Source organism: Sminthopsis crassicaudata, chromosome 2 (assembly GCF_048593235.1).
Source record: "Sminthopsis crassicaudata isolate SCR6 chromosome 2, ASM4859323v1, whole genome shotgun sequence".
Lineage (NCBI taxonomy): Eukaryota > Metazoa > Chordata > Mammalia > Dasyuromorphia > Dasyuridae > Sminthopsis > Sminthopsis crassicaudata.
The window spans coordinates 36,801,982-36,874,070 of NC_133618.1; the positions used below are offsets into that span (position 1 = coordinate 36,801,982).

The window sequence follows — 72,089 nt, forward strand, 5'->3', positions numbered from 1 at the left end:
TAAATAGTGCTTTAAGGCGTGCAAAGTGCTTTACGCATTACCTCATCTTATCCACATAACTGTAGGAGGTAGGAGCTATTATTATTCCCATTTTAAAGAAGAGAACTTTAGCCAGGAGAGCGTAAGTAATTTGCTGGGGTCATAAAGCCAGAAGCCATCAGAGGCAGAATTTGAATTGAGGTCTTCCTCAATTCCATTACTCTCTCCTCTCAGCCTAGGAGCTATCTGTTCAAAGACTAGGATAGGGCAGTAGGGGTTGAATGACTTGTCCAAGAACACTCAGCCACTCTGCTTCTGAGGCAATATGCAAAGCAAGTTCTTCTGGACTCTAGAGGATGGTTCTCTGCACCATACTACCTCTCCGATAACAAATATCAATGATCATTTTTTAAATTTTATTTTAATAGTTTTTATTTACCAGATATGTGCATGGGTAATTTTACAACATTGACAATTGCCAAACCTTTTGTTCTAACTTTTCCCCTCCTTCCCCCCATTCCCAGATGGCAGGTTGGTCATATTTTTATAAGAGGAAAATGATTCAATATACTTTGTTATTTTTGAAAATCTTAATTTAACACTGTGACACAGCAATTCAAGGTCTATCTCTTGATTTGAATGAATTGAATGATTTGAAAGGATAACACAGCTCCTCGTGGAAGAAGTGGACCACACTGAATTAAACCACGGTCCTCTTTTTTCAGTGTCAACCATCAAAAGCATAAAGTTTTTGTTGAAATTGAAGTAATAAATTTCCATTTTCCCTGATATCAATCTGTTGCCCTTGCAAACTCTTTGGAAAATGTTATGTTTTTTGTATACTTTTAACAAAATAAGCACAAAATCCTCTGAAATGTTACATTTGGAAACCTTTTAAAGGAATTACAAATTTTTTCTCAAGTTTTTAAAGTATGTCTATACGCATGTTCTTATAGGTGACACACTATTTTGCTAACAAAAGCTGAGTTTTTCAATGTCTTGATGATGATCATCATAGTTTCCTGTGGTTATCTGCTAATGTCCGATGGAAAAATATAAACTCAAGGACTTCTAGGCTATATCTGACTCAGGATGTGTCAATGGTTCAGGACTGATTTCTCAGTTCTTTCCCAGAAGGGGAAGGATATTCAGCAAGGGGGAGGGAGAAGAAATAGAAAGAAATAGAGGCAGAGAAACAGTCAGAAAATAAGAAAGAGAATAAGCATTTACAAATTATAAGCTCCTTGAGGTCAAGGACTGTCTTTTGCCTCTTTTGTCTCCCCTGGCACATAGTAGACATTTAATAAATGCTTGCTGATTGGTGGGCACTGTGCTGAGTACTCTAATAAAAATCTCATTTGATCTTCACAACAACCATGGTCGCAAGACTAGCAACAGATGCTTAGATTGCACTAAGGTCTTTCCAATTCTGGCCCAGCCTTCTGGGCCTCCTAGCTGGCATTGATGACCTATCTCTGTATCAGCCATGCTACTGAAAGCTTGAAGGAGAAGTTCAATTCTGTCCTGGCTTTTACATTTGGGTCACTACAAAGTTCTATCAATGTTCTGAGTCAATTAAATCTTGAGTTCAGTTTCAATACCTTTAAAAGAAAATTAGCCTCTTGTGATTGGGGCAGGATCCTAGAAAAAGCACATCTACCATTAACTATAAAGAACGTTAATTCATTTCAAATAATTTTAAAATATTTTTGCCCAACACACCACATAAGGATTAGCTCATCATTGTTTTTACCTTGTAACATGGCAGAAAAAGCTCTACTAAGAATAGAAGATATTGGCTCTGCCATTTTTTTTAGTTTATTTTTTTTCACGGTATTACTGTTACCTAGAATCTGAGGATTTTTTTGTAGGAATCCTTTGAAGTTACTTGTTCACTTTGAAAATGTTCATTTAATTAAAGACTATCCATTTACCTAGGAATATAGATATAAATCATAACACAAAAGCAAATGAATGGTTGAAGATGCCACTATGAAGGCCCCTGGAATTGGTATGCTCATTCTTCCCTCAGACAACCACATTGACAGGTAATTATCTGACATATAGACTGAGGGCACCAATGTACATTCAAAAACTAAATGTTGGCGAAGTTTCCTTATGTGTTTAAATGACTAGAAACAAAAATTCTCATATTTTCTTCACATTGGAAATGACTATCCCAGGGAATATTTTAGTGACTGGGTTGCCTTCCCCCACCAAGATAAATGATTCTTAATCTTGGGAGAAAAGATCCTGTAGAGAGGAGACGCCCTTTTTGATGGCCTAAAAAGGAATCAAAGAACCTGTTTTATCTTCCTGGCTTTGTTCCTTTTCCCTTCCACTTTTCTCCAACTGGAATTCTGAGTGAAGTAGAAAGAGTTGTTCCAATACAAGTCTGAAAGGATGAGTGTTGCTTGGCCAAGAACCCTAAAATATGTATTCTCTCCTGAGGGGAGTTCCAGTCACCATTTGGCACTGCTAGTCTTAGAATTGTGTGGAATGAAAGAATTCCACAGAATGGTAAAGTGGCGACCACAAGTCCAGTTGTCTTCCAAGAGGAATGAAAACCCAGATTCAGATATAGTGTCAGAAGGACCTTGGGACGCTGGTAAAACAGTAGAGCTGTTTGTATGTATTGTATTATATGTAGGCAATTCTGAGTTCCTTTATACATTTTCTACATTTCTTTGCAAGTCTTCTGGATGGATGTCTTTTTAGTTTCTGCATTGTCTCTAGAGTGAAATAACAGCTGTCCTGCACTTCAAGGGAATTATAACACTGAGTGCTTATAGGAGCCACGGACCCTGTTATACCCATTTGTAGCATCATTGACATAAGCTGCAGAGATTTGTCACTGTAAAGCACAGAAATTCTTTATAGAGGCCCTCCCCAAAGTGATCTAATAAACCTACTCAGACTATTTTGCTTTTTTCTCCTTTCTCTTGTATCCTTCTTCCCCTGAAAATTCTGAGAATTCTCTGCAAGTAGAGACAGTCATTAGGGAGAAACTATTCCCCCTGTCCTAAACTCATTTTTTTTAACTTTAATTTTTTTTGCTGAGGCAATTTGAGTTATGTGACTTGCACAGGTCACACAGCTAGGAAGTGTTAAGTGTCTGAGGCCAGATTTGAACTCAGGTTCTCCTGATTTCAGGGCTGGTGCTCTATCCACTGCACCACCTAGCTGCTCCTCCTAGACTCATTATTAACTAATTTGTAGCAGAAGGATCTTGGAGTCACAGTAGGGAGTTCACTCCTAAACCTCAGCCTCCTAAAAAGAGGTAGGAAAATGCTGGATGACTCAAGATCTAGATATTTACAAACTGTTTTTGATATCAGAAATAACATAAAAGATCAGTCTCAATCTACCAATTTAGTCATTATACCAAAGCCCAGAGTCCATTCTTGGAAATGTCTGAAAACAGCTTGTATCAAAGTTCCTCAGTTTATATTAAAGCACTCAAAGTAAGAGAAAGTTCTAGGTACAGGACAGATTTTATTTTAATAACAGACTTGCTGAAAATGCAGAAGATGCAATGGATGCAAGGAACCCCATAAATGCAGAAAACATCTAAGGGAACACATATATGCCCAAAATAGTTTGCACAAGATTATACACAATAGTAAAAATATAGAGGAGATGGGTTAAATAATTGGGAAATGATTGAACAAAGAGGGTTATAAGAATAGAATGATAATAAATATGAATTCAAAGAAACACAAAAACATACTAAGTAACACTGAAAAAAACAGAACTAAAAGAGTAACATATAGTATAATTTCAATTATGTAAATGAAACAATACTAAAAGGTAACAAGACCTAGGTCAAACATAATGGACAAGCATGCTTGGGGGGCTCAGAAAGCCATCCTAAACTCAGGACTTTGAATGGCACAAATAATCCAGCACAAGCAAAGAATATAAAAGTAAGTTTACTTGGGATAAGGCTACAGTTATTGAAACAGAGAAGGAAACATGTTATGACCCTGATGACCCAAATCTCATTCCAGGGAAAAGTTCTGTCTCCCTCTCCTTGAGGACATGATGCTCACAAAATGGCTACTCTGGAGGTCTGAGGCAACCCAACCTCTGTGCTGGGAGGTTTAATGTGTCCATTGAGGACTGGGGGAGAAGGAAAGCCTCATACATACACTGTCTGGGCAAAGCCCTCAGTTGGGCACGAAACAAAGAAAGCTTTATGCTCTGGCAGCCTCCTTCTGTAACCCTAGCTGCTCTGTGGGAGGGGACCTTGCCCTGAGAGGGGCCCGGCCCACAGCAGCGCTGGAACTATCCCAGGACATCTCAGCTGCTCCCTTAGTCTACTATTTTTCTTTCTCACTTTGTGTATAGGCCCTGCCACAGGAAGAATAACTCCAAATCACTACAAGAAGAGGACATATTTCTCCTTTCCACGAACAAATAGTAAACTACAAACATGAGACAAACATTTACTATGACTGGTCGGCTGAGGTTCAAGTATGATACATGCTAACTTGATGAGGGCAAGACATCTGAGCCCTGGACAAGATGACCCATAATGGAAGGATGGACAGATGGCAGTTTAATATAAAGGCAGACCTGCAAAAGGTCTTAAGAGTCAATCTCTCCCAAGACACTAATGTTATTAAGAAAATAATGAGGTCCAGAAAAGCTAACTGGCTTGGCTAGCAAAAATCAGATCCAGATGTGACCTGGGGCACCTAATGATGAGGGAGGATCCCCACTGCATAATACCTGAGCCATAAAATCACAGACCCAGAACTTACAACAAGAGCTCTGATGCCTTCGTTTGCATTTGTCATCCTTACTGCTCTTGTCTAGCAGCCAGAGTGAGCCACTGGGGGTGGGGGAAGGGGCTGTAGGGGTTTTAATGTGTCAGAACAAAACGGGTCTCCAGCAGCACCCAAAGCCTCTCCCTTATGATCCAACTCCTAAGTCTGGCACTGAAAGCTTTCCACACCTCAGTACCCCCTTTGCTTTCCAGACTTATTTCCTATTACTCCCTCTTAAGGAGTCTACATTTGAACCTATTAGCTGTTTCTGAACCTTTAAAGCAATTTTTTTTAACTTTTTCTCAATGTTTCATGGAATATTAAATTATGTCTTTAATTAAATTAATTTAATTAATTAAATCTTTAGAGTATTAAACCGTGTCCATCTGGTCACGCCAAGTGCTATAACTGCACAATGGGTACTATCAGATCCCTATTCCAGGCCATCAAGGAAGTGATGGTCTTCATCTATCTAGTAGGATTCTATGAATTTTATGGCACAACCCAAAGAATTTCAGGAAAGGGAAGGTTGCCATTTTCAGGAATGAAGTCATAAACTACTTGGAGGCTTGTTTTTTTTTTGAACTGGATTATCTCAAGATGAGTAAAAGAACCTAAGATAAATGACTCCTGGTATCGTCACTGGTCTAATATTATGAATGTGTGATGTGGGACCATCTAGTGCAGACCCCTACTCTACAGCCACTTTTTATGAACAGCTTATGCTGTGGTCAAACCAGACCCTTGACTCGTCCTCCCTCACCGTCCACACCACCTTCATAGAAGGGGCTTATTAACTCCGTAAAGACCTTCCCCCTGCAATTTCTGTCTACTGAAATTCCCAGCATCTCCATGGATCTTTCTGATTCCCCTGACTGCGTAAGGGACAGCTAGGTGGGGAAATGGCGAGAGCTCTACACTTGGAGCTAGGAAGACCCACATTCAAATCTGGCCTCAGACATTTACTCACTGTGTAATCCTGGGCCAGTTATTTAATCTCTATCTGTCCTCATGTTTTCGTTCAAAAATAGGAATAAATATAGCACCTATCTCCTAGGGTTGTTGTAAAGATAAAATGAAATATTATAAGGTGCTTAGCCTGGTGCCTGGCACACAATAGGCACTTAATAGATGCTTGTTTAAAAACAAACAAACAAACAAAAAAACTAAATGATTCTTCCATACTTAGGACAACATTTACCATGTGTCATTTTGTTTTAGTTATTTGTTATAAGCCATGTTTTTCCACCCTTAATCCCAGACCCTGACAGCAAGCTTCATGCTACCACTTTGATTTACTCTCCCATAGCACCGAGAATGGCGTCAGCCATGACCAAAAAGGAGGATATAATGCCCGTACGTTTTTCTTCCAAAAAAGCAACATATAATTATAGCCAGTAGTAAAATCAAGACACCCTGAATCTCCAGTGTTGAATTTTGATTCAATTTTATATCAATGGTTCAATATCAATATGGAATCAAGTCATAGGACTACCAATAAGAACCAAACTTCAGATGATACAAACCTGAGAGGGAGAGCTCATACAAGGAAACACAGAATCAGAATTTAAAATATCTTAGCTGTGAGATCACCAGAAAGAATGAATAAGATGAAATGGAAGGGAATAAATGTGAAGTCTATATTGTTCAAAATATTACTTGAATAAATACAAAGTAGAGATGGCAAAGTTAAACAGCCATCTATCTGGGTGATAAAAAAAAGTAACCTAAGACTAATTCAAAAGGAGTCAGCAGTGCCAAAGGGCAGCCAAAAATGCCCATTTGACCTTGGGTTCTATTAGGAGAGGTATAGAACCCAAAGTGACAAAGATGAGAAATGCTGCATTTATCACTTCTGGGCATTCCATTTTAGGAATGACACGGAGGAGGACAACCAGCATGGGGAAAGACAGCTAGTTCATGCCAGATGAGGATGGGTTGAAGGAAATAGCCATGTAACCATGGAAGAAGAAAAGACCTAGTAAGACCATAAAAGTTGACTTCAAGCATTTTATAGTCTATTGAAGGGAAATGGGATTGTTTGTTCAGCTTATCATTGGCAGAATGAGGAGAAATGGGATGAAAATTAAAGAGGCAAATACAGGATTGACATATGGACAAATTCCCTAATGATTAGCATCATCCAAAAGCAGAGCTGGCTGCCTCAGGAGACAGTAGTTAACTCCTTCATTAGAGATCTTAGAACAAAGGCTGGATAATGACTTATTTGACTGTACACACGGGATTCTTTTACAGATAAAGGTTGACTAGAGGATGTCTGCAGCCCCTTCCAACTCTGAAATTCTGTGGCTAAAAAATTTTCTGAAACTTTTCCTATATGATTACATCGGCACAGGTAATATCCAACATGAAATCTCTCATGAGTTTTAAAGTACATTCATGGAGATTCTTAGTACTAATTATCTGAAATGAATTCCCACTAGCTGAAACTTTCCCATATATATAATAGACAAAGTTCTGTACAACAATAATTTCCTTATATGTAGCAAAAATTTGGACTCAGGCTGAATACATCCACATGTTCATTACATTAAAAAGATTTCTCTCTACCGTATTGTTTCTTATGGTCCTGAAGGTCTATACTTTGAAAGTCTTCCCCCATTCATTACCCTGAATGTCTCTTTAATTAGGATCAAAGCTCTAATGTGCAGCAAGTGTGGCTATCTCATGAAACTTTTCTCAAATTCCTTACATTCAAAAGGTTTCTAGTTCCTATTGTCTATGTCTAGTCAGGAAGACTATGTTTCCACACCATTTGAAAGCTTTTTGATACTCATTACACTAAAAAAACATTTTTCTTTAATATTAGTATTAGTTTTAGTATTAGTTTTCTTAAGGTTTCCTTTCTAATTAAAGGTTTTCCCACATTCATTGAATTCAAAGAGGGATAGGCTGGGAGATGTCACCTATATGAATTTTCAAGTGTACTAAAGTTTCCCTTCTGGCTAAAATTTATCCCACATTCATTATTATTATAAGGTTTGTCTCCAATATGACTACTCTTATGTTTCATAAGACTTGAGCTGAATCTGAAGCCTTCTCCACATTCATTACATTCAAAGGGTCTCTCTCCAGTATGAATTCTTTGATGTCTTGTTAGATTTTGACTATTATTGAAGGCTTTTCCACATTCATTGCATTTGTAAGGTTTCTCTCCAGTATGAATTCTATGATGCTGCATAAGAGATGAACTTTGCCTGAAGCTTTTCCCACATTCATTACACTTGTAGGGTCTTTCTCCAGTATGGATTCTTTGATGTCGTGTTAGGCTTTCATTATTGCTAAAGGCTTTCCCACATTCATTACATAGATATGGTTTTTCCCCAGTATGAATTCTCTTATGTGTATTAAGGTTTCCCTTCCAACTGAAAGCTTTCCCACATTCATTACATTCATAGGGTTTCTCTCCAGTATGACTTCTCAGATGCTTCATAAAGGCAGACCTAAACCTGAAGCCTTTCCCACATTCATTACATTCAAAGAGTCTTTCTCCAGGGTGAATGACCTTATGTACATCAAGACGAGAAGTAGTACAGAAGGCTTTCCCACATTCATTACATTTATAGGGCTTCTCTCCACTATGTATTCTTTGATGTCGAGACAGGTTTCGATTATTGATGAAGACCTTCCCACATTCATTACATTTATAGGGCTTCTCTCCAGTATGGGTTCTTTGATGTTGTGATAGGTTCTGATTATCAATGAAGGCTTTCCCACATTCATTACATTTATAGGGCTTTTCTTCAGTATGGATTCTTTGATGCTGAATAAGATAGTTATTATTACTAAAGATTTTCCCACACTGATTACATGTACAGGGTTTCCCTTCAGTATAAATTGTTTGATGCTGCATAAGGGGAGAGCTTTGCATAAAAATTTTCTCACACTCATTATAATTATGATACTTTTCTTCAATATGGCTTCTTTGATGTGGAGACAGCTTTTGAGTATTGCTGAAGACTTTTCCATATCCATTATATTTATAGGGTTTTTCTCCACTATGAATTCTCTTATGTGAAAAGAGATTTCCCTTTGGGCTGAAGGATTTCTCACATTCATTATATTCGAATGGTTTTAATGGTGTATGAATTCTTTGATGTACCAGAAGGCATGAATTGATGCTGAAGGCTTCGCCAAATTCATCACATTTAGGATTTTTTTCTTGATTAAATATTCCATTGTAATGAATGCCATTTGTGTGGTAAATGAAGGGTTTCTTGCATTTATTATAAGTAAAAAGATTTTCCCCTAAAGAAATTCTATTATGTTCAATAAGATCTGAAAAATGTTTGAAGCTCTTTCCAAGTGTATCGTAGTTATGGAGATATTTTCCTACAGGAATTCTCTGCCATGGGATGAGAATTGTGCCCAGACTATATTTTCGTCCAAATATATTATATTCATGAAGAAAATCTGGGGAAAAAAAGTTGTCAATATTCAATGCTGTTATGAAAAAAATTGTTTTATACTAAGTTCTTGATTGTGGCCCTCATCAAAAAAAATGAAGGACAATCACGTATAGGCAGAACAAGAATTCCTAAGAAGGAACTGAAATCCAAAGTAGATGAAAGGAAAATAAAAGAATACCTAATTACCAAGGATTTAATGAATGGCTAAATTATCAGAAAAAAAGCAACAGATTAATTCTATCATGCTAAACCTGAAGCCAGTATGGCAAAATTCCACTATCTATTTTTAAGTGTTTAGTAAAAAAAAAAAATTGATCCATAAGACTCAAAATTATTAATAAATTTTGTGAACAAGTACATGAAGGATTTAGGTAATTGATATCTGATTTTAAATAATTCATTTGACAAAAATATTTCAAGATACCTTTATGGATATGGTTAAAATATATGCATATTGGTGTATTATACAATCCAATGAGTTTGTAGCCAATGAAGAAACATTACTAAATAGTCTTGAAAAATGCATTTTATCAAACTGGATTATATTCTTGAGGTTTATATCTTAGTGATTGTCCAATCATATGCAACAAATTTAATATCATCTTGGAATAAATTATAGAAAGTATTCATCTATTTAATGATGACAAAAAGGATACAAGATACCTGACAGACTGCATAACTGAATTAAGAATATTTTCAAAATTTAAACTAGACAAATGATTAAATTAAGACAATTTGAAATTTAACAAGAATAAATATATTATCCCTGCATATGTATTGGAAATAAAAAAACTTTAATAAAAATTAACCAATTTAAAAAAAAAAGAATAATTATAAAGTCCTGCACACTGGTTTAAAATATCAATTGGCCAAACAGAGCATCATGTATACTTGGTTAAGCAATAGATTGTGTTCAAAAGCCTTAAAGATTAAAATTGACCATAAATTACTACAATTATATCAGTAAGATCGATCAGGAAATATTTATGCTTACTCTGAATAAGATTTTTTTTTAATTAAATCTTTCCTCCTTCCAAGCTATCTTTCAGCTGCTTTCTAAAATGGAAATTCCAGTTAAGAGTTCCCCAAAACACAGTGTTGGAAGTATCTCAAGCATGAGAAAAGAATTTGATTTGTAAAGGACTCAAGAAGTCTTCTAGAACAATCCATATTTGTTTGAGAATCTCCCCTCCTCCCTCCCTTAAGGAAATACCTGACAAGCAGTCATCAAGCCCTGACTCAGAGAACTGTAAGGAGGGCAAACCCCCTTCCTCCAGAGATGACTCATCCCATTTTTAGAGAGCTGATTGGAAGGAAGTTTTCTCTCATACCAACTGTAAATCTTGCACATGACAAATGATCATCCAGCTTCTGCAGAAGATTTCTACTTTACAGAGAAACTATTCTCTCTTGAAGTTGGACAGAATAAACCAAAAGTAAGTTTTTGCTTATATCAAGTCTAAATCATCTTTACAACTTCTACTCAGTGTTACTAGTTCTTCCTTATGAGACCAAAAAGAATCAGCTGAGTCTATTGGCCAAATAATAGCTACTCAAATACTACAAGAAAGTTATCTTGCATAATTGCAGAGAAATTATTTGCTCATAGTTGGGCTATACCAATAGAATAAAAATGATAACCCTATATAAATTAATATATTGTTTCAATATAATACTAAGTATCAATGGGTCACTTTATAAAACTTGACCAAATAATAAAAAATAAAAAAATTTGAAGAATAAAAATCCAATAATCTAAAAGAAATAAAAAATGAGAAAAAAGGAAAATTTTCTATATCAGATCTCAAACTATCTTATAAAGCAATAATCACTAAAACTACATGGTACTAGTTAAAAAATATAAAAATTGTTCAATGGAAGAGAACACTTTTATAAGGTCCATAAGCAATCAATATGATAGTATTGTGTTTGAAAAACCTAAGGATAAAGAAAGGGTTCTGGAAAGGTCAAAAATTTGCAAACTCTCCAGATTTCCCCTATAAACAAGACAAAATACCACCTTGGGGTGAATACAGAACAGTAAAAATAAAGAAAAGTTGGGACAGAATAGTGATCTTCTTGGGACAACTGAAGAATATTCAAAGAAAAATCCAAGGATTTTTGCCCCCAAGGTTTGCCCCCAAGTGAAGTGTAAGTATCTCCAGACTAGTTCTGCTGAAATAGCAATCAGCAAACCCTGGGGCCAGCTGGGTTGGGAGGCCCCGGTCACAGAAATTTTCATCTTCTGGACAATGTAGAAAACTGGCAAAGATTGAAGGAATCTCTGCTGAGCAGGGATACCAGGCCCAGCTGTGATATAAAGACCTGGCCTTGGGCAAGAAAGAACTAGCACATGCCGTGTAAATGCAGAAGTAGTGGGACAGAGACACTGCTGGCTATGGACCCTCACAAGAGAATGGAATTCTTAGTTTTTGTTTCTGGCCAGAAGGGGGAACTGAAATCAGACACATTATCCCCTATACCCTAGTACTAGAGATGATTACAATTACAAGCTGCTATTATTGAGGAAGTGGGTGGGGGGAGGGAAGAGAGAGAGAGAAAGAGAGAGAGACAGAGAGAGACAGAGAGAGGGGGGAGGAAGGGAGAGAGAGGGGGGCGAGGGAGAGAGAGAGAGGGAGAAAGAGACAGAGAGAGAGAGAAAGCAAAGAAGAAAAAACCCAACCATAGAAAGTTATTATAGGAATAGAGAAGACTGGAATTCCTCTGCAGAAAAGAATACTGAAACAAAAACTCTCTCTTATCCCAAAGAGTAATGTTAAATGGCTATTAAAAGGATTCACAGAAGATCTCCAAAAAAGACTAAAAATCAAATGAGACTGAGAAAAAACTTTAAAAATTAAAAATTAAAAAAAATTAAAAAGACAATCTAAGAAAAACAAGAAGATTACGAAAGAAAGTCCACCAACTAGAAAAGGAGATCCACAATTTTTAAGGAAGAAAATGACTCCTTCAAAACTAGAATTGGGCAAGAAGTCAGCAAAATTATACAAAACCAAGAAATAATATAACAAATTATAAAAAATGAAAAAATGTGAGAATGTGAATGAATGTGAGGCATTTTATAAGAAAAATAACAGATCTAGAGAACAGATCAAGAAGAGAAAACATAAGAATAATTGGACTACTAGAAAGCTACAATCAAAAATAAAAATACAATAATTTAAGAAATAATTAAAAGAAGACTGTTCTTAAATATTACAACAAAAGGGGAAAGAAGTAGAAAAAAATCCACTGATCACCACCTGAAAGAGATCCTATGGGAAAAGTGTACAGGGACATCATTGTCAAATTTCAAAACCTCAAGAACAAAGAGAAAACTTCATAAGCAAAAGCAACAACAAACAATTCAAATATGCTGGAACCACAATTAGACTCAAACAGGACCTACCAGCAACTACGATGAAAAACTACAGTCTTGAAACAGCATATATTGAAAAGCAAAAGAAATAGGGTTGTGGCTGAAATTTTCATATCCAGCAAAATTAAGCATAATTCTGAATGGGAAAAAAAAGAACATTTAATGAATTGCCAAATTTTCAGGTTTTGTTGTTTAAAAAACCTGAACTTAATAGAAAATTTGACACATAAGATCTAAGAGAAATATAAGGTAAACATCAAAGACAAATTACTGATTTTTTTATCCGTAGAAAAGAAAATCATATATCTTAGATTGTCATTAGTAATTAGGTAGTTTGCAAAAAAAAAGATTGGGGTAGAGCTGAGTATAATGTGATTCTAAAAAGCAACTACAGGAAAAGTAGAAAGAGTAATTATTTTATACAAATGAGGTATGAGAGGAAGAGCTCAAACAGAAGAACAAGATAAAGGAGGTGGGCTGGTAGTTCTGGAATCCTACTGGAATGAGTTAAAGAGGAAACAATACACACATAAATACATATATATTATAAATGTATATTATATATTATAAGTATATGTGTGTGTGTGTGTCTTCTGAATTCAGAAAGAAAGGGAAGGGGGAGATAATAAAGGAGTGATTTTTAGAAGGAATCCTACACACATCCGATAGGGGTTAAAGAAAGAACAACATATAGATTTAAAAGGGAATAAAAGTCTTCTCAATTTATAAAGAAATATAAAGAAATGAGAGAATAGGATGGAGGGTGTATAGAAAGGTCTGTAAATTAACAGAAATGGGATAAAGAAGGAACAACATACACATTTGGAAGGCTAGAAAAGTCTTCTAAGTTCACATAGAAGCAAGAGGGTGAGAGGAAGGAATGGGGGGGGGCAAAAAGGAAAGGTGAGGGGAGAGGATAAAGGAGAGATTCTGGGGGAGGTAAGTAATAGGAGGGCAAGGTAGAGGGTAGAAGTAAAGCAGAAGAATCAGGAGGGATAGGATATAAAAGATATACACAAACAAAATAAAGATCAGGAGTAGAACATGTTAGTTAAAAAAAATAATAAAACAGGGTCTAGTAATCATAATCTCAAAATTAAAGCTGAAATAGATTTATTCAACAGAGAAAAACAAGGAAACGACACTATATGTCAGCCATAGTAATCACTACTGTTTTAGACTATTTAAGGTTAGACTATTACTGTGATATATAAAATGATGAATTAGTAGATTTACAAAAATATGGAAAGATTCGGACTTGTGAAGGAAGGTGTTATTTACATTCAGAGAAATAGAGAACAAATGAGCATAGTAGAGTTGACTCATTTAAATGTATATGTATTATAGATTATAGCCATCTATATGTAAGCATCTTAAATGTATGTATACGTATATATATACAACATATTTACAGGTGTGTGTGTATACACACACATATATATACATATATATCTGCACTTAATTATAGCTTTCTTAGAGGAGGGAGGAGAAAGAAGAGGAAAAAAGATAAAGTAAAAAGTGCATAGCAAAAAACAAAAGAAGGCCTACAAGAAAACAAAGAAAAGATGGACAGCTGTGAATATAATGTATATATATATATATATAATTTATTAGATATAGATTTATTAGATTATTAGACTTTTATAAAATGGAATTTATATTTTGAATCCTCTTATTTAATGTTGTGCGCATGGCAATTGTTTCCTTTTCCTATTTTGTATTTAAGAAAGAAAGAGGTAGGGCAGGAGGGAGGGAAGAAGGAAGAAAGGAAGGAAGAAAAGTAGTAAAGGAAGGAGGAAGAAAGGAAGGAAGAAAGGTAATAAAGGAAGGAAGGGAGGAAGGGAGGAAGGAAGAAAGGAAGGAAGGGAAAGAGGGAGGAGGAGAAGGAGGGAGAGAGGAAGGGAGAGAGGCAGGGAGGAAGGAAAGGAGGAAGAGAGAAAGGGAAGAAGGAAGAAGGGAGGGAATGAGGGAGGGAGGAAGGAAGGAAGAAAGGAAGGAAAGAAGGAAGGAAGAGAAGGAGGGAGGAAAGGAGGAAGAGAGGGAGGGAGGAAAGGTGGAAGAGAGGGAGGGAGGGAAGGAGGAAGAGAGGGAGAGAGGGGGAAGAAGAGAGGGAGGGAGAGGGAGGAAGGGAGGGAGGGAGAGGGAAGAAGAGAGGGAGGAAGGAAGGGAAGAAAGGAGGAAGGAAGGAAGGGAGGGAAGGAGGGAGGGGAAAGAAGAGAGGGAAGGAAGGGGAGGAAGAGAGGGAGGGAGGGGGAAGAAGAGAGAGAGGGAGAGGGAGGAAGGGAGGGAGGGAAAGGGAAGAAGAGAGGGAGGAAGGAAGGGAAGAAAGGAGGAAGGAAGGGAAGAAAGCAGGAAGGAGGAAGAGAGGAAGGGAGGGAGGGGAAAGAAGAGAGGGAAGGAAGGGGAGGGAGAGAGGGAGAGAGGAGAAAGAGAAAGAGGGAGGGAAGGAAGAAGAGAGGGAGGGAGGGAGAGAGGAAGAAAGGATGGAGGAAGGAAGGGAGGAAGGAAAGAAGGGAAGGAGGGAGAGGGAAGAAGAGAAGGGAGGGAGGGAGGGAGGGAGAGAAGAAGGAAGGGAGGGATAGGAAAGAAGGAAGGAGGGAGGAAGAGAGGGAGGGAGGGAGGAAGAGAGGAGGAAGGGAGGGCGACCAACCTAAGGATATCAACTACTTGAATCATCAACTATTTGAGAAAAATCACTAGGAAAACTAAAAAAGCATGGCAGAATTTGCTTTGGATCAATATCTCACACTAAAAACCTCAATAAACTCCAAATCACATAAAAGGTCATATCATAAATTAGATGATCAGAGAAGGAGATACCTATCCCAATTACAGGGATAGCAAAAGGAAATTTAAAGGGGACACAAGCAGAACAGTGTTAATAGTAAGACGCATGTCATAGGAATTGTCATGAAAATGACATTAGGAGCATTTCATATACACAAAGATGTAGATGATAGGAGTTAAAATACAACACTTCTTTTCTTTATATAAGAAAATGTTAAATTTGTAGTAAAAACAAAAAATCTATAAAACAAACAATACAATAAAAACTTGAGATAATTTTCACCTCCCTTTTCAAAGTCTTCTCTTCATAAGGCCCAAAATAGCCAGCTCCTCGAAATAGGACTCCAACCAGTCCTACAGTCTCCAATATTCTTACCATTCTAGTCATCTTCCTGACAATATTCCTATTTTTCTAATTCCCTCCTAAGCTATGAGTCACAAAGCTGCCCACAACTGACCAAATGTGGTCTAACCTGAACGGAATACAGGAGACTATCACAAGACCTCAGAGTTGGAAGGGAAAACCATAGTACATCTAGTCCAATTTGTGCCCAACAAAGAATTGCCTCCACAATACCAACAATGGCATGGTTGGCAAGGTTGTGAACAGCTGGAAAAAGGTGAAAGTGATGAAGATTTGAAAAATACATTTCAGTTCAGGGAAAGGAAAGGGAATTAGTATTGTAAACAGAAGAAGGTACATGGTGCCCTTAGAGACCTTGAGTTACTACAAGCCAAATAACCACAGACAAGACAAATCTCACTGAATCTCTCCATGGTCTTCTTCGAAACAATGGGAGTACTATTATTTTTACTGCCCACCTTCCAGGATAGAAAAGCACTTTGTAAACTATAAAATGCTTTAAATATGTAAACCCCTGATTGTACCACAGAAGCCTATGGCAAGTTTACATGGAGAGATGGGACCAAAAGGCAGAATGAGACCAGAAGAAATAAAGACCAAGGAGCAAGAGACAAAGGACATCACTCATGTTTGTAGGAGTCAGCAGTAAATGGAAAAGAATAAGAAGGGAAATAAAACGAACAGTAGAAACAAGCAAAGGCAGAATAAAATTGAGATCAGCTTTACTTAACCCTGAAGAAAAATAATCTTCAAAGATTGAAGGATTAAGGATTCAGGAAGACAAGAAGTGATAAGAAAGAACAGGATCCAGAGTATAGGTAGAAGGCTCTAAGATCACTGTTGTAAGAGTTGGAAGATACAATTAAAACCATCAGCAGCAAACTTCCCATTTTATAGATGTGAAACCTGAGGCTCAGACAGATTAATTCACATGTTTGGGGTAAGTATCTAAGGAGAATTCAGAATGAATGTCTGACTGAACACAATTCTAGTGCTCTACCCAATATACCATGCTGCTTTTCCTTAGCACATGAGGTTAAAAAAAAAAAAAAAAAGTTTCTTTGTCTGTTAATGTAGAGAAATATTAAAAAAAGGAGATCAGGAGACTCATTTGTTGAACTGAAAGACAAAGTTATAGGAAAGAGCCCAAAAGGGGCAGCCACAACTCTTCTGGAGAGGCTGACAGGACCTTAAAGAAAAGTCCTAGCCCAACATATCCAAGACAATGTCCTCTCTGCTGATCCACAGTTTTTATTCACTTACCTAGATAAGTGCCTCTTGGGACTTCTCCCTCCGGCAGCCTGAATGTTTCCCTTCTTTCCAGGTGAGAGGTCACATCTGGTTTGGAAACTGGAAGCCCTGAACATGGAGTAATAATGAGAAAAATGTGAAAACAGATAGACAGTTCAGAATTCCATCTCCGCCTCTTCAACTTTAGGGAATAGGTTGTGCTATGAAGAGCTTGGAAGAATACTCTGTTTTGTGTTCTATTTAAAGAATGTGAAATAAATGGCAGGGTTTGATTCAGGTTCAAAGAAAATGCGTTCATTTTAACACACTCTGTGCTAAGAGGATAAAACAAGGATACTAGTTTTAATTTTCAAGGTTCTACATAGAAACTTTAACCTGGAGATGCAGATGGTGGAGAAGTTGTAGCCCTAAGAGGACAGCCCAGGAAAGCTGCCGATTTCTACTTGTACAGAACAAAGACCTTCTGTCTGGAAAGAGGAAGCAGAAATACTGTGACTGTTTACACCAAAGGACTCGGAAATCTTTCCACCTCACATCCATTTACAATTTATATCTTGCACACCAGATCAAAACTTGGCTAAGCATTTCTGGTTTTCAACAGCCTTTAGGAAGTGAGAATATAAAGTCAACTCTCTGGCCAAATGATTCATGAGAAAGAAGTTAGCCTTACCAAGGGAGACAAAATTCTCATAGTTCTCCAGCATCACTTCCCTGAACAGGTCCTTCTGAGCTGGCTCCAATAGCCCCCATTCCTCCTGGGTAAACTCCACAGCAACATCCTGGAATGTCAGTGATTTCTGAAATATCCAAACACATTCATGCTCATTGAAGAGCATTAAGGGAGAAGTGAAGTTGGTACAACACACAGGGAATGATTCTTACAGCATTCAGAGTTTGGAATACATTACATTAAAAGTTTTTCATTTACCTATCTACATGCTTTCTACCTCACTTCTTACCAAACTCTATATAACAAATAATTTTACCTTCAAACTTAAGATGGATCTTATGAATTATCTCCCACTCTGAGCTGCAAATATTAAAGAGTGTACTTTATTCTTCAAAAATTGCATTACTTTTTAATTAGATTCAACATATCAATTGTTCTCTAGTCTTAGTAACCACAATTTGAGCAGTTTGTTAGAAGCAAGGCCACAAAAGGATGAGAAAATACAAATGCTTTGTCCTCTAAACAAGATAACTGTTATTCTCCTCAAGCTATTACTTATTTTACTTTTAAGAACCCATAAATCTCATTAACATGCGGTGATCTGGAAGAGTATGGTAATGGTAGACTGGAGGCAGGTAGTAATGATCATTACAGACTAGGGAGAAAATTAGAATCATGTAATCCTATCATTTCCAACCTGGCAATCAGTTCCTCCTCTTTAGATAAAGAACAGAATTCTCCCTAGAAGAAATTTGATACTTTAACCTTATAAAAAATTAAATTGTAATTAAGTCAAGAAATTGATTAATTTTTTTGGCAGAGAAAGAGAGAACTTGAGTCAATAAACAGTAAAATACCCCATCTTCATGTTATCACATCTCTATAGTCTGTAAAATATTTCAGCGGCAACACAGTCCCAAGGTCTGTTTTTGTTTACCTTTACTCAGTGTTCTCTACCATATACAACACTAGGGCTGACTCAGGCCCATACCCTGATAGTCTTGTTCTGATAGTGAAACCAAATCCAAGAAGCAATAATAATTCCAAATAACTACAAAATGCAGACAATCTCTGGGGAGCAACCTCCCAGTTATGGAAAAGACTTGTATAAATAAAGTACTACCTAATTCAGCATTTAACAAAGAGCCATATGCTTAGAAGAAAGATATTCAACATAAAGAGGCACTGAGGACATCTTGAGTTGATTATACTAAAGGAAATTTGAGTTTCCTACTATAATTCATCAACCAAGCAACTACTCTGAAGTTCCTCCTGGCAATTTTCTACTCAAGTTACCAGTAAGTAATTTCAGCAGCCTAAGACTTTGGTCCCCTGAGCTAACTAAGACTTAACAATGATCTCAACATCTTTCAAGGGAAAATTAGTATAACTTGCATGGAAAGAAGTATTAATATATTGCTCCTACCAAACCCCCTGAGTTCCTACATTTCTTCACGTGATGATCTCTTTTTAATATATAACGCTACTCCCTTATCCCACCCCTTTATCATCTTATATCTTTTGAATAAATTTTATCTTTTCCCAGTGATAATCCAGTCATAGGTCTCATTACACAAAGGTTTAATGACATCATAAGATGAAACTTGACTCTTTTTATTAGAATTGTTATTTTATCTTGCAAATTCCTCGATGACTCATCATGGATAAAATTTAGTTAATTTGTTAGAGGTGAGATTCAAAAACCAGTACCTTAAAAATATTTTTCTAATTAAATTTTATTTTCAAATCCACATTCGCCCCTTTCCCTTTTTCTCCCTTCCCTACTGAGAACATAAAAGATAAAACCTCTCTTAGAAATATTATCAAGCAAAAACAAATTCAAGCATTAGCCCTGTCCAAATGTCTCTATTATCTTTCTATTTAGGAGTATGTTTTATCATTAGTCCTCTGGAATTGTCATTGGTCATTGTGCTGATCAGATTTTTTTTTTCCAAAATAAAAAAAAGTCTTTCAAAATTGTTTGTCTTTAAATAATGTTGTTATTGTATAAACTGTTCTGAAAACAAGAGAGTTGGTTACTCTCTTGGTAAACCAAGAGAGAGTACTTACCAAGTGCTTTATATTTTAACATATTTAACATGTATAGGACTACCTGCCATCTAGGGGAGGGGGTGGAAGGAAGGAGGGGAAAAGTTGTAACAGAAGTTTTTGCAAGGGTCAATGTTGAAAAATTACCCATGCATGTGTTGTCAATAAAAAGCTATAATAAAAAAAAAATAGGAAAAAAAAAGAAAGAAAGAAAACCAAGTGCTTCTTAAATCCATATCCAGTATTGTCTATCCCATCCTGTCTCTAGAGTGGAAGAAACTTAAAAGCACAGTATATTATAGCTGTCATTTTTTGGTGCTTATCTTGGTGGGTGAGAAACAAAGTAAGCTAAAGTACACCCAGTGTTCCTCCTATTCCATTCTACAAAAAGACATCAGTGGCCCACTGGATGCACTATTCTTTTATGAAGCACATTCCTGATTGTCACTGCTTCCTTACTATACATGAATTTTCCTGAAATGCAAAAAGTTACCCACTAACAAATATTTTTTTGCCATAAAAGTCGCTGCAAATATAAGTCTGGACTAGCTGGTTTTATTTTCTATTCCCTCCTATAGTAGACACATTAGGGATTGCTGTGTTGGAATCTACACATGGCAACATATCAGGATTATAGTTGGTGATTCCTAGTTCATTTAAGCTGTGTTAGCAGCCATGTCCATTCTACAGGCAGGGAGCCTGAGGACTGGTCCAGCACCATTGGAAAATAGAGAACGCGCTTTAGGGTCAAAGTGGAATGGGATTCTAGGTTCCTTCCGGCACAGGTAGGGATGGGAGTGGAGGAGGGGAGGATAATATCCAGGTCAAGCAGGGAAGAAGGTGGCTTTGGCAAGAAGGATGGGGAAAAGAAGCCCCCTCATTTATTCTCTCCAGGATATCCCATAGAGTCTGGGAGGGAGAAAAGGGAATCCCTTTTCACATTAAACTCTACATCTCCTTTTTTTGAGGTACATTCCTCTCCCTGTTCCACATGTTGCCTAATAGTCAAAGTCAGAGTGTTGCTGCTTCTGTTTAAGCTGTAGGAAATGTTTGTTCCACAGAACCAAATGTTTTTTTCATTATTGACAGGCAGTAAGTACTGTGGGAATTTATATTCTATATGTGTTTCAGTCAATCATAAAATGGTAAAAGAAGCGTCCATGCTGTACACATACTCACAGGTGTACATGCTGTCTCCCCTACTGGAATGTGAGCTCTCTGAGAGAAAGAAACCTTTTGCTTCCGTCTCTGAATCCCTAGCACTGCACAGATGGCAAGTACTTAAATGTCTGTTGAATGACTGACTTGATAAAGTATTTTGTGTATGTGGAATACAAAGCAGAGGTCAGTAGTAATGAATGTTTTCAAAGTTGCCTTTTTTGAGCATTAATAATGTGAGAGATTTTTCTACACATTATTGGTATCCTCCTTTTAGGTCCTCACAATTGTGTTACTTCTAATTCCTCTGGATACATGATGTCTAATTCTTTCTGGCTGCTTTTCCCACCTTTGTTTTTGCTAATACTACTTCTGGCTTCCCTCAGGCACACCCAGGAGTCTGATGTTAGTGGCCAAGAACCTCTTCAAGGTTCTGAAGTCCTTGATAGAATAGTAAACTCTTAGGAGAATATTTGTAAACCTTTTCTATTATTCTTCTATGTGTTTCCATCTTTAAATGCCTTCGGGATAACTTTGCTTAGCTTGTGGTCTTACCAAGTGCTCCTTAACTAATGTTACTGCACCCATCATCACTTTATTTTATGAGATAATACTGCTCAGAAATGTCTATTATAATTTTTTAAATAATTCTACAAACACATTTATAAGCTAAACCCAGATCCTTTAGGATCATCTCTCCCCCTTCTATATGTTAAAAAACTAAGGTGCTCTCCAAGATGCTTGTGACTTCTCACTGTGACAATGTCACTTCTGTTGTCCATTTATCTGTTTAACAGTACAGGGAAAAGCTGTTTCAGTTTTAAGATGTGTTTTACCCTTACCGTTTTCTTGACTTGCTTTTTATTCATTCTGATCTTAAGTGTGACAAGTCCCATGATCTGATTGTACAGCTATACAGTGGAATCAGAGGTAGCTTTCATATCAAACATAAATCTTTTCAAAGGATCCTGGATCTAGAGGCCAACTCCCTCATTTTACAGTTGAGGAAACTGAGGCAGAAGTGATTTATCATCCTCAAGGTAGGATATGAATCTAGTTCTTCTAACTCTAGAGTCACTGCCTCTTCCACTGCACCAATGCTGCTTCATGTGTTATAAAGAATAATCTATTTCTTTTTTTCCCACAGTTATTTGGTACTTGCTATGTCCAGGTCCTAGCAATCTTTTTTTTCACAAAGGAAGAGCTCACAATAAAAAGATATAATCTTTTCTTAAAATTATAAGTCTTGCAGTAAAGCACTGTTGGTGGAGTTGTGAATTGACTGAACCATTTGGTAGAGCAAGTTGATTTTATGCTTCGAGGGCTATAAAATCATGTGAACCCTTTGACCTAGCAATATCACTACTAGGTCTATAGCCCAAAAGAGATTTAAAAAAAAAAAAAAAAAAAAAAAACAACAAAGAGGAAAATGGCATGTACATGCAAAAAAATATCTATAGCAGCTTTTTTGGGGGGCAAAGAACTGCAAACACCGGAGATGCCCATTAACTGGGGAATGGCTAAACAAACTGTGGTATGTATTTATGATGGAATACTATTGTGCTATTAGAAATTATGAACAGAGGGGCAGCTAGGTGGCGTAGTGGATAGAGAACCAACCCCGAAATCAGGGAGGACCTGAGTTCAAATTTACCTCAGACATGTAACATCTCCTAGGTGTGTGACCCTGGGCAAGTCACTGAGCCCCACCTGCCTCAGGGAAAAAAGGAAGGAAGGAAGGACGGAAGGAAGGAAGGAAGGAAGGAAGGAAGGAAGGAAGGAAGGAAGGAAGGAAGGAAGGAAGGAAGGAAGGAAGGAAGGAAGGAAGGAAGGAAGGAAGGAAGGAAGGAAGGAAGGAAGGAAGGAAGGAAGGAAGGAAGGAAGGAAGGAATTATGAACAGGATGCTCTCAGAAATTCAGAGTGAAATATACTGTGTACAAAGGAACAATAATATTCTAAGATGACCAGCTGTAATTGATTTGGCTATTCTCAGCAATAGAATGATCCAAGACAATTCTGAAGGTTTTATGATGAAAAATGCTATCCACTTACAAAGGTAGAACTGATGGTGTCTGAACACAAATTGAACCATACTTTTTAAAAATTGCTTTTATTTTTCTTGAGGGTTTAAAAAAAATCTGTTTATTTCACAACACGACTATACATGTATAACCCATATTGAATTGCTTGTCTTCTCAATGAGGGGGGTTGAAAGGAAGGAAGAGAGAGAGTTTTAAACTCAAAGATTTTAAAGTGAATGTTAAAAATTGTTTTTACATATAACTGGGAAAAATACTAAACAAATTCCCCTCAAAATCTCAAAGTTTTTGGCCTTTCTCATTCCTCCCAAAATATATTTTCCCACATATTTCCCCCATCCTCACTCTGATCCACTTTGACCTAGAATCACCATGGAGCTGAGTAGGTCCTGCTTTAATTTAAAGCATCTTATCAAGTTCTTTGTTGAATTTATCTACCTTTTCACTACTTCCTGGCCTTCTTCTCAAAAGCTGTCTTGTCACCCTAAATAAAACCCAAGCCCTGAAGGATTTAACCACTGCACCTCTGAAACTGTAATACTGAATCCCCAGAGTCCTGACTGGTGGACTCTAGCACTTCATCCCACTGGCCATCTTATCAGCCACCTGCCCTGCTCCAATTCCTAGATCCTGATGCATAAATAAATCAATTCAATCATTACTGCTAAAAAACCACTCCTCTATCCCTCCCCCAATCCAAGTAATTTTGCAAATTAAAATACTGTCACCAATCCCTTATTGATGCTGTATCCTCTCATTTTGAGCGCAAACTCCTTGACAGTAAAGATTGTCTTTCTTCTTTGTCATCTTTCCATTTCTTTTTTCCTTCTGGTTTCATTTATAGCAAGAATGTCAACTCTACAACAAGATGTGCCACAATCCACCTCACAGATCTCACATTTAGAGTATCAATATTCAAAATAAAGTCTATGATTTTAATGCATTGCCAGTAGAATTGTGATCCAGCTGTTCTGGAGAGCAATTTGGAAATATGCCCAAGAGGTTGTATAATTGCATGCTCTGATCCATCAATATCACTGCTAGGTCTATATCCTAAAGATAAGGATTTCTACAAATTTCTACAAAAATATTTATAACAGCTCTTTTTGTAGTAGCTAAGAATTAGAAATTAAAGGGATGTCTATCAATGAGGGAATCACTAAACAAGCTGTAGTATATGTGACATATGATTATAGTGAAATATTATTGTGCTATAAAAAATGACAAGCAGGATGACTTCAGAAAAACTTGGAAAGACTTACATGAACTAATGTTGAGTGAAGTAAACCAGGAGAACCTTGTATACAGTAACAGCAATATTGTTTAATGAAGAACTGTGAATGACTTAGCTATTCTCAGCAACACAATGATCCAAAACAATTCCCAAAGGACAAATGATATTTATATATTTTCATATTATTTGACTCCAGAGAAAGAACTGATATTGTTTGATTACAGACTAAAGCATATTATTTTTCACTTTTTACTTTCATTTTTTCTTTTATTCAAATATTCTATTTGAGTCTACAAAATGATTAATATGGAAATGTTTTACATAATTGCACATGTGTCAGGAAAGGGGGAGAGAAGGAAGAAAAGAGGGATAGAATTTGGAATTCAAAACTTTAAATGTTTTTAAAAATTAAAGTTTATGGATGGTTTTAAAAGTGATTAAAATGCTGTGCACCTTATGCCCTTTTTTTGCTTCTTTGATCCCATCACTACACAAGCAGAAGGGATGGAGGGTGAAGAGAAGTGGGGACCATTTTGTATTTCTCTTAGTTTCAGAACCCAAATCTCACACTTTACTCCTAGGAGGCTACTTCCTTTGGGTTGTCGTTCCCTATACTTAGGTTAGATGAACCTCAGAAAAAAGCCTCAATCTGTTATTGGGGTTATATGAGAAGCCTTTCTAGGATGGCAAAAGCTGAAAGGACTTGTGGTGTAGCATTGGAAAAGTCAAAGTCACTTCTACATCTTTAAGGTGTATTATACTATCACATTTTAAAATTGTATAAAGTTCTCCTTTATACTTATATATGTACATGCTGACTCTCCCAATAGAATGTTAATTCCTCGAGGAGAGGGACTATTTGATTTTTGATTTTGTATCTTCATACCCTAATGGAGTGTCTAATGATACTCAAAGCTTATGGGTGACTGCATGATATGAATATTAGAAACCCTACATTGTCCATAAGGATAGCCAGAAACATTTGAGGAAAAAAAAACATTTGTTTGGGACCCTAGATTCATCTTGATGAAAGAGAGAAACTGGAAAAAAAAAAAAAGGGAATGAAAGGCATCCATATTTTTAGGAATGAGATAGCATTTCAGGCAAGAGATGAAATAATGACTCACTTGAGACCAGGCTGTCAGGAATCCAGAAGTCATCTTCTTTTCTTCAGTTCTTCCTTCTTGGAAAAAATCTTAAGGAGCCAGAATGGACAGAGTAGGGAAAAAAGTTATGAAGAATACCAGTCCTATCTTCCCTTCCAGATTCTACAGTTGTCAGGATGGACGACGCCAAGTCCCAAGATCCCCAATCTAGGTGTAAGTTTATTTAGATCTTTTTCAGGGGAGAGAAGTCAACTCCATCCAAAATCCATACTTTCATAGATTCAGGAGGAAGGGCTGTGGATATTAGTGCAGGATACCCTAAGGTAACACAGAAGACAGGAGATAAATTCATAGTACTTCTACCTGAGAACTGCATGATACTGAGTATGCAGAGCAAGTTCTCTAAGGCTTAGTAATTTCTTCTCCAAATTAAGAAATATATTTCCAAACTCCTCCATATCTGGGAGGATAGGTGCAAAATCAATTTAATGAAACCTTCAGAGAAAGACTGGATGGGGGGGATGGAAGAAAGTGGCTAATAAGGAGTTCAAAGCCCACGAAAATATGAAAATAATACCCATTTACCTTTATCAGTTCAAATCACAAGGCTCAGAGGAACTACTTCCCAGAGTCCTGAAGAATTTGCAGTTGTGATCGCTGAGCTTCTGCCCATGATTTTTGAAAGACTCTGGAATATCATAATAAATGTCTTCTTTCTAAAATAAAGATACCTGAAACAAATGAATAATGACAGTCATTCTTTGAAAAAAGTCAAAAGGGACCAACAGTTTCAAAAGAACTGCAAACTATTAATAATCCAAATTACTAATAATTAAAGAAAAACAAATCAAAACAACTCCAAGGTTTCAGGTCACACCATATAAATCAGCGAGATTACAAAAGATGGTAACAATCAATGTTAGAGGAGTTAGTGGGTAATGGTCTAATCATTTTGGATTTCAATTTGAAATTATGCAAGCAAGCAAACTGTCTTTACCCTCTAATTCAACAATCCTACTACCATCCAGAAGATCAGAAACACAAAGGTTCAATATGTGGGAAAATGTTCCTATCATCACTCTTTACAGCAGCAAAGAGTTCAAAACTAAGTGGGTACCAGAAAACAGTATTGTTTTTTAAACAATGCTAAATGAAAGTATCGTAATATCATTTTGTAGTACCAAATGACAAATATGAAAAATTCAAAGAAACATGAAAGAGTTGTATGAACTGATGAAGGAAAACAAGACCAAGAGAATAGATATAATGACTTATAAAAATAACAGTGAAAGACAGATTTAATTGTAGATTAAATATGATCAATCTTGGCCCCAAAAGGATGGATAAAGAAAATGCCTCTTCTATGAAGAGAGAGGAGAGAGTATAGGTCAGAATGCTGCATATGATGTCAAACCTGAGATGTTTAGTTCTGTTTTTCTTTCTTTTATTTATTTATTTTTTTATAAAAGTGGGGGAAGGAAAGTGTAGTTTCTCTCATCCAGAAAAATAACTGACATAAAAAGAAAAGGCTTCAATTTTTAAGGGTCATATGAGACTAATCTCATTTTCCTTTTTGGTAGGAATGGTAGTCAAAGAAATACAATAGATTCAGCTTACTTTATGCCATCCTCGTGGACAAAATGAAGAGGGTTCAGCTATAAACAGAACATAGTTAGATGGATTTAAAATTGCCTGAAAAGTTAAGATCCAAAAGAAGCCATTACTGACCAATTAGAAGGTTGTAAATGGAAGAGTTTCTGAGGATCTTGTCCTTGGCTATGTCCATCCTGGACTTAGATAAAGGCATCCACTGACAATATGTTTACCAGGTGACAGCAAGCTGGGGGGGGTCTATTAACATACAATGCTCAGGTCTAGACTGAACCCAAATGCTGAAATTTAATAAAAGGGTAAAGTTTAAGGAAGAGTAAGTTTAAGGAAGTCATGTAAGAAAAATTAGGGGCTACTACAGATCTACAGAAGAATGCAATATGGCAACCAAACAGCCTAGTTCAATCTTGCACTGCTCAGAATGAGGGAAGAGAGAGGCTGTAGTGACCTTGGTCAAAGTGTGCCTGGACTCCACATTTTTGGAAGAACTTAAAAGTAGAGATATCCAAAGGGAGATGGCCAGGAGTCCTGTTCATGCACAGATTGAACAATAGAGTCTGACAGAATTTCATTTTTATATAGTGAAGCTTCAGTTCAAAAAGTAGGTTATTTATTCTAATAAAAGAAGATTTAAGGTAGCAATGATAGTTGCAATTCAAAGATTGTTATGTGCAAGAGGGATATTAAATAGTTTTGGGGGGGTGGTCTCTAAGTTATGCAGGTTTAAATTCTGTACAGTAAACCAAAGGACACAAACTTTAGCATCTGAGAACATCAAGCCACATTTAAACAGATGAAATTAAAGAAATAAATAAAAACACTCGATCTAGGTTCAAATAACTGCCTAAGTTGGGGAGAGAACAAGAAAGACTCCATCAGAAAAAAATTGCTAGCAGCAACTTCTCATCTGTGTTTACACAGACAAAGGTGAACAGTTTTGGGTGGTTATGAGTCTTCCCCTTCTGGAAGAACTGGGGCCCCAGACTGGGCCCTATCCCAGACCCTATCCCAAGATTCTGATGCCAAGATGGCATCACTAGAAGGATTCTAGCACCTTTTTTTTTTGAAAGCAAGTGGGATAAAGTGACTTGGCCAGGGTCACACAACTAGTAAGAATTAAATGTCTGAGGCTGATTTTGAACTCAGGTCCTCCTGACTGCAGAACCAGTGCTCTGTCCACTACTTTTCAACCCAGAGCCCTGAAAGTGATGGCCAGACTCCATGGACTTATGAACAGTCATAGATAACTGATTCTTCATTTGACAAGTATTTAATGCAAACGTTGTGTTTAAGGCTTTGCACTCAGTACAAATGTTTAACCTCTGACTTCTGGCCAAGATGTTTTCTGAACAGGAGGCCGACTGCCCATTTCCCATAAACCTTATCCAGCCAAACTTCGAGGTTCACTAAATTAAATAACGATTGAGAAATCCAGTGAGAGACTAGTAATGAGCTCTACTCCAGAACTCCACAGAAAGGACCAAGAAGCCCACAGGTGTCAGGAATGGGGACCACAGGAAGGTGAATCCCAGAGTGATCACACACAAAACACCTACAATCTACAAAGCTGTATCTGAAGGCAACAAGTGTAGATTCCCCAAGGAAACTCCGGGGTGGTCAGGAGGCCCCATGCAGTGGTCATCCTAGCACTGACCAGGATGATCACTGCAGTGAACTCGGAATAGTTGAGCCCAGGCCCAGGGACTCCGAAGCTCCTCACACTGTTGTCCTAAGACACCAGAGAGGGCTCAGAAGAACCATCAGCTACATCTCCTTTCCTCATCCCCACCAAGACCAACTAAGGATTTTGCTGGTTTTGAAAGGCCTAAAAGTCAAACTGGGCTCTTGGCTCTGCAAAAAGCCTGGCCCCTGTGTAAGAGCCCGTTTCTTGTCCTGTGGTTCTTTTCCAGGAGGCTTAGCTAAAACTCCATATCCTTCTAAAATGCCTTCCTTCTCAACTTGAATAATATTTTGTACACAGTCCCTAGGAAGCAGTTGAGTTTTTGCCCTTTCTCAACAGGATTCTTGCATAACTTCATTCTAGTCCTCTGATAGCTGCCTGAGGTGTTCTCACCTGTGAAGGTAGCAGAGCTAAAAGGGGGTGATATTTCACCCCACACACATATATATGGGTACATATTACATACACGTCAGGTAGACAAGCAGTTAGCTAAGCTTCTCCTCAAAGACCTAAAGGAGACCTTAGGCGCTCCCTCAGCCAAAGGGAGCTTTGGCTAAAGAGGTTAAATAATTTACTGGGAGTCACACAGGATGCATGTGAGGCTGGGTGGGAAGCCAGCTTTTCTGGAAGTCAGCACTCTGCTCACTGCATGGGAAAAAGAAGACAGAGCTGGAAGGAAGGCCAGAAATCCTCGTGTCCAATCCTTCCTTCAAATATGAGGAAACAGGAGTCAGAAAGGTGGCTAGGCCTGCTTTGGTCTCACAGGGAATTTTAAAGCATACAAAGAACTTAACTACACATTATCTTTTGTGAAGCTGACAACCGGGCAAGTGGTACCAGTGTTATTGTTCTTTTCCTCATAATTCTCCATTTAATAATGAGGAAAATGAAATCCAGAGAGACTTGACTGTGGTCACATGGCTAGTTAAGGGTCAGTGCAGGTCTCTCCTGGCTCAAAGGACTCAGTATTTTCAATTCATGAGGCTGGGTGAGCAGATATCAAAGAAGCAAGGAGGAGGAATGGAGAGAGAGAAAATTTTAATAGCTGGATTGTGACCTGAGTGACTTGGATAAGCGGAACTATTCTTCAGCATTCACATAGTATAAAGTACAGAAACTAGACTCAACAAAAAACTCAAATGATTTTTCTACAAGAACTACAAGAATAACTAAGAGATTGAAAACATTTAGTAAAAAAAAAAATTTTAAAAGACTCAGAGGAGAATAAATAACTTAAAAGAGAAACTGCTAAATCTTACCCATGTAACACACTCCCTGAAAACTAGAATGGAGAAAAGAGAAATCAATGACTCTGTGAGGTAGCAAGAAATATTAAAACAAAGTCAAAAAAAAATGAAAAAAAAATCTAAGATAATACCAAAAAAACTGACCCGGGAAATAGGTCAAGAAGATATACTTTTAAAATCACTGGAAGTCTCTGAAAACCATTATTTAAAAAAAAAAAATTAGGTTTCAAGAAATCATAAATGACTGCTCAGATCTATCAGAATCAGAGAATCAAGTACAAATAGAAGGAATATACCAAGGAACCACAAAAGTACAAGTCCCAGCAATGTCAACCAAAATGCACATAAAATGAAAAAAAATTAAGATCCAACGTGTCCAAGGCCTAACAAATCACAGTAGGTAAATCATACAAGACCTAACAGCTTCTCCTAAAAACTGTAATATTCCAAAACAGCAAAAGAACCTATAGACTTACAACCAAGAAAAATTTACTCTGTAAAACTGACTATAATTCTAAAAGGGAAAAAATTAGATCTCTAGTAGAACAGAGGACTTTCAAATATTTTTGATGAAAGGATCAGAGCTGAGTATTCTGAAATACAAACCCAGATCAGAGAAACCCGGAAAGGTAAATTTATTAGAGGAACTGAGAGTAGCTATATAATGTGAGGCTAGCATTCTGATTAATAGGGGAGGAGAAACCAACTTCAGAACTCCAATATCTTCAAAGGGCATGGAGGAATTAAATCAGAAAAGCAGAGGTCTTGGGGGTGGCCTGGTTCTATTCTGAGGGTTTTAAGAAGGAAAAAAGGATAATAGAAATGCACTAGGTATATAAAGTAAGAAGAAGGGGTGGGATTTACTGTTTCTTATAACTGAAGAAAAGTGTGGGAAAAGTAAAAGGAAGACAGTCAAGGAGGGAGTTATCAGATGAACTTTGATCTTGTCTGAAATGGATAAGGGAGAGATGAAAACACAGAATTTGGTGTAGAAATAAATCAAACAAGAGGAAAACAGACGGGGATGAGGAGGGATTGGAAGAATAATATGGGGAGAAAATATTCAAAAGTAACACAAAGTTACATGTTCACAAAGGGGAGATGGGAAGGGTAGAGGGGGAGGGAAATAGAGGAGAAGACAAAAAAGAGGGAGGAAGGAGGGGAGGGAGGAGGGGAGGGAGGAGGGGAGGGAGGAGGGGGGAGGGGAGGGAGGGGAGGGAGGAGAAAAACTAGAAACCCAGGGGTGGGCCTGTCAGGCCAGGACTGATGAGAAATGACAAAAGAGAACTTGGGAGCATCTTGTGAAGTAGGAAATGTGGAAGAGTGAAGTAAACACAGGTGGAGCGCAGTTTATTCAGTGAAAACAGTATCATGAAAGATTACTTTGAGACTTAAAACTCTCCCTGAAGCATCAACAGCTGCATTTTCGGGGTTGGGAACGCCTGTCACCATGCCTTGCCGACATCCATCTTTGGGACGGACACAGTCCGTCACCCCCCCGCTCATTGTACCGGGGGCTTTGTTTGCAATGGGATGAAGGGTGGCAATAATGATGCTAAAAAAGGAAGGGGGAGGGGTGAGCACCCCTGAGTCAGAACCGACTTTTAGGAAAATCACTCTGCACTTGTTGGACAAAGGATGGGACGCGGGCACAGACACAAGAAGGGGCTACTGCTGCACTCCGGGATAGGGGAGCAAACGAAGCGCACGCGTGGGGCGCTGCGGGGCTGGGCCGGGGGCCTGGGCTGCAGCCCGGAAGGCTCTGTCCGAGAGGCGTCTGCCCGAGGAGGGCCGAACCTAAGGCAGGGTGCGCAGGGAATGGGACCAGTCCGCCACAGTCAGAGCCCGCGATGTGCAGGGCACCAGGGGAGAGGGGCATCATCAAGTGAGACCCCGGGCGGGGGGGGGGGGGCCCACAAGAGGCCCAAGCGCTCCTCTCCGAACGCACCTCTGCGGCCCCAGCCCCTGCCCTCCTCTGGAGATCTGGGGCCCTCTTCGTGAAATGGGCAGGGGGCCGCCCCCTCACCAGATCCTGCCTTGCAGGGGAACCGAGTGCCTCTGCCCCGATCCCCAGACCTGCCCGAAAGGGAGTAGGGGGGGGGTTCCCCGCTCTTCTTCCTTCTTGCCCCAGACGCAGTCTTGGGGGGGGGGGCTGCTCTTCCTCGCTCCTATCCCCCCCACTCCATTTCCAGACCGTTGAGGGGGAGGATTCCTGCTCTCGCACCTAGAGACCCTCCCCCTGCCGTCCCCCCCCCCCCCAGCTCTTTTCGGACCCCTGAGGTCCTGCTCCGCCCCTGCAGGCCCCGCCTCCGCCCGGTGCCCTCCCTCGGGGGCGGGGAGGTGGGGGGCGCCGGGGTCTCGGAGGACCCCAAGGGCCTCATTAAGCAGAGAAGGAAACCGAGGCCTAGGGGGACCAAGGCCGGGCTCCTCCTCCGCCCGGGGGCTCGGCCGGACACGTGGGCAACGGGTCTTTGTCCTCTGGGATGCAAGGCCTGAGGGGGTGTGGGGAGGTCAGACCCGAGGGCGGGGAGGGGAGGGGCGGAGGCACGCCCCCTCCGCTCACACTCAAGTTTACACTCACGCTCACGCTCACACCACCTCACACTCACCTGCTGCCCGGGAGTCACTGCACAAAAAAAGAAAAGAAACAAGAAAGAGATGGGCTGAACGCCCCAAGCGCCTGGTACTGCGCCGGCGCAGGGAGAGCCCCGAACTACGATTCCCAAAATCCACCAGAAAACAGGCATTCCGGAGGACTCTGGGAAATGGCGTTCCGTAGCTCCTGCGCCAGGTTTTCCTCGTACGCCCCGCCCCTGCCCCGCCCCCAGAACCATCCTCCTCGGTTCCTCCCTCCCACCCTCCGACGCCTTAGCGTGACTGGGACACTAGCGCTGCGCGACCTTTGGTACTCAGAGAGCGGTGTCCGAGGCACTGTGATGTCCCGGAGTGGCAGGGATGGGTCCACCCTGGCTGGAGCCGACGTCGCCGCTGGGCCCCCTCCCCGGCCAGACGGGCCCCTCGGCGGCCTCCGCTCCCCCCAAGCGACCCTCTCCTAGGCCGGCGTCTCAAGCCCGTGGGAAACCTGCCCAGCTCCCCTCTGCCTCTTGAGCCCTTTGACCCCTGACCCTTTGGCAATCTTGCTCCGTCCCGGAGGCTTCTCACTTACGGCTGGAAAAAGTCACCCCACACACACACCCAATACCCCTCACCCATTCCCCCTCCTCCCCCTCTGCACGGCTCGTCAAAACCTGCCCCCAGCCGGCCTTGCTCCCACAAGAGCATGCGCAGATGTGGATTCTGCCCCAGGCCCTCCCGCTGCCAACCCCAACCACTCACTTTTCTCCCCCCCCTCCACCTCCGGCCTGGCAGCCGCAAACATTCCTGTCTCCCCCAGCCTCCGAAGTCTTCACTCGACATGTCCGTCTCCATCGGGTCCTGCTGTTTCTGTCCTCTCTTTTGTGGATAAACTCTGTAGATCCTCTCATTTCTTTTCCTCCTCCCCTAACTTTCCCCGATCCTTAGGTGACTCATGATTCCACTAAAGCTATCCTCCTCCCCCACCAAAGCTGTCCTCCCTCCCCCACCAAAGCTGTCCTCCCTCCCCCCACCAGAAGTTGTCAAAGTTGTCTCTAGGGCTCGGGTCTAACCGTGTCTCGGCTCACCTTCTGGACCAAATGTAAAATTTGAAATCGTCAAACTTAGATTTGCAATTCAAACCTTTCATGACCTGCTCCCTCCCATCTTTCTCGGTGCTTTGGACCGTGCCGGGCCCCTCCCTGAGGAGTACGGTCCAGTGACCAAGCCTCCTTCAAAGACGCTCTGTCCTTTCTCCAGCGGTTTAACTGGCAGTGCCCTCCTCCTCCCTGCGCCCAGAAAGGAGCATTCACATAGCACGGAGTGCCGAGCAAATATTATTTCATGGGACGCGTTCATCACTTTTCAAAGAGAATCGATGACATCATGGAGTTATGTATTTGAATTGAATTGAAGGGAGGCAGAGTTGCACAAAGCTGTCAGCCTCTTTCTTCCTGAGACACCGAAGCCCAAAGGCAGAACAAAAGTCAGGGTAATGGCCACGTGAATGGCCCTGCCATCTTTGATTCCTGGCCAAGCTCTAAACACTGCACAGTGCTTGCTCGAGGATCTTCCTGATCTTGGGATGTGGTTCTCATTCACCTGTTCTACCAGGCAAAGCCTTCATATAGTTAACATATAATTCACCAACAGGTTGAGGTTTATTGGTAACCCTTCAGATGGCTTACCAGGACCTGGCGGCTGCCCTTCTCTGTAGCCACAGGTAAGAGCTGGTTAAGGTGGACATCAAAAGTGGATGAGCAGCCCTGAAACGGCTTGGTAGCTCTCACACCAGAACTGCTACTCCTCCTTGAACACACATATGGATTGCTAACCTGGGTTTTTTAAAAGACTATTTTTAAAGTGTTCCAAATCATTATTGATCAAAGAAATGCAACTGAGGTATCACTACACACCTTTCAGATTGGCTAAAATGACAGGAAGAGATAATGATGAATGTTAGAGAGGGGTGAGAGAAAACTGGAACACTGATACATTGTTGGTGGAATTGTGAATTGATTAAAACATACTGGAGAGGAATTGGAACTATGCTTAAAGGGCTATCCGCTGTACATACCCTTTGATCCAGCAGTGTTTCTACTGGGCTTGTATCCCAAAGAGATCATAAAGGAAGGAAAGGGACCCACATGTCCAAAATGTTTGTGGCAGCCCTTTTGTAATGGCAAGAAACTAGAAACTGTGGGTGCCTTTCAACTGGAGAATGGCTGAATAAATTATGGCATATGAATATTATGGAATATTATTGTTCAATAAGAAATGATCAGTAGGATATTTTCAGAGAGGCCTGGGAAGACTTACATGAAGTGATGCTTCATGAAATGAGTAGAACCATTATACAGATTATACAGTGATCAGTTCTGATGGACATGGTTCTTTTCAACAATAAGGTGATTCAGACCAGTTGGAATGATCTTCTGATGAAGAGAGTCATCTGCACCCAGAGAGAGGACAGTGGGAACTGAATGTGGACAACAACAAAGTATTTTCACCTTTTTGTTGTTGTTTGCTCACATTTTATTTTCTTTCTCATTTTTTTCCCTTTTTGATCTGGTTTTTCTTGTGCAGCATGATATTTGTGGAAATATGTAAAAAGGAATTGCACATATATAGGATCATTTGCTGATTGGGGGAGAGGGGAAGGGAAGGGAGGGGGAAAATTAGAACACAGGATTTTGTAGGGGTGAATGTCAAAAATTATCCATGTATATATTTTGAAAGTAAAAAAGCTCTAGTCTCATCACATTATTCTTCTAATAGCCATTTTATTTTGTCACTTCCCAGGCCTTTGAGTTGGACTTGAAACACATAGAAATAATCACTTGTTAGCCAAAAAAATGCCAAAATTACACTCACACAATATCAAGGCTGGAAATACTAAATAATACCAAAAGACACATATGACCAGAAAAGGAGGTAATCAGAATATAGAGAGGAGAGATGAGAGAGACAGGCAAGTCAATCAATTGGAGAACGGCTGAATAAATTGTGGTATATAAATATTATGGAATATTATTGTTCTGTGAAAAATGACCAACAGGATGATTTCAGAAAAGCCTGGAGAGACTTACATCAACTGATGCTGAGTAAAATGAGCAGGACCAGGAGATCATTATACACTTCAACAACGATACTATATGATGATGATTATACAGCTGCTTGGTGAGATATAGGTAGAAAATACACTTATGATATTATCTGGAAGCCAGAAAAAAAGGAGTAGGATCAACAGACTGCACACACTGAGACCACAAACATTGTGGTAAGTAACAGAAACAGAGCAGCCTGCTTCTGTCACTACAACTAGCTACCATATGAGTTGGAGCAAGTCATCCTCCAATCTTGGCCTCAGTTTCCCCATCAGGGTTTCTAAACTCTCTTTTCATTTCAGAATCCTATAATTCTATGATTTTGTATAATCTGTCCTAGCACATGACTAAGATTTTTTATTATAGCTTTTTATTTACAAGATATATGCATAGATAATTTTTCAGCATTGACAACTGCAAATCCCTTTGTTACACTTTTTCCCCTCCTTCCCACACTCCCTTCCCCAGATGGCAGGTTGACCAATATATGTTATATATATTAAAGTATACGTTAAATACAATATATGTATACATGTCCATACAGTTATTTTGCTGTACAAAAAGAATCGGACTTTGAAATAGTGTACAATTAACCTGTGAAGGAAATAAAAAATGCAGGTGAACAAAAAATAGAGGGATTGGGAATTCTATGCAGTGGTTCATAATCATCTCCCAGAGTTCTCTCTCTGGGTATAGCTGGTTCAGTTCATTACTGCTCTATTGGAACTAATTTTGTTGAAGAGGGCCACCACGTCCATCAGAATTGATCATCATATAGTATTGTTGTTGAAGTATATAATGATCTCCTGGTCCTGGTCATTTCACTCAGCATCAGTTCATGTAAGTCTCTCCAGGCCTTTCTGAAATCATCCTGTTGGTCATTTTTTACAGAACAATAATATTCCATAACATTCATATACCACAATTTATTCAGCCATTCTCCAATTGATTGACTTTAAGATTTAATGTGAATCATGATTTAAATAAATGCCACATCTCAGTATAAATAAAATTAAAACCTGCTGCTTTGCAGCTTCTACCTTTAACACCTGTGTCTGCCTTTTAGCTCTATGCAAAAGCAATCAAACTCCTCTTGCACAAGTAAAAGACATGATATGTTAAGTCATATGTCTTCTTCAGGCTCAATGCCTCTATTTCTTCAGTTGATTTTTTCAGGGGATGATCTCTAGACCCTTCTCTCCCTTGGTCCCCTTCCTAGCTTCCCATTGGCTTTTGGTAAATGTGTCTAGAATCAAACCCAGGACTCCAGAAATGTTCTGCCTGAACCAGAGGCTAGAAGGGCTGTATTCTCCCCAGGTTGGACCTTGTCTGTTAATCTCATGGGGGTGGGGGGGTCTGAAGCCAGATGGAAGCTCCAGTTGTCCTTGATTCCCACTCACAGCTCTGGCTCCAGTGCCACCAGTTACTTCCTTGAAGTCTCACCTAAAATCCCATTTTCTACAAGATCTCTCTCTTAATCCCACTTAATGCAATGCCTTTCCTGTCCTGAAATCTAGTTTACACATAGTTCTTTGTGTATTGTCTCCTCTGAAATTAGCTTTTAAACTCTTTTAGAGATCACTGAATAGCACCTAATAGCACCTAAACTCAGATCCACTCTCAGCCACTAAACTGTGGAACTTTGAATAAATCATTTAATCTCGGTCTGCCTCAGTTTCCTCAACTTTAGAAAATAATAGCATCTATTGCCTTGGACCCTTGTGAGGATTAAATGAAATATTTGTAAAAGTGTTTAGCACAGAACATAGAAAATAGCAGACACAATAAATGCTTCATTTCCTTCATTCCTTCTTGATGAGAGCAGAGATTATCTTTAGCCTTTTTTTTGTGCTTAGAGGTGTCTGACATATAGTAGATATTTAACAAATGCTGCTAAGTGACTGTGTGGACAAGATAAGCTATTCTATGAAGTATATTTCCCATGCAGAATCACAAAATGTAGGAATTAGCAGGGGCTATAATTGCTATCTAGTGTAACCTTTTTATATCAATATCTCCACTATATCATATCTGAAAATGGCTATCCAACTGTTTTAACAACTTCATGAAATAGGAAGGCTCTTTTTAAAAAGTCTAGATTTAAGCACCAATAAAAACATGCATCTCTATATATAATGTAAGGAAAAGAATAGTATGTGAAATGAAGGCCTCCTACTGGGAAAAAAAAAGGCAAAGCATGTCTGAAAATATGTCTCATTCTGTACCTTGGTTGCATTCCTTTTTTGTCAGAGGTGTTAGCATATTTGATCATTGCTTCTGGAATTATGATTCATTGTGTGTTGCTCAGAATCCTTGTCTTTCAAAGTTGGTTTTTCTTTAAAATGTTATTGTAGAAATTGTTTTTTATTTTACTTTGCATCAGTTAATATTAGAATGGGCCCCAACAGAGTCTCTATTTATAGGGGCATGGGGAAAAAATACAAGTTGTTATTGCCCCCCAGGATGGGTATAGGGGATTTGGGTTGTGGTAAACAGGACATGGTTCAAGGAGTTTGGATCCTAGTAGACAGGATTCCAGGAAGTTTGGGTCCTGCTACATATTTCTATTCTTTGTTTTTCTCAAAATTTGGCCAATAGTTAAGAAGCAAATATCTCCCTTGAGAAAGTCTAATCAATGAGCAAAGAGATTCCACCTCCCCACTTAGTCCTACCTTTCCCTGTAAAATACCCATCCTGGAGTACACCTTTAGACTAACCAATCCCCTGCTGCTTGATTCCATCCTGCTTTATACAACAATAAAACCTTTTCCTTTGAGAAACTAGTCCAGTGTGCAGGTTATTCTTACCTATCTACCTGCTTTCCTATTGCAATATGAATTCTCTTTTGTTTCTCTGAAACTGTGTAGCGCTTTGTTATGCATTGTAGCGAGCTATCGTCTCCAGAAGCTGCTGGATCACTCTCTGGGAAGAGATCTGCTGTGTCTACTCAAATCTCTCATACAGATTCTTCTTCCTGTAACGAACCGTTGTCTCCAGGCAGTTGCTGTTAACTCTTGTCCAAAGAAGTGACTTCCCTTCCTGCAGAGAGCCCCGTCAAGCCTGATGCAATGCAGAGTCTTTCTTCTTGAATCCTGGCTCTGAATCTCCTCCAGCTCTTATCCTTCTCCAGGCCGATCTCCTCTCCAGGCCCAATCTTTTATCCTCCCAGAGAATGGGCGTGGGATAATGCAAGGGCTTCTGGGAAGAACCACCCCAGCCAATGAGCTTGCCCCCTCTATCAAGTCAACCTGAGTTCTCACCTTGTAATTGTCCAGAAAACCTGAATTCTCACCTTGTCACCATCCAGACAACCTGAGTTCTCACTTAGTAATCCTAACATCTCCCCCTTTCTTTTGATTTAGAACATAGGACAGTTATGACCTTGAAACATAAATCCATCAATATGGGAAGTATTACAGATAATTACATAAATGACCTTGAAACATAAATCCATCAATATGGGAAGTATTACAGATAATTACATAAATTACATAAGCACATAGTAACATAGTAACGTAACACATGCTAGAAGTATATAACATAATCATAAATTGAAAATTTATAAATGTCCATAAGTCCATTGTCCATTAGTCTCATCTTGTGTGAGGAAGTCCAATGATTCCTGCTGGTTTTTAAAGTTCTTTAACAGTCTTCTTATTATCCATGCTCTTTCAGTGTCAGATGTTTCTTAGATCTTCTCCTTTATTTTGAGGTCTTTCTCTTTTTCTGTCTCTCTCTGATGGACAAGGTGAATATGACTCGTTGGCACCCATCTGATTCCTTTTCCTGCTGAAGAAATACAAGCAAACCCTCTCTCCCAGGCAGTTAACCTATCTAATTACCTTCTATTTACCACTTTCTAAATATCTTCTCATCATTTGGCAATTACATTGGAATTGTTTGCACTGGACACAGCCCTGTTGGTTTAAAAGGCCTGTATTCTCCCCAAGTGTAATCCATTTTTGCAATCTGATTGCCTTTTGGCTCACTTATCAGGTAATCCCTTTCTACCATGTGATTACTTTTCTGCTGGTTGATCAAATCAGAGTCCTGACCTTCTAAAGGCTCTTTAGGTGTAACATCAGCTGCCATCATGCCCCAAGTCTTTTTTGCCTGGGACCCTGGATCTGGGCCCCTCATCCTATTTCCCTGAATTAGTTTACACTCTGATGCCCAATGGAGTCCTCTGTTGCATTTTGGACATGGGGTTTTAGGTCTTCTCTCACCCTGTCTTCTCACTGTATCTCCATACCTACACTGAGCTCTTAGATGACCAATTTTTCCACATTGAAAACATTGCCGAGTTTCTCTAGAAGGCCCTTGCCAGGAGGGACCCTGTCTTTCCACATTCATCATTGTCCGGGTGTAAAAAGCATTTGTTCCCACTGTAGCACAGTGTCTTATGATCTCCTCTAAAGGAGCATCTTTGTCTAATCCCCATATAATTCTTTTGCAAATCTCATTGGCATTTTCCTTAGCCAGATGTCTGGTCATTATTTCTGTAGCTGAATTTTCTCCAATAGTTCTTTTGACAGCAGTTTGCAGACGTCCCACAAAATCTGCAAAAGGTTCATTGGGACCTTGCTGTATTTTAGTGAAAGCCTCTCCACGATCTTTCTGTCCAGGAAGGACACCCCAAGCTTTTATTGCAGCCTTAGCAATTTGTTCATATATTGTCATGGTATAATTAATCTGTTCCGAATTCTCTCCATATCGACCTTCACCAGCTAAGTGCTCAAAAGTGAATTGTGTGTTAACTCCTATTTCCAAATTGCATCTGACTTGAATTTTACATAATTCATGAAATTCCGCAAGCCATAATAAATTTTCTCCAGGTTCCAGACATGTCCTTGCTATGGATTTCCAATCATTCGGGGTTAGGACTTCATAAGACAAACCATCTAGTAACATTTTGACATAAGCTGATGTAGCCCCATAAAGGGTACAACCTTTTTTCAAATCCTTAATTTTATTCAAATCTAAAGGTGCATATCTTCTCCTTTTTTTACCTACAGAGTCAGTATTTTCAATCACAGGATATGCATGTATAAAATCACTTATATCCTGTCCTTCTCTCTTAGCTTTAACCAATGCTTTTTCTAATCTTGTCATAGGCTTAGGCTTCTTCACAGGCAATTCTGTTTGTGTTTCTGCCTCTTCCCCTCTTTCTTCCTCCATCTCTGAAGGTGGGGTTGATGTGGGCCTGTCAATAATCTGTTCTCTAGGCAGGGTTGAAGCTTCTTCAAGAGAATCATACCATAATTCCTCATTTAAATCCTCTTGCTCTAGGGAAAGATCTTGATCTTTCCTTTTTTCCTCACACTTCCTCCTCTGTTCATTTTTAGAACTTTTCCTTTTCCTACAACTTGCTTGATAGTTTAAGGCTAATTGAACTATGTTGTAGATATAAAATACTTCTGCAGAAATTGAACGAGGCCCATTTTTTGCTTGAAATTCTTTCATTTCATATCCCACTAGCTTCCATTTATCTACATCTATCTTTTCTTCCTCTAAGAACCAAGGGGATGTGTGTCTTAATGCAGCCAAGAGTTTAGCAATCTGTACCCAGGTTACAAGTAAACTCTGCTCCTCAATTATGTTGATTATACTCTCTATAGTACCACTCCTGAATGGGGGTGGGGCTGAGGTTGCTTCTGGGGCTGGGGATGAGTCGGCTGAGGTCCAGGGATTGAATATAGCTAACATCTGCCCCATTTCAGCTATAAGAGATTCCTGGTTTAGCCCTTAACAAGTTAAGTTCCTTATTTATCTATTAGCACGCTCACTTAATCTTTAACAAAGTTTCCTCGTTACTCACGGTTCTGGGTCAGAGAGACTGAGATCTGGATGGGAGGCTTTTCCACTGGAATCAGGACCGTGTCCGGGCACCAAATTGTGAAGGTCTGGTCTAGCTCCTCTTGTCAGGATAAGCAAATGTCCTTGCCCCACGTTGGGCGCCAATTGTAGCGAGCTATCGTCTCCAGAAGCTGCTGGATCGCTCTCTGGGAAGAGATCTGCTGTGTCTACTCAAATCTCTCAGACAGATTCTTCTTCCTGTAACGAACCGTTGTCTCCAGGCAGTTGCTGTTAACTCTTGTCCAAAGAAGTGACTTCCCTTCCTGCAGAGAGCCCCGTCAAGCCTGATGCAATGCAGAGTCTTTCTTCTTGAATCCTGGCTCTGAATCTCCTCCAGCTCTTATCCTTCTCCAGGCCGATCTCCTCTCCAGGCCCAATCTTTTATCCTCCCAGAGAATGGGCGTGGGATAATGCAAGGGCTTCTGGGAAGAACCACCCCAGCCAATGAGCTTGCCCCCTCTATCAAGTCAACCTGAGTTCTCACCTTGTAATTGTCCAGAAAACCTGAATTCTCACCTTGTCACCATCCAGACAACCTGAGTTCTCACTTAGTAATCCTAACAATGCATTATTATCTATTCCATTCATATACAATAATTTTTTCAGTCATTTCTCTTTTTTATTTTGTTTTTTATTAATTTTTATAATTATAACATTTTCTTTGACAGTACATATGCATAGGCCAAAAAAAATTTTTTTACAACATTATCCGTTGTACTCCCTTCTGTTCCGAGTTTTTCCCCTCCTTCCCTCCACCCCCTTCCCTAGATGGCAGGCATTCCCATACATATTAAATATCTTATAGTATATCCTAGGTACAATATATATGTGCAGAACTGAATTTTATTGTTGCTGTTGTTGCAAAGGAAGGATTGTATTTGCAAGGTAAAAATAATCTGGGAAGAGAAACAAAACAAAACAAAACAAAACAAAACAAAAAAACCAATGCTCTCAGTTTACACTCATTTCCCAGTGTTCCTTTTCTGGATGTAGCTGATTCTGTCCATCATTGATCAACTGGAATTGGATTAGCTCTTCTCTATGTTGAAGATATCCACTTCCATCAGAATATATCTTCATACAGTATCATTGTTGAAGTGTATAGTGATCTTCTGGTTCTGCTCATTTCACTCAGCATCAGTTCATGTAAGTCTCTCCAAGCCTCTCTGTATTCATCCTATTGGTCATTTCTTATAGAGCAATAATATTCCATAACATTCATATACCATAATTTACCCAACCATTCTCCAATTGATGAACATCCATTCATTTTCCAGTTTCTAGCCACTATGAAAAGGGCTGCCACAAACATTTTGACACATACAGGTCCCTTTCCCTTCTTTAGTATTTCCTTGGGATATAAGCCCAGGAGTAGCACTGCTGGGTCAAAGGGTATGCACATTTTGATAACTTTTTGGGCATAATTCCAGATTGCTCTCCAGAATGGTTGGATTCTTTCACAACTCCACCAACAATGCATCAGTGTCCCAGTTTTACATTCATCGTTATTTGTTTCTGTCATCTTAGCCAATCTGACAGGTGTGTATCCCTGCCATCTAGGGGAGGGGGTGACAGGTCAGAATTGTCTTAATTTGCATTTCTCTGATCAATAGTGATTTGGAATTTTCAGTCATTTCTCAATTAATGGCATCCCTTTAAGTTTCCTCCCCATTGACACAACAAAGTGTATTGCTGTATCTCAGCATTCATTTTCCTTTTTAAAATCTGAGATATAGGACTACTAGTAATGTTGCTAAATCCACATATATACACTTTGGGAACATAGTTCCAGAATAACTAGACTAATTCACAGCTTCACCAAAAATACATTGTTATATCTTTTTTTCCTAGAGCCTTTCCAACATTTTCCATTTTTATTTTTATTTTATTTATTTATGTATTTAACTATCTAAAGGGAGATGAGAGGTGAAACTTCAGTTATTTTAATTAGCATTTCTCCAATGATTAGTGATTTGGAGCATTTTTTTTAACTTGGTTGCTGATAACTTGGATTTCTTCCTTTGAAAACTATTCATATTCTTTGACTATCTTTTGAGAAATGAATCTTGCTACAAATTTGAATCAGTACATTGTACAATTGCATTTGAGATCTTTATTAGAGAAACTTGTTACAATGTCTTCCCCCTACCCCAGTTACCTGTTTCCCTTCCAATTTTTGCCAGTTTGACTATTTGTACAAAAACTTTTAAATTTTATTTTGTTAAAACTATCCTTTTTGAGGTATTCTGATGGAAGTGGATATCTTCAACATAAAGAAGATCCAACTCACTTCCAGTTGATCAATGATGGACAGAAATAACTACACCCAGAGAAGGAACACTGGGAAGTGAATGTAAATTGTTAGCACTACTGTCTATCTACCCAGGAATCTAATACTTAATGTGCAACAAGAAAATGGTATTTACACACATATATTGTATCTAGGTTATATTGTAACACATGTAAAATGTATGGGATTAGCTGTCATTGGGGGGAGGGAGTGGAGGGAGGGGGACATAATTTGGAAAAATGAATACAAGGGATAATATTGTTTAAAAATTACTCATGCATATATACTGTGGGAAAAAAAATCTAAATAAAAAAAACCCTATCCTTTTATGACAAATTTCAGACATTATGACAAATGGAAAAATTGGGGCATTACTACATGGAGTTGTAAAGTAATCAATCATTCAGGAGAGCAATTTGGATCTTGCTCTAATCCCTTATTTTAACTCTGTGCATCTTTCTGTATCAAGTATATTTCTTATAAACAACATATTGTTGAATTCTGGTTTCTAATCCATTCTGTTATCCTCTTCTGTTCAATGGGTAAGTCCACCCAACTTACATTCACCGTTATGAAGAGCAAGATCTTTTATGTTTCAGCTGAAGTAAAAAAAGGCAAAGGTTGAAATAATATCAGACAATACCGAAACAAAAATAGAAATGACTAAAAGGAATAAACATGGAAACTTTTGCTAAAAGGTACAATGAGGAACATCAATACTACGCAAATGCATTAAATGGTATAGCATCTAAATGCTATGATGTTTCCTCTACATCCTATTCTATCCTTCTTTTTTTGTCCCCTTTTTAAGTCTGTTTTGCTTCCTTTATATATACGCTCCCTCTGATTCTCCCCACACTTTTCACATAAGCCTTTTCCTTTCTATTTTCTTGTAAGATATATTTCTGTACCCAGATATGTTTGTATGTACGTGCACATGTGTATCCTTCTTTTCTTTAAATAGTTTAGATGAGAGTGATAATCAACTTTGGCTTTCTCTCCAATCCTCTATCTCTTCTTTGTTGTATAAACCTCTTTATTGTGTATCCCACTTATATGAAGTAATTTTTCTCCTTCTTCTACTTCCTTCCCCAACTCTTGTTCCATTCCCCTTCCTCACTCATACCATCCTTCTTTTTGAGATTATCCAGACACAAAAGAATCACACTAAAGCCCTCTAATCTCCTTCTATAACTCCTTGGTATGATAAAGTTCTGTGGGACTATGTAAATCATTTCCCCATGTAGAATGTACAGTTTAACCTTATTTATTACCTTCTGATTTTTCATTCATTTACCTTTATATGCTTCTCTTGACTCCTGTTTTTGTATGTCAAATTTTCTACCCAGCTCTGGTATTTTAATTAGGAATGCTTAAAAATCATCTACTTCATTAAAAATCAATTTTTTTCTGTTGTAGAAACTCAATTTTGTTGGGAAGGTTATTGGATGTAAGCCTAAATCTCTTGCTTCTGGTGAAGTTCTCCACTTTTTCATAGTGATAGGTTGCTAATCTTATATGATCCTAACTATAGCATGTTGGTATCTGAATTCTTTCTGGCTCTTGCATTACATTTTTCCTTGACTTGACAGCTCAGAATTTTGGCTAAAGTATTCCTAGGAGATTTCATTTTGAGATTTCTTTCAGTAACTGGTAGATGCTTTCAATTTCTACTTTGCCTTCTAATTTAAGATATCTGGGCAGTTTTATTTTTTGAAAGATGATATGTAAGCTTTTTTTGTTTATGGCTTTCAGGCTTTCAATGATCTTAAATTATGTCCTCTCTTTTCCAGGTCAATTGTTTTTCCAGTGCGATAATTCATATTTTTTCTATTTTTCCAGTCTATTGATCTTATTATTTTTTATTCTTTATGAGAGACATTAATTTCTATTTAGCCAATTCTAATTTTCAAGTAATTATTTTCTTCAGTAATATTTTGTACTTATTTTTTTTCCCAAGACGTTTATTTCTTTCCCTTTCTTTCTCTGGGTCTTACATCTTTTTGCATTCTTTATTCCTCTCATTTTGTTAAAAAAAATTTTAATCTTCTTAAAAATCTTCAGTTTCTGTTGAACTTTGATGCAAGCTAATTTTTTTCCTTTGAAGGCTTTGCTTGCAAATGTGTGCATATGTATATATGTATATGTATATATACATACAAATATATGTGTATATATGTGTTCATATATGTGTATACACACATAAAATTTCCTCTCCTCTATCTCATATATACACATGTATATATTCCTTTTATTGCTTTCACAGTTCATCATAAGGGTCCCACATCTGGCAGGAGTAGAGAACTACTACAAGCTTCTGCCTCTTTGGATGATCAAGGTGCTACACGTTAGTAAATCTTAGTTTTTAAAGTTCTAATTTTACAGCTGTCCTTTTCCTTCCCTTTCTCTTTGCCTCCAATATACTGAAAAGAATTACCTCTCTTCCTTCTCAGTTCATTTAGTTCCCCTACTTTCCATACTGGTTGAGATTATCAGCTATCTTTTTGGTTTTTCAAAATTGTTGATTAAATTTCAATCCTAAACACCTGGTTAAAAGTAGCCAAGTATCAACTCTTACCCTGACAACCCTACTCATCTTCCTTTCCTTAGTTTTATGAATTCTGGGCCACATCATCTCCCCTTTAGCCTTCCAACTTCATATGTGTGTCTTCCCAAATACTTTTCCCTCCTCAAGATTTTCTCTTTTGATTCTACTTTTTAAACACGTTTAATCCTTTTATAGTCTCTTTAATTGTCTTTGACCCTTTTTAAATTTAGAAATAGAACTTGAATTAGAATCTGCACCTGGATACTTTTCTTCAAATTTTCTTTGGTTTCTCCAAACATATCTTAAAATCTGACTTCTGCTTGATTTCTGCTTTCTTATTTAACCCCAAATCCTTTTCTCTATCCTCCCCAGAAGTTGAGATACTTTATATCATAAAATCACAGACCCAGCTGGAAGGAAAGCATTACAATGGCCTACCATCCAATTCATACTTGCCAGATGGGATGGTTAAAATATTCTATGAATTTGCACTCTTATAGTTTAGGAACTCTCCACTATTATGTTTACCTTTCATTGATAATCAGCCAGAGGGAAATAAATAGCCCAAAGTAAAGACATTCACTAAAAAGCCAGAGGAAGAGAAATAGCAACAAAGTATTTTACCCCCAAACCCAAGATGTATCCTCCCACAAAAACAACCAGTAACAGGGAGACTGGATATATTTAAGAGTCAGAAATAGAAAGATACACAGATATGGAACACATGTAGTCAGGCTACATGTATAGAGATAGGGCCAAGACACATATAAAGAAAAGCAAACCATGCCTTTTTTCAGGGCCACAAATATCTTCACTGGGTATTGCTGGAAACTAGTTCCTTCAGTTGCTGATTCACTTGAAATCATCAGTGGTTTTGTACCTCATCTAGAGTGCAACAAACGAAGCATTTGGATTATTTGTATTCCCTTTCCCAAGGGCAGGAAGCATCAATAACTTTCTCAAAAAGATATAGTGTTTGTAACCAAAATTTAAGAATACTTGAAATTGGAATTACCCATAAGGCAACTCTCAAAGTTTGCCCTGCCTCAGAAATCTCCCTTCTCTGCTAGAAAGTTAGATTATAGGATTATATTTTCTAGAAAATTAAAAAAAGGAACAATCCATAATCTGTAAATTGAAAAATTTTTAAAATAGCTATATTTCAGCATAATTGGTTTCCTATGAAATCATATAAGGTTTGTTTTAGGAATTTAAGAATATCATTCTTAGAAGGGGTCCATAATCTTCACCAGCATGCCAAAAGGATCCATGAAATAGAAAAGATTAGGAACTTCTACATAGAAGATTGGAGCTTCAGGAAGCACTTATATGAATTTTCATAATAGACTACATATGTTTATCTCATATGCCAGTTCATATTATTATTTCAAAATGTCACACCCTTCAAGATACATTGTCAGAGACCTTGTTTTATATAATCTCTCTAGCACCTAGAATAATGTCACTAAATAGCAACTTTATATGATCAAAAAGAGAGACATAAGAACTGTTACATTTCCCTCTCAAAATAACCATATGCAGCTGATGAAAAATATAATACCCTGATCTGCAGTATAGAATAAATTACAATTTCATGTCAATGGCTCAAAAAAGTTCTAGGAATCTGTGCTGACTCCAATGTTGTTCAGCATACCAAGTTATCTCTAAAAAACATCTAGAGATTTTGGTGGATTATAGATTTTAAAAGAGTCAAATAATATAAAAAGGCAGTAAAAAAAGATAATTCAATCTTAAACTATATTAGAAGAGACATACTACCCAGTGTGTACAGCTCTACAATGACTCAGAATACAATTAGAATACTGTCATCAATTGTAAAAAAAAAAAAAAAAAAAAAAAAAAAAAAAAAAAAAAGGAACATAAAGCTAAAGGGCTTCTATTCATGTCACATGAGGATGAGTTAATAGAATTGGGACATTTTCACCTGAAGAAACAAAAAAAAAGGAGATGTATCAGGGGTATGTGAGATGACCAAATAATAGAGTCTGTTTGAACAGACTATAACTAAGAGAATGGATATAAATTGCAAAAAAGCTAGTTTAAGCTTGATAGAAGAAAAAAACCTATCCAAAATGGAAACCAAATGTTCAGGAGTCAGTGTTTCCCTAAATTTCATTAGAAGTCTTACAAGAAAAGTTGCTTGTTCTATCTTACACAAAGGATTTTTTTTTCCTCAGATAAAAATGGAACTAGATGAGTCTTTTAATTCTGAATTTCTATTACACTGTGAAATGTTCTGTACCTATTTTTTTCATTATTAGATCTGAACAGTTTATTTCCAATGTGAAGTCCTTCATGAACTTTGAACTGCATACATTAGTTTCATTTTGTGTATCAAGGAAAAGAACTGATATAGAGAGGTGTCTCAAATTCAAAAAGTTTCTCTCAGTATGGATTCTTTGATGTTGTAATCGATTTTGTTTACTGATAAAGGCTTTCCTACATTCATCACATTTATAGGTTTCTCTCCAGTATGTATTCTCTGAAGTTGAATTGGCACAATTTAGTACTGAGGCCATTTCCACATTCTTGACATATATGGGGCTTCTCTTTAGTATGTATTCTTTGATGTTGTAATAATTTTCAATTAGTGATTAAGGCTTTCTCACATTCACTACATTTATAAGGTTTATCTCCTATATAGATTCTTTGATGTTCAATTATATAGCTATTACTAATGAAGGCTTTCCCACATTCATTGAATTTGTAGGGCTTTGCTCCAGTATGGATTTTTTTTATGTTAAAATAAGTAACTATTACTGCTAAAGGATTTTTCACACTCATAACATTTATTTGACTCCTGTAAATTATGGATTTTTTGATATTTAATAATGTAGCTATTACTCCTGAAAACTTTTCCACATTCATTACATTTATAAGGTTTCTATCCAGTATTGATAATTAGATGTCAAGATAGGTCTTGATTACTGAGGAAGGCTTTCCCACATTCATTACATTTTTTAGGCTTCTCATCAGCATGAATTTGTTTATGTTGGATTAGGTAGCTGTTACTGATTAAAGTTTTCCCACATTCATTCAATTTAAAGGTTTTCTCTCCAGTATATATAATTTGATGTGGTGATAGATTTTAATTACTAATGAATGTTTTCCCACATTCATTACATTCAAAGGAATTTTCTCCACCGTGGATTCTGTTGTGTTCATAGAATTGCCCCTTTCAACTGAAGGTTTTCCCACATTCCTTACATTTAAAGGGCTTTTCTCCAATATGAATTCTTTAATGTTCAATTAGATAGTAATTACTGCTGAAGTCTTTCCCACAAAAATATTAACAGGGTTTTTCTCCAGAATGAAATTTTTTGATGTTTTTCTAAGTGAGACTTTTTACTAAAGACTTTCCCACATTCATTACATTCACAGGGATTTTTTCCAGTATGAATGATCTTATCTATTTCAGGATTTCTTCTATACTTCTATACATTCATTACAAACACAAAGCTTTCCACCAATATGAATCTTCTTATGTTTAAAAAGAGTCCCCCTTTGGCTAAAGACTTTACTACATTCATTACCTATATCAAGCTTTTCCCCACTTTGAATCATCTAATGTTTATAGACAGTCCCCTTTCTGTTGAAGGCTTTCCTATATTCTTTACATTCAAATAACTTCTCTCTACTGTGAATCATTTGATATTGAGATAGGCTTTGAATTTTGTTGAAGGTTGCTAAATTATATTTAAATAGATTCTTCCCAGAATCATCTGAATTGTGAGTAATTAGATTTTGTTTACTGCAAATGGTTATCCTGGATATTTTATGTTTAAGGTGTTTTCTTTGAGTATCTGTTCCATGTTGAAAAATATAGTTTGAATGGTAAGTGAATATCTTCTTGCATTTATTATATTCATAAAGGTTTTCACCTTCAGAAATTTTGTCATTCTCAATTACATCTGAATATTGTTTTACGTTTACTTCAAGAACTCTCTTTGGAACATCAGGGATTGACTCCTGACTACTTCTGTCCAATTATTACAGTTATGAGGAAAATCTGGAAGAAAAAAAGATGTGTCAATATTCAATGCCTTCTGTGAGGAAGGCCTTCATCAAGAATATTCACTCTAGAACAGTTAGAACAAATTTTTATAAGAAAGAACTAAAGCTTAAAGTAAATGCCAATCTAATAATTAAGAACTTCACAAATGGATGGATTATCATTATAGGTAAACAAATAATTCTGGAAAATATAGACTGCTAAAACTGAAATCAATATGTAACAAAAACTCATTTATCTGTTACAAATAAATGGTTTGCATATACCAAGATAAGATCAAAATGGGTCCATGATTTAGGCATAAAAAAAATGAGATCATATACCACTACACACCTGTCAGATTGGCTAAGATGACAGGAACAAATAATGATGAAGGTTGGAGGGGATGTGGGAAAACTGGGACACTAATACATTGTTGGTGGAGTTGTGAAAGAATCCGGCCATTCTGGAGAGCAATTTGGAACTATGCCCAAAAAGTTATCAAACTGTGCATACTCTTTGACCCAGCAGTGCTACTTATCCCAAAGAAATACTTATATTAGCTTATATCCCAAAGAAATACTAAAGAAGGGAAAGGGACCTGTATGTGCCAAAATGTTTATGGCAGCTCTTTTTATAGTGGCTAGAAACTGGAAAATGAATGGATGTTCATCAATTGGAGAATGGTTGAGTAAATTATGGTATATGAAGGTTATGGAATATTATTGCTCTGTAAGAAATGACCAGCAGGATGAATACAGAGAGGTTTGGAGAGACTTACATGAACTGATGCTGAGTGAAATGAGCAGAACCAGAAGATCACTATACACTTCAACAACAATACTGTATAAAGATGTATTCTGATGGAAGTGGATATCTTCAACATAGAGAAGATCCAACTCACTTCCAGTTGATCAATGATGGACAGAAACAACTACACCCAGAGAAGAAACACTGGGAATTGAATGTAAACTTTTAGCACTATCTTTCTATCCAGGTTACTTATACCTTCAGAATCCAATTCTTAACGTGCAACAAGAAAATTGGATTTACACATACATATTGTATCTAGGTTATACTGTAACACACATAAAATGTATGGGATTGCCTGTCATCTAGGGGAGGGAGCAGAGGGAGGGAGGGAGGGTAAAATTTGGAAAAATGAATACAAGGGATAATGTTATAAAAAAAATTACTCATGCATATGTACTGTCAAAAAATTTTATAATTATAAAATTAATTTTTAAAATGAGATCATAAACTGATTAGAGGAATAGAGGATAGTTTACCTCTCGGACTTGTGGAGGGAGGAAGGAATTTGTGACCAAAGGAGAACTAGAGATCATTATTGATCACAAAATAGAAAATTTTGATTACATCAAATTAAAAGGCTTTTGCACAAACAAAACTAATGCAAACAAAATTAGAAGGAAAGTAACAAATTGAGAAAATATTTTTACAGTTAAAGGTTCTGATAAAGGCCTCTTTTCCAAAATATATAGAGAACTGACTCTATAAGAAATCAAGCCATTCTCCAATTGATAAATGGTCAAAGGATATGAACAGACAATTTTCAGATGATGAAATTGAAACTATTTCCACTCATATGAAAGAGTGTTCCAAATCACTATAGATCAGAGAAATGCAAATTAAGACAACTCTGAGATACCACTACATACCTGTCAGATTGGGTATGATGACAGGAAAAAATAATGATAAATGTTGGAGGGGCTGTGACAAAACTGGGACACTGATACTGGTGGAGTTGTGAAAGAATCCAACAATTCTGGAGAGCAATCTAGAATTATGCCCAAAAAGTTATCAAACTGTGCATACCCTTTGATCCAGCATTGCTGCTATTGGACTTATATCCCAAAGAAATACTAAAGAGCGGTAAGAGACCTGTATGTGCCAAAATGTTTGTGGCAGCCCTTTTTGTAGTGGCTAGAAACTGGAAAATGAATGGATGCCCATCAATTGGAGAATGGTTGGGTAAATTATGGTATATGAATGTTATGGAATATTATTGTTCTGTAAGAAATGACCAGCAGGATTAATACAGAGAGGCTTGGAGAGACTTACATGAACTGATGCTGAGTGAAATGAGCAGAACCAGGAGATCATTATACACTTCAGCAACAACACTGTATAAAGATGTATTCTGATGGAAGTGGATATCTTCAATAAAGAGAAGATCTGATTCAGTTCCAGTTGATCAATGATGGACAGAATCAACTACACCCAGAGAAGGAACACTGGGAAATGAGTATAAACTGTTTGCACTTTTGTCTTTCTTCCCAGGTTATTTTTACCTTCTGAATTCAATTCTTCCTGTGCAACAAGAAATTCGGTTCTGCACACATATATGGTATCTAGGATATACTATAACACATTTAACATGTATGGGACTGCCTGTCATCTAGGGGAGGGGGTGCAGGGAAGGAGGGGAAAATTCAGAACAGAAGTGAGTATAAGGGAAAGTGCTGTAAAAAATTACCCATACATATGTTTCATTTGCAGTGTCGTGATCATAATCAAAATTGTCTGTCTAGTATTTAATTATGAGTTCCAGTTCTTCTTTGGACACAAATTTTTTCCTTCTCAGACCTGAGAGGTAAACTATCCTATGTTCTTCTAATTTGCTTATAATATCATTTTTTAATAGTTTTTATTTACCAGATATATGCATGGGTAATTTTACAGCATTGACAATTGCCAAACCTTTTGTTCTAATTTTTCCCCTCCTTCCCCCCCCCCCACAGATGGCAGGTTGACCAATACATGTTAAAAATGTTAAAGTATAAATTCAATACAATATATGTATACATGTCAAAACAGTTGTTTTGCTGTACAAAAAGAATTGGACTTTGAAATAGTGTACAATTAGCCTGTGAAGGAAATCCAAAATTCAGGCAACAAAATTAGAGGGACCGGGAATTCCATGAAGTGGTTCATAGTCATCTCCCAGAGTTCTCCCAATGGGTGTAGCTGGTTCAGTTTAATCCTGCTCTATTGGAAATGATCTGGTTCATTTCATTGTTGAAAATGGCACATCTATCAGAATTGGTCATCATATAGTATTGTTGTTGAAGTATATAATGATCTCCTGGTCCTGCTCATTTCACTCAGCATCAGTTCATGTCAAAAAAAAATTATAATTATAAAATTAATAAAAAATTTTAAAATTAAAAAACAAATAAATGTTTTGTGAATATTTAAAAGAGATTATAAACTCTTAAGATCTAGCCTTGATTGAATAAGAGCAGATCATATAAAACAAAGCTCATTTCCCTTGTTAATAAAACTTATGAACAGGCAGATAAGGGATGTAAATAGCAGATACCTAACCTTCAAAAGTGCATTTGACAGAATTTTTCAAGAAATCTTTTTGGATACAATAAAGAAATGTGTATTAGACAATAATACAATCTACTGACTCTGTGTCAATTTTTAAAACCTCACTGAAAAAAGATACTTCAGTAAAGAGTTTTATTCATCTTAATTATATTTTCTAGTTTTATATATCTATATATCAAGGACATGGTGCAGTAGATAGAGCATGGGCCCTAAAGTCAGGAGGACCTGAGTTAAAATTCTACCTCAGATAATTAACACTCACTAGCTGTATGATCCTGGGCAAGTCACTTAACCCCAATTGTCTCAGTAAAAAAAGCCCAAAAAACAACAACAACAAAAGCCTACGTATATCTATATATCCACATAGATAGATAGATATCTTTCTATCTATCTGGCTATATATATATATATATATATATATATATATATATATATATATATATATATATATATGTGTGTGTGTGTATGTATATATCAAGATGGAGGAAGAGAGAAAAAGAGAAATTCTACTTGTGCACTCAATAATGAGAGAGAGAGAGATTTATTCTACTTGTAATTCAAGTAGACATTTATCTGTTTTGATGACATAAATTTATAAGATACTTGAGAAAATATAAGACCAAATAAGGGACTTTTTAAAACATATCTCAAAAGGCTAGAATAATGGTCCAAGATAAATAATATAGAATTTAACAAGGACACATGAGAGGTTCTGTACTTGGGATTAAATTATTAATTACCAAATCTTAGAAACTCTGGTTTAGCAGCATATCACATTAAAAAATTTGGGGGTTGAAACAAATGACAATTTCAATATTAACTAGTGGTATACTATAGCCAATAAAAAATTAATTCAAATTTAAGGTATGTTAAAAATGTATATCTACATCAGACAAAATAATAATCTTAGTACACCCTGTCCTAGTCAGACTACATTTAGTAAAATTTTTCTCAGTTCTGTATAAAATTTAAATGACACTGGGCAGTGGCCAATGACAAGAAGCTATTAATTGGTTTTCAAAGGCAAAGGATTATTTAGCTTTGTTTCATATGGCAAGTCAAAATGTAAATATATGAAATATAAGTTTATTATATAAAGTTTCATTCAGCAAGGCTAAGAAGGCTGGCATAGACAAATGCAATAAATAAAGAAATAGCCAAGAGGGAACCTACCATAGCATTTTGATACAGAAATTGGCCACGAGAATCTCAATAACATTGACAGAAATGTTGTTGGTTTTTTCCAGGCTCTTATCCAATATAGAAGGAAAGTAACACAAAATTTGCAGTGACCTGCAGACACCATATTATGTGTATCTTTATTCCATAGTCATCTAACTGCCATTTATGTTCAAAGTGAAGTAATGCCTTCTTGCTATAAAGAAATAAAAAGACTTTTCTATTTGACATGTTAACAGAATGAAATAATTCTATATTATTTCATGGAGGAAGGTCTTTTAGGTAAAAACAAAAAAGAAAAAGGAACAAAAAAGGGAAAGTTAAATTCTGTCCAATGTCAAGAGACATTTTGATGAGGAAATATCAGCAAAAAGTAGAAAGGGAAGAAGGGATCCAAAACATTTGGAGATTAATAACAGAGATAAAGCCATTTCAACATCATAAGGAATTGTAGCTCTTTATACATTAAGAAATGTGATTTGGATTCAAAGATACTAAAGTTTTTGGTTAAAGATCAACAGGAGAAACAAAAGTGATACTGTTCTAGGAAGATATGATAGATCACCTGGACAGAAAAAAGAAATAGATGATAGTTTCAGAAAAGTGATCACAGGCCTTGTACAGAGGAGTAATAAGGGACTTCAGTTATCCCATTCAGGTTCTTTGTTTCTAAGAGAGGGAATAATGATATTTTTGCTTATCACCTCAAAGATCAGAAAAGCACTTTGTAACTTATCAAGTGCTACTAGAATAGTATATATGTATCATGGGAGACTGTGTCAACCACAGAACAGTAGAATTTCAAGAAAGAAAACAGGTCACAAGAAATGAAGAGAAAAGGTTTAGATCATGTATTTGTGGGGTTTAAAAGTGAATGGAAATGAAGTGAAAGATAAAAGGGACAAGCAAAAGTATTGTTTTTTTAAGTAATGATCAAATATCTATAAAGAACCTTAAAACAAAGGGGAACTGAAGATGCAAGAAGACTTAATAATAATCATAGGAAAGGAAGAAGAATTAACATCAGAAAGAAAAGCAAATACCTCTTCCTCTAAGGCTAAAAGGAAATATAAGATGAGGAGATTTATGACAGTGAGCTTTCAGGGGAAAGGTGAAAAAGGAGTTCCAGATGGACAGCAATCAAAAAGGTTCTCCCATGACTTGTGACCTTTAAGAAGTGCCATTCTAAGATTTCAGGATAATACAACCTTACTAACCAGCTAAGTTACTGCTTGCAATCCTACCTAAGTTCCTGGTTTCCATTACTCACCAAGATGAAGGCTTCTTGGAACTTCTTCAGCTGGCCACCTTGATACTGCTCTTTTTTCCAACTAGGAGATGACATCTGGCTTAAAAACTGGAAACCCTGCTCATGGAGAAACAACAGGAATTTCTGAAAATTAAAGATATCTTAGAATTCAATCTTAGCCTGTCAGACAATGAACTTTTTTTAGGTGTCTAGTATGTGCCAAGCAGGCACTGTACTCATACCTGGGGATACGAAAAGAGGCAAAAAATAGTCCCTGCACTCAAGGAGCTCACTTTTTCATTAAGAAATAGTAGAAAGGACCCCTGAAGCATGCTCTGATTGATTTTGGGCTGCCATCAAGTAGCAGAACTGAAAATAGGATCTAAATTAGACTGAAAGAAAATTACTCCATTTAAACACATTCATTTCCTACTAAGAAGATGAAAACTTTTCATGTCTGCCAGTAACTACCTTGGGACTTTTGTGGAGAAACATACAGTAGGAAAACTAGTCTCAGGAGAATCATAATAATGCTTCTGAATACCACTTAAATGAAGCAAAAACCTTTAATTTAGAAAAAGAGAACAGAATCATTATGCTTTTATACAACATCATTTAGGAATCTTTCCCCATTATATGAAATTCTAAGAATATTCTCTTAAACAAAATTCAAATTCAGTGAAGCACTTCTTCAGATATTCCTGTCTATCGGATTTAGTAATATATAGGATAAGAGATTGCCAAGAAATTCCAAAAGCCAGATAGATGATTCAGGAGAAGGAAGCGATCCTTACCAAGGGAGATAAAATTCTCATAGTTTTCCAACATCACATTCCTGAACAAGTCCTTCTGAGCTGATTTCAACAGCCCCCATTCCTCCCAGGTGAATTCGACAGCCACATATTAGAATGTCAGTAATTTCTGAAATATCAAAAAACATTTCTTTTCATACAAAGTCTGTCTATTATATGGAACAAGAATGAATCAAGAAGCATTTATTTAAGTAAGCTATGTGCCAAGAACTATGCAGAGTGCTGAGGGAAAAAAAACGAAAGCAAAAGACCTGTATCTTCCACTGAGAAGTTTACATTCTAAAAGACATGCAGGGAAATGGTGGTCACAGAGGATTATTTTGGTTTAAAAGAGTCACAGGAACAGTGATTGGAACTTCGGGGAAGTAAATTGATATGTCCTTTATAAGAACAATTACAGAATGGATTTGAATATAGATGCTCAAAAACTGGAAAATAAGAGAGGACAGAGTGGTGGAGCCCATGTAAATAGATAAGGTTTCTAGTGAGAAGATGAACAGAGTGAAAGTAGGCAGAAGTTGAACTGAAATGTGGTGAGAGACTGAAGTGGTAAAGAAAGGACAGAATTCTCAGGACATAGTTTCTGGTTTTGGCAGCAAGGTTGCTCCCAAGAAAATAGCCAGGAAGTAAGTTATGAAGCTGGCATAACAAACATGGAAATATATATCAAGAGTAATTGAGACTCCACTACATTTTTCTCCCTTTATAAAAGGCTTTCTGTATTGTAAATAATTTTATCTTATTACTCAAGGTCAATCTTACAAATCATTTCTCACAGAGACCCAAATTAAACAATACTTCATTATTCAAAGCCACATCTTTATATAGATACAGTTTATCAATCACTCCTCGTTACTGATCACTCCATTTGAAAGAAATATTATTCACAAGCAGGTCACAAATGGAATATTAAAATACAAATCCTCTCTATGAAATAATATCTAATTAATGACGGTACTTTCTCCCAAACTGCTGCTTCTTTTATTTGAATACTATTCCAGGTTCTGTCTTAGGGCCTCTACTTCTCTCTTTCTCTCAGTGCCTTCATCATCTCATATGGATATAATCATTCTAATGACTTCTAGAGTTAGAGATCCAATTTATCTCTCTTAATAGAGTAACTCTTAAAACATCATCTTCTTTTGGTCATTTCAAACTGAATGTCCCATAGGCATCTCCAACTTAACATGTCCAAAAAAAAGAATTCATCATTCCTTCCAAACTCACCCTTTCCCTAAACTTCCCTGTTCCTACCAGAGGTTCTATCATCCTTTCAGCCACCCCACCATTCTCCTGAACTCTTAATTTTTTCTCCTCACAAATTCAGAAAATTAAAAAATCTTGTAATTTCTTCATCTATAACATATTTTAAAATAATCAGTTTTTTTTTCCACTGACCCAGCCACTATCCTTATTCAGGTCCCCATTACTCCCAGCCAGCTTCTTAGCCTCTCTGTCTCAAGTCTCTTCCTGTTCTACTTCATTTTCATTAATAGTAGCATCAATAGAAACAGGCCCTATGGGAGCATGTTGACTTAGAAAACTACAAATTAATATCTGCTTGCAGCAATGGGCTATGAGTTTGACATATCTGTCCTACAGGAACATTAAAGTAATTTTCCTAAAGCCCAGATCTGACTATGTCACTCCCCTACTCAAATTCCAATGGCATCTTATTAACTCAGGAATCTTACTTAAAGTTCTTCTGTTTGACATTTAAAATCCATCACAACTTGCCCAACCTACACTTTTAGGCTTATATATTACCCTTTATAATTTATATTCTAAGAGTTGAGACAATGAGCACACCTACACTACACAAGATAACTTTGGAGGGAGGCATTAAGCATCTGGAGGGATCAAGGATGTCATCACAAGCATTTCTAAAGTGTTTTAAAATTTGCAAAGTGCTCTATAAATATTGTCTCAATTGATCCTTATTTATAGCAATGCAGGAGGATAAAGCTGTTCATTATTTTCTCTTATGGAAAACAGAAGTTAATGAGTTGGTTGGGGTCATGTCATTAGGTATCTTAAACTTGATTTTTAGGTCTCCCTGACTACAGATCCAGCACTCTACCTTCCATTTAACCTAGCTGTGAATTATGTAGGAGGTAGCATTTAAGTAAGGCTGCAAAGGAATTAAGCATTCTAAAAAGTGTAGGTGATGACACTGTATATTCTAGGTATGGAAAACAGGCCTGTGGAAAAGTTCCAAGAGGGAAAATGGAATCATTAAAAATGCAATTTTCAATAGGTAATTAATCACACTCTCTTATTCCTATTGCGTTCTAGATTCAGCTCACTGTCCATTTAAAGTATCTATCTTAGGTATATACAGATGGACTAAAAACCTAATTGACAGACATTCCCCAACACCTAAGTAGTAAAAGGATATAAACACGCAGGTCTCAAAAGAATTGCAAAATATTCATAACCACATTTTTTAAATGCTCTAATAAACTAATAACACGAGAGATACAAATCAGAACCCTAAGTTTTACTTCATATCCTGAAAAATGGCAGAGGAGGAAAAAATTATCAATACTCAATGCTAGAGGGGTTGAAGGATGATTGAAACACTAAATCCATTATTGATGGAGCTGTGGAATGATACAACTATTTTGGAAAGCAATTTGGAATTATGCAAATAAAATGACTAAGATGTCTGTATCCTCTGAACCAGAGACTCCATTATAGGTTTGTCTTCCAAGGAAGCCACCGATTCCAAAATATTTATAGCAGCACTTTCTTTCACAGCAAAGAATTGGAAACAAAATAAACATCTATCAGCTAGGGAATGACTAAACAAATTATGGCACATGAATTTAATGGAATGTAGCCCTGCTATAAAGTAAGATGTATTGATGAATAATGAGAAGCATGGAAAGGTTTCTATGAACTGATAAGAGTGAAATAAGTAGAGAAAACAATATACTTGACTCCAGGAATATAAATCAAAATTGAATGTTGAAAAATTAATAGAATAAAACAAGACTTGGGGCAATGAGATATAAAAGGATGTTCTCAATTCACCCCCCCTTCAAGAAGGTGGGAGAGGTCCACAGGTATTACATATTGCTTAGATTTACAGACTCTTTCAACATACTAATCAGCCATCCTCATTTTTCCTCTTTTTTTCTTTCAAAACCCAACAATAGTCTTCCGCCATTTGATCATCCATATCTTGTTCATTGGGTCATTTTTGCTGAATGACTGTGTAGTTCACTAAAAAGACTATTATGGGCCTTGATAAATTCAATTCAGTATCAAAATAGATTATCTTACTATTTACACATCATTTTCCTTCCACTTGAACCCTGTACAGAGAACCAAATGTTTGCCAAAAATATTCACCATGTTCCTGAGATGTGGGGAAAATCACCCCAGGATTCTGTTTTCAGCAGCATGACACTGATAATCAGTGGACTAAGAAAATCTTTTTCATTGTGTCTATTTTAGATGATTTTAGCAAGTGGATGATCATGTTTCTTGTTTTCTAGGCCCAAGCCTATTATATTCACTTTCCCTTTCTAGAACTTACTCTTACACTAGCATAAATTAAATAAAAGCTACTTACAGATATCTTTTTTTTTGCCAGGTTCACTACTTCCATAGAAATAATCTTAAATACATAACTAGTTTGACTGGTGTTGCCTTCATTTTTCCACTGTCATCAACATTGAAGTTTTTCTATTAAAAACTGACAGTTTTTGCATTCACTGTTCTCCTTACTTTTGGGACATCCAGGTTTAGGTGTTACAACTTTGTGCAGACTCAAATCCCTCCCACCGTTCATTATAAAATTTTACTGCTTTTACAATCTAAAACAAGCTCAGTGTGATCAGGGAACCCCAACAGGGCCTCACGACCCTTTCAGAGGGTCCTTGAGATCAAGACTATTTTCATAATAATACCAAGATATTATTTGTCTATTAACATATTCTTTTCCTTTCCTACATATCTGTGCGAAACTAGGTGTTTTTTTTTCTTTTTCTTTTTAATGATACAACTCAAACAACATATTATACAATAGGCTGAATGTAGAAGCAGACATGAGAATTTAACTGTCTTCTATTAAGGCAGCTATTACAGATTTACAAAATATGTAACACCATGCCATTCCTCACTAAATTTTGTTTTGGAAACAAGTTACTTTTCTTAAAGATATATTAATGTTAACATGTAATGGGTTTAATGTTATTTTAAATATGTTAATGTATCCTTTTCAGTTTCTAAAATAGCATAGATAGCTGTAACCAGTGGTTAGTAGATAATGTTAATAATGCTCTACATTAAGATTTTCTTCATCACTTTGTTAAACAAATTAAAAAAAAAAGAATAAACTAAGAAAGATATGATTTATTATAACCCTTTGCTGATTTCCGGAGCTTCAATGCTTACACTGAAAATTTAACAATTGGCTAAGTCAGTATAAGCCCCAGCTGGCTCCAGCATAACCTCTGGATACAACCCACACAAACAAAAACTCTTTTGAGCCCTCAATAATTTTTAAAGTGCAAAAGAATCCTGAAAACAAGAAGCCAGAGAACCTCTAGTCTAAAAATGTTACTGCTTCTGGCAGCTTTGCCAATTTGCTTAACAAGTAAAATTAATTGACTGCTAGCTAAGGTGGTTCTGAGCTATACTTTTTTTTTTTTTAAAGCAATGACTGACTTAAGCTATTTATAGAAATTGATTATAGTTCATATTGATGTCATTTCCTTTACTCACTGCTCATTTTTTAGCATCAACATGTTTTCTTCATACAAGTCAGAATTACAATGGCATATAATATTTTTATAACATTATCAAATGATAACATAGATGACAATGATAATATATAGTGAGACTAATGATTACCTCAAACTTTTTTCAACAAAAAACTGAAAATATGTCAGGCAAGGTAGGAAGAAACTAGATAAACCCACAAAAATCACTTGTGTTTCTATACACTCAAATTCAGCCAACCAGTTTTTACAAAGTGTTTGGCTCTATGCTTGGGATACAAAAAATGAAACAATCCTTCCATATTTTTAAATAAGAAATTTAACTTACAAAAAAATTAAGCATATTAAAAGATACTTGCACTTCCAGACTTTTAAGATGATTAAAAAGAAATTTTAATCAAAAGTTACTGGTACTGGGAAGAAAAAAAAAGAGAAATGACCTAAAATTAAATAACCTACAAAAGATAAGTTAGTAAAAAGCTTATGGAAAATTAAAAAACAAAACAAGATAAAGTATTTTTTATTTAAAATTTAGATCAAACCACACAATAATATACCATATTTAAATTCAGAATGAAGTGTAGACAGAAAGACTATAAAAATACATATAAAATGACAAAATAAATTTCTCTAAAGTGTACATGGAAAATACACATTTAAGTTACTAGACAATATAAGTAATTATAGGTATATGTATTAGTTTGCTTAAAAATGAAAAGCCTCTTCACTGAAAAACATAAAATAGAAATAAAAAATAAATAGAGGGAAATATGACACATATACGGATAAAAGCAGAATATTTAAGAATTTTTTAAAAATAATTTTTATCTTTTTTGTTTTTAGGTCATTTCTGGATATTCCTCTACTCCCTTCAACTTGAGAATTCTTGAAATAAATACAAGAAGTTAAAAAACAAATGACTCAGTTTCTAGCAAAGTCTGCAAACTTCTAAGTCCATGATCAGCTCCCTCTCTGATGCTTTACCTTTTTTGAGACCAAGATTTGTTTTAACAACCGCTTAGAATTCAGTTTCTTCTAGTATTCTATTGACATTGTTGGATTCAATATGTTCTCGTGGTATTATGTTTTGATCAATCAATTTGTCGTTCTCTTGGTATTTTTCTTTCTGTAGGAGTTCACATACATCTTTCTAGGATTCTCTGAATACATTTGTCATTTCTTATTAACATCCCATTATGTTAATAAACCAGTTTGTTCAGTCATTTCTGAGATGATGAGTATCAACTTTGTTGCCAGTTCTGTTATCACTAATAGTGGTTTCATCAATATTTTTTGCACATATGATGCCTTTCTTCTGTCTTTGCCCTCCATAGGTATATGTTCAGCAGAAAGATTGCTGTAATAAAGGGAATAAACAGTTTAGTCACTTTTTTCAAACAATTTCAATTTTTTTTCCTGCAAGTAATACGAATTCAGTTTCCCCAAAAGAATATTGTCGTGATGAAAATTATTTTATTTTATCCTTGAACATATCGATTGATAAATATTTGGCTCTTGATTTTATATATTTTTATGAATTCACAAAAAAATACCTAAAAGCTAGCATTAATATAGTATTTAATGTTACCTTATTTAGCCAAATGAGACTATATAAAACACTTTACAAACCTTAGAGTATTAATGATATTTAATAATAGCATTATTATTTGGTTCTCACAAGAACTCTGAAAGAAGAGGAAACTACTTAGGGACAGGTAGGTGGTGCAGTGGATAGAGCCTCAGCCAAACTGCCTCAGCCAAAAAAAAAAAAAAAAAAAAAAAGAGGAAACTGCTTGGAAAGGTTAACTGACTTGCCTAGTATCACACAGCTAGTAATTGTGAGAGGCAAGGGTCAAATCTTAAAGCCAAGTCCAATACTCTATTCATTGCACTTCCTAGCTACTTAAATGTTCTCTAAATCTTGGTTCTTAGGCATTATCAATGATATGGATTAGAAATAGTTTTCCTGCCCAGCTTTTCTTTTTACATTATCTGCATTAATATCATTACTACAAAATTTTTTAACAATTTTAGCAATCCATTATAACAAAGAATGGGGAGAGGGGAAGGGGAGAGAAGATGAGGAAAAAGCCCCCAGCAAAATTGATCAGTACATCATAAAAAAATCTGTTAATATATACAGTGTTTCTTAGCCCTCAAGTTCTGCAAAGTAGGGAGAGGGAGCTCTTCTGACTGACTAAAATTTAACAACATAAAAATAATGACGAGCAAAACCTAACTTCTGATAATTAGGTGGTCAGTGGATGTGAATGGAATTCACAAAAGAGGAAATACTAAAATTATCACCTCACCAAAAATGCTTTCAGGTACTATTTAACACCAATAAAAACAGCAAAGATAGCTTACACTGACAGTGAAATGAAAGAACAAGTATACAAACTACAGGATGAATTTAAAAACCATAGAATCTTTAAAAAAAAGATCCATCTGGCAGAAAAACATATTCTTATTTCACTACTCCCATTATTAGGAATAAACTCAGATATTATAAGGGAGAAAAACCTGTATATTCAGCTAGTTGTTACTCAAGCAAAAAACAAACAAAACAAAAAGACACTTGAAATGTCCAACAATTAGAGAATGTCAGAATAATCAGTAGTAATTAATGTTATGTAACACATAGTTAAAATTGAAAGGATTAGGAATAGAAAGAAACTTGAAAAGATCTATCTGAAACATATAAAGCAAAGAATGCAAAGTCAGAAAAAGACAATTGTTCAATTACACAAATGCCAAAGTATCTACCAAATGAAAATGTCAAAGGGGATAGGGAAAAAATAAATAATTTATTACAACACTTTTACATAATGAAATTCTTATATTCAAATGTCAATAAATGTATTTTTGTTGAAATTAGTTATGTTCACGAGGAATTAAAAATAAGATATATTACAAATCTGGTGAAATATTGTGTTTCAGTTATGTTCAAAAAGTAAGATTAATATTATAAACTTAATGAAACATTTTGTTAGTTATATTCATAAAATTGTATTATAAACAACAGTCACTGGCAAATCAATGCTGCTAGAAAAAAAGCTCAGATATATACTTTATCACATATGAGCCAATTCAAGACCAATTAATGCAAGACTTACATACATATCTATGTAACAAAAAGATAACTGCAACTTCTAGACTAGCATCTGTTTCTGCAGAATTGAGGCATGGAAATTTTAAGAGCTCAATGAGAAATGTCATATTTAATATAACCTTTTATAAACATTAACTTCTCTTCAAAAATGCCACAACAAAGGATAATAATAGCTCGTTTATATAACACTACGTGCCAGCTACTGTGCACTTTATACAGGGATCTCACTTGACTCCCACAATCACCTGGGAGGTAGACTCCACAAAATCCCCATTCTACACTTGAAAAAAACTGAGGCAACAGAGGTAAGTGACTTGCCAGGCTCATACAGATAGTCCACAAAGAAGTGTCTGCAGCCCAATTTTAACTTGGGTCTTCCTAACTCCAAGCCCAGCATCGTGCACTAAACCGCCTGGGATGGAAAAAATGTTGGAAAACGTGGTCCGGTGTGGCAATAATAATAAACAATATTAGAGGGGGAGGCTCTGCCAAAGCCCCCGCCCTGCGGATCTCTCAAAGCCTGGAGCTGGCCTGCGGAGGGGGAGTGGAGATGACCCTGCTCTTCTCAGAGGGGATAAAGTATCCCTAAAGTGTGGGGGAGGGGGATGGAGGGGCCAAAGCCACCACTGAGAGGGGGTGGGGTGATTCTGCCCCCGTGAAGGGGGGACAATATTCACTCAGTAGGTGAAGGTAGGATGGCCCCGCCCCCTGGGGAGGGGGAGGGGACAAAACCTCACTTAGAGGTGTGGGTGGCCTTACCCTCAAGAGGAGGGGGAGGAGGAAAGAGGCAAAAGCACCACTCACGGGATGGGGGTGGGGTGGCCCCGCCCAGTGGGGAGGGGGAGGGGACAACCCGTCACTCACGTGGGAAGAGCCCAAGCTCCAGCTCTCGCCGCTCACGCCCTCCGGCCCCTGGATTCTCCCCGCTGGGGCGAGGCCGGGGTCCCGACCAGCCAGACCTGAGAAGAGAAGGAGGTTACGGGGGAATCCGGGGCTACTCGCGGGCCAGGAGACCGGCCCGATCCCCCCAACCCGTTCCCACCTTGTCCCCCAGACGGAGGAGGGTTCCTCTGGAGACACTGACTCTGCACCAGCTGCAGCTCCAGCTCCAGACTCTCCCCGGGCCCGGCTCCCTCCATCGGGGGGTCATCGAGACGGCCCGGGAAGGGGCTGCGGAGGCCATCGGGCGCCCCTCCTCATCGTACAGAGGAGGCAGCTGAGTCCCAGAGAGGGTATTGGCTGACTCGGGGTCACACAGCATCAGGGCCGGGGTCAGCCCGCCGCCCCCGCCCCTCTGCAGCTCTGGCCCCTCCCCAACGCGTGACGCCGCTTTTCAGTCCTCAGGGACCGGATGCCTCCGTCTCTGGCCGGGCTGGGGGGCCTCAGGGAGATTCAGAGGCTGAGGAGCCCGCCCCCGCGTGCTGGCGCAGGCGCTCTGCGCGTATTCTCCCCCCACCCCGCCCCTGGTGGCGGGAGGGGGTTGGGGGGCCCAAACCTCCTGAGGGATTCTGGGAAATGAAGTCCAAAGCCTATTTCTGCGCAGGTGCGGTGTCTTCACCATTAAGTTAGTAAACATTTTTAAGCATTGCCTAGGAATACGAAGAAAGGCAAAAACGGGGCCCCTGCACTCGAGGACCTTATAAACCAAGGGGGAGGCAGTATTCAAATAACCCTCAGTTTCTCCATCAGTAAAATGAGGAACAGAATAATTGTACCTACTTCCCAGGACTGTTCTGAGGCTCAAAATGAGAGAATTACCACTACGGCTACTACTACTGTTACCACTCCTAGCACCAGCACTATTACTACCACTATCGCTATTACTGCTACTGCTACTACTACTACTACTATTACTGCCACTACCACCACCACCACCACTACTGTTACCACTCCTATGCTAGCACCAGCACTATTACTACCACTATCACTGTCTATTACTGCTACTGCTACTACTATTACTACTATTACTGCCACTACCACCCACCACCACTACCACTACTGTTACCACTCCTATGCTAGCACCAGCACTATTACTACCACTATCACTGTCTATTACTGCTACTACTACTACTACTACTACTACTACTACTACTATTACTGCCACTACCACCACCACCACCACTACTACCACTACTGTTACCACTCCTATGCTAGCACCAGCACTATTACTACCACTATCACTGTCTATTACTGCTACTGCTACTACTATTACTACTATTACTGCCACTACCACCACCACTACACCACTACTGTTACCACTCCTATGCTAGCACCAGCACTATTACTACCACTATCACTGTCTATTACTGCTACTACTACTACTACTACTATTACTGCCACTACCACCACTACCACCACTACTACCACTACTGTTACCACTCCTATGCTAGCACCAGCACTATTACTACCACTATCACTGTCTATTACTGCTACTACTACTACTATTACTACTCTTACTGCCACTACCACCACCACTACTACCACTACTGTTACCACTCCTATGCTAGCACCAGCACTATTACTACCACTATCACTGTCTATTACTGCTACTACTACTACTATTACTACTCTTACTGCCACTACCACCACCACTACACCACTACTGTTACCACTCCTATGCTAGCACCAGCACTATTACTACCACTCTATTACTGCTACTACTACTACTATTACTACTCTTACTGCCACTACCACCACCACTACTACCACTACTGTTACCACTCCTATGCTAACACCAGCACTATTACTACCACTATCACTGTCTATTACTGCTACTGCTACTACTATTACTACTATTACTGCCACTACCACCACCACTACTACCACTACTGTTACCACTCCTATGCTAGCACCAGCACTATTACTACCACTATCACTGTCTATTACTGCTACTACTACTACTACTACTATTACTGCCACTACCACCACTACCACCACTACTACCACTACTGTTACCACTCCTATGCTAGCACCAGCACTATTACTACCACTATCACTGTCTATTACTGCTACTACTACTACTATTACTACTCTTACTGCCACTACCACCACCACTACTACCACTACTGTTACCACTCCTATGCTAGCACCAGCACTATTACTACCACTCTATTACTGCTACTACTACTACTATTACTACTCTTACTGCCACTACCACCACCACTACTACCACTACTGTTACCACTCCTATGCTAGCACCAGCACTATTACTACCACTATCACTATCTATTACTGCTACTGCTACTACTACTATTACTACTATTACCACCACTACCACCACCACCACTACTGTTACCACTCCTATGCTAGCACCACCACTATTACTACCACTATCACTGTCTATTACTGCTACTACTACTACTTTACTACTATTACTGCCACTACCACCACTACCACCACCACCACTACTGTTACCACTCCTATGCTAGCACCAGCACTATTACTACCACTATTACTGTCTATTACTGTTACTGCTACTACTACTATTACTACTATTACTTCCACTACCACCACTACCACCACCACCACCACTACTGTTACCACTCCTATGCTAGCACCACCACTATTACTACCACTATCACTGTCTATTACTGCTACTGCTACTACTATTACTGCCACTACCACCACTACCACCACCACCACTACTGTTACCACTCCTATGCTAGCACCAGCACTATTACTACCACTATCACTGTCTATTACTGCTACTGCTACTACTATTACTACTATTACTGCCACTACCACCACCACTACTACCACTACTGTTACCACTCCTATGCTAGCACCAGCACTATTACTACCACTATCACTGTCTATTACTGCTACTACTACTACTACTACTATTACTGCCACTACCACCACTACCACCACTACTACCACTACTGTTACCACTCCTATGCTAGCACCAGCACTATTACTACCACTATCACTGTCTATTACTGCTACTACTACTACTATTACTACTCTTACTGCCACTACCACCACCACTACTACCACTACTGTTACCACTCCTATGCTAGCACCAGCACTATTACTACCACTCTATTACTGCTACTACTACTACTATTACTACTCTTACTGCCACTACCACCACCACTACTACCACTACTGTTACCACTCCTATGCTAGCACCAGCACTATTACTACCACTATCACTATCTATTACTGCTACTGCTACTACTACTATTACTACTATTACCACCACTACCACCACCACCACTACTGTTACCACTCCTATGCTAGCACCACCACTATTACTACCACTATCACTGTCTATTACTGCTACTACTACTACTTTACTACTATTACTGCCACTACCACCACTACCACCACCACCACTACTGTTACCACTCCTATGCTAGCACCAGCACTATTACTACCACTATTACTGTCTATTACTGTTACTGCTACTACTACTATTACTACTATTACTTCCACTACCACCACTACCACCACCACCACCACTACTGTTACCACTCCTATGCTAGCACCACCACTATTACTACCACTATCACTGTCTATTACTGCTACTGCTACTACTATTACTGCCACTACCACCACTACCACCACCACCACTACTGTTACCACTCCTATGCTAGCACCAGCACTATTACTACCACTATCACTGTCTATTACTGCTACTGCTACTACTACTATTACTATTACTTCCACTACCACCACTACCACCACCACCACTACTGTTACCACTCCTATGCTAGCACCACCACTATTACTACCACTATCACTGTCTATTACTGCTACTGCTACTGCTACTACTACTACTACTACTATTACTGCCACTACCACCACTACCACCACTACTACTACTACTGTTACCACTCCTATGCTAGGACCACCACTATTACTACCATTATCACTGTCTATTACTGCTACTGCTACTACTACTACTACTATTACTGCCACTACCACCACTACTACAACTACCACTACCACCACTACTTCTACTATTACCCCTCCTATACTAGTACCATTACTACCACTAGTACTTCTGTTACCACCACCACTACTAGTACCACTTCTACTATTACCACTCCTATACTATACCACTACTACCACTGTCACTACTTTCTATTACTGCTACTACCACCACTACTACTACTGATACTACCATGACTACCACCACTACTACTACTACTACCATTGCTACTATTACTACTACCACCAGTAGTAGTTCAGTGCTGTCTGACTTCCTGACCCCAAATGGGGTTTTCTTGGCAGTGATACTGGAGTGATCTGCCATTTCCATCACCACCTCATTTTACAGATGAGGAAACTGAGGCAAGCAGGATGAAGCAACTTGCCCAGAGTCACCCAAGTAGGAAGTGTGAAACCAGAATTGAATTCACAAAGATGAGTTTTCCTGACTCCAGGTTCAAGGCTCCATGTACCACTGCCTTCTCCTTCCCTCTCTCCTCCCAACCTCCCCAAATTTTAATAGCTTCCACTTGTCTGCAGGATCCACTAAAGTACTAGTGTCCAAACTCTTCCCACACCTCCTTTCCAGTCTTCTCACCTCTCACCTCTTATGCTATGTTTCCTGTGATCCAATGACAACGGCCTCTGGTTAATTCCTCAAACGGGACATTCTATCTCCCCATAAATAGAATGTTCTCTCTCCTATCTGGGCTTCTTAATTTCCCTAGTGTCCTTCAGATCCCTGCTAAAATCTGGCTTTCAACTGGAAACCTTTCTAAATTCCTCTTAATGTTGGTGGCTTCCCTGTTCATTATTTCCAATTTATCCAGGACATGGTTGGTTTAAACATAGTAATTTGTGTTTTGTCTCATTAATTTGTGAGTTCTTCCATGCAAGGATGGTCTTTTACTCTTCTCATCCCCAGCATTTAGCATATAACAAGCACTTAATTATTAACATAATGATTAACTACTTTACTTACTCACTGACATAATATGGAAGAGATCCCTTTATTTATTCCAGAAGAACACTTGAGAAAAGGGGTCTAGAAAGGAACTGAGTATTAACTACTATTTTAGAACAGAATCCCCAAAAACATATTTTAACATTTTTCTTATTCAAGATTCCTACCAATGTCACCTCAATTTTCTTGGAGTAGAAATACATGTTGGAAGGCATAAGGGAACTATACCAAGTTTTGACATATCTCTCTTCAGATTAGAAAGATATTAGAAATTAAATTAGATAGTTAGATATTAGACATTAAATAAAATAGTTTCTGGCAAAACTTGCATCTAAAATTCAAAGTATAGTATAATTTTTTCTTGAAGGCATGAAAATTCAGATGTAGCTTAGAATGTTTACCTAGGAAGGTAATTGATCTAAAACTTTATGGGATGTGGTTAAGGCGCTAAGACATTTCAATAGTTTAGCTACATAGATTCAGAATTAGTTGAATGATTAAGTGGAAATTAGTTGATATCAGCTTTGAATGAAAGGCAACTAATGCTATCTCTCATTATTTTTTTTTCAACAATTTTATCCACATCTTAGATGTATATAGGAATGGCATAGCTAGTAGGCCAGACCCTTTTGAGTACCCCAGGTTAAAAATTACAGAGGAATCATTGACAAAGCATCTCAAGAATAAAGCCTAGATTCAGCCCACTGTATAATCCTCCTGTGCCAGTTCAACAGACTGGTATGTAGTTAGAAACCTAAGGGAGGTTCTCCAGACTCCTAGTGTAATGTTCTTCTTGCTTCAGTTTCTTTGGGGTCTCTGGGAGCAGCCTTCGTTTCAGTTCAGCAATAACCACAAGTGTACCCAGGTGTTAAAGTACAAATCCTTATTATCTCCTTGCCTGGGGCCCAGGCCAGCTTTCTTGAGATCCTCCTGAATGTATTTTGGTTTCTGTGAGGGAGGCAAGAGGACCACCACCATGATCTCTGTCTTCCCTAGTTCTGTTTCTGGGTGAGTTTGTCCAAGCTTATATGCTTTCTTAACATGGGTGTGAATCTTGTAGAACTATATTAAATACTACACTTATAGAACCACCATTTCCTTTATCAATTCCACTGACTTAACCACCTTGTAAGAATCCTTGTTTCAGAATTCTGTCTTGTCTCTTTTCCTGGGGCCCGGTTAGCTTTCTTAGAGGCCTATCTCTCTCCTTGGTTCCAAGAGCTCTCTCCAAATGTCTCCAAATCCAAAGATTTGATTTTCAGCCTCCAGCCAGCTTCAGCCTCTTGTCCTCCCAATGTCTCCAGCCAGCACAAAGGTGGAAGTTGGAATGAATCTTGACTCTGAATCTCCTAAAGTCCCCTCAATGTCTCCAGCTAGCATAAATATGGAAGTTAGAGTGAATTCCATCTCCAAGAGAGTGGGATTCTGGGTTCTCCCTGCGCTTGTGGGAGCTCCTTAAATGTATGCTCTCTTAAAGATGTGAATCTTGTGGAATTCTAGTAAGTACAATACTGAACTAGAGAACTGTTAAGTACCATGCTAAATAAGATAATTATTGTTTCTATCCATTCCAGTGACTTAGCACCTTATAAGAATCCTAGCACTT

At 37.8% G+C, this 72,089-nt stretch overlaps 1 protein-coding gene and 1 long non-coding RNA gene across 5 annotated transcripts; both read right to left on the bottom strand.

Moving 5' to 3' along the window:
• Positions 1-6,183: 6,183 nt before the first annotated feature.
• Positions 6,184-33,506, bottom strand: LOC141554158 (uncharacterized). Of its 4 annotated transcripts, none has more exons than XM_074285766.1 (6): positions 33,421-33,506; positions 25,805-25,950; positions 25,241-25,308; positions 17,633-17,759; positions 16,975-17,070; positions 6,184-9,185 (listed from the first exon to the last, which is right to left on the bottom strand). In XM_074285766.1, the coding sequence occupies exons 3-6, from the start codon at positions 25,271-25,273 to the stop codon at positions 7,675-7,677; spliced, it is 1,767 nt and encodes a 588-aa protein (XP_074141867.1). In that variant the 5' UTR covers positions 25,274-25,308; positions 25,805-25,950; positions 33,421-33,506; the 3' UTR covers positions 6,184-7,674. The 4 variants fall into 4 exon arrangements, with proteins under 4 accessions (XP_074141867.1, XP_074141869.1, XP_074141868.1 ...); XM_074285768.1 differs by having other exon boundaries at positions 33,476-33,497; XM_074285767.1 differs by lacking the exon at positions 33,421-33,506 and adding an exon at positions 32,659-32,763.
• Positions 33,507-54,642: 21,136 nt separating this feature from the next.
• On the bottom strand, positions 54,643-56,846 carry LOC141553177 (uncharacterized). Its single transcript, XR_012485299.1, has 3 exons — positions 56,725-56,846; positions 55,952-56,047; positions 54,643-54,877 (listed from the first exon to the last, which is right to left on the bottom strand). It is a non-coding gene; the product is annotated as an uncharacterized LOC141553177 (long non-coding RNA).
• Between the last annotated feature and the right edge of the window lie 15,243 nt (positions 56,847-72,089).

What these genes read in the sequence shown, in the direction of transcription:
- LOC141554158 (XM_074285766.1), bottom strand. Translation starts at nt 25,273, where the DNA reads ATGACTTCTGGATTCCTGACAGCCTGGTCTCAA. An exon ending in TCCTGACAGCCTGGTCTCAA is followed by an intron (nt 17,760 to 25,240) that starts GTGAGTCATTAT and finishes TGGATATTTCAG; the next exon opens with AAATCACTGACATTCCAGGA. An exon ending in TGAGAATTTTGTCTCCCTTG is followed by an intron (nt 17,071 to 17,632) that starts GTAAGGCTAACT and finishes CTCCATGTTCAG; the next exon opens with GGCTTCCAGTTTCCAAACCA.